The sequence below is a fragment of the Fusarium coffeatum genome (assembly GCF_003316985.1).
Source record: "Fusarium coffeatum strain FIESC_28 chromosome Unknown BRIP53273_contig_189, whole genome shotgun sequence".
In the NCBI taxonomy this organism is placed as follows: domain Eukaryota; kingdom Fungi; phylum Ascomycota; class Sordariomycetes; order Hypocreales; family Nectriaceae; genus Fusarium; species Fusarium coffeatum.
The window spans coordinates 1-65,539 of NW_022157982.1; the positions used below are offsets into that span (position 1 = coordinate 1).

Genomic DNA, 65,539 nt, shown 5'->3' on the forward strand with positions numbered 1-65,539 from the left:
TTGTTGTTGTTGTTGTTGTTGCGTCCACGGTTGTCGTAGCCTTGATCATAGTACTGATCGTCTTGGTAGTAGGAGTCTGTATTTCCACCCTGTTGTTGATTGCCTCCCTGAGGATGGCCATAGCCATCATCATAGTGGTCGCGTTGACCACCGCCTGGATATCCCGACATGCTGCTTTAATTGAATTATCTGAGAGAAAGATGGTCAGCCGCGTTATTCGAGAGCAGATTACTAAGTCGTCCTTGATCTGATGTTGGCGAACCTCATCCGCCCGTTTGAAGCCGGTGCGGCGAGGCATAGGGGACACTGAAAGTGAACAAAGCATCGACAACTCACCTATAGATACACATGTGGATGATCAACGAGTGTGTTATGATTCGAGATCAGGCGGAAGAACAAGCGTGACCGGCACTGCAAGATGTTGTCAAAAACCGTCAAAAGGCCGAAAAGGCAGTGACTTGGGTCAGAAAAGGCCAAAGAAAGAGATGCAGTTCAGCGTCGATTCCAGTTCAAGAAGATGAATCAATCACGAAAGTGTGATTCACCGGCTTGAGTAGTCGTCTTCGCAAAGATGGCGAGACAAAAAATGATTTTGCGAAGCCGTAAAACGAGTGTCGGCAATGCGTAATGCAAAGAATGGCAAAGGGGAGAGACGAGGGTTGGTTTTTGGTGGTTTGAGTTCCAACCCGCACGGGCAGGGAGAGAAACGATGCGTGTCTCGGCGCCGGGTTATCCAGGGCGGTTCAGGGGGTGAAAGATGATACAGTATTGGGTGTGGGTGTAAGATAGCAGGGGGAGGGAGGGAGCCACTTTGGATCGATGGAAAGAAGTTTCCAATGGATGTTCTCTATGTATTAAGATGCCAGAAGCGATCAACAGAGGTGATGCAAAAGAAATGAAGAAAGAAAAGTCTTGGTATGTTTTTTTCAGCAACCGACCTTCTTGAGCCACGCAGACACATACGTATGTACACAAAAACGTGGGAGTGGAAGAGAGAAGGGAGGATCGATGAATCAAACACCAAAACAGTCAAGCAACACACAGTGGGAGGTAAGTACAGTCCAGGAGGGGAGGACAACAACAATGGATGGGGAAAGCAGGCAGCCAGCCAGCAGCCAAGCAGAAGCAGTTTGAGAAGGGAGATTTTAGTGCAAGGAAGAGCGATTCTTGGGTCTCCGTTCTGAATCTGTTGGCGAATGAGCTCCGACCTCTCACCAACCCAAGAGCTGCTCTCCAATCGTCAGGTGGGGTCATTGGCCGTTTCTAAAGCTTCCATGTCCTGAGTTTACAAGGCATGATACCCGCTAAGCCCGAAGTTCACAGCGGCCAGACCGCTGAAACTCAATTCGGTTCAAAGATTTGATACACCCGGCCATCTCTCAAGCACTTCCAGTTCTCATCTCATCGTGATGTGCTGTTCCAACTGGTGGGTCGTCCGGGCCGTTTCCTGGTCCGTCTCCTTTCGTTCCTTGCTTTGCTGATGATGGCCCCATCCATCTCATCCCGTTTAGAGGTCCATCGCCCCTAAAAAAGCTGACCCGCGCCCGCGACTCGCTGTGCAATCCAGGGGCGTTGACATGGAGCGCCAGGGGATACGAGTCTTGATTGGATGGAGCAGAGGGAGTGGTTGGGTCCATGTCTCTGAAGGGTGGCTGGTCACTTTAGGCTTTGCCTGTTCATGTTGACGAGCACCGCGGACTGCTCGGATGGAAATGTGCTGCTGTCCAACAAGCACCCCCGCCAGCACAGTACTTGCTGGGTACTCGACAGCCAATTTCTCAGCTGGTAACATTTGACGGCGAGGCGGTCCTTACGCAGCACCTTAGCGATACGAGATTGATGAGGCGGAACCTTCGAAGAGCTCGTACCCCTCAGGTATCACTCTCAAGGCCAGCCACGCGTCCATCACCATTGGCACGGAGCGATTCCTTCCATCTCAGCGGGCCGGATACTGCTGCAAATCGGGCTGCTGGACGATGCCTCCACTGAGGGGCAGCTGTGCGCCCCTGAACGGCACATCCGATGTTCAAGACAATGACAATCTCCCTCTATGACCCAGAGCCGTGGTTGACAATGCCTTGACATACAAGAATGGCTACAGTGCAGTATCAAATGAGAAGCATAGGCACCTCAGGTATCCAACTTCGCCTTGAGCGTGGCGTGGTGTAGGTTTTGTTGCGTTACAGTGGCATCGCATGTAGGTTGCAGTTGGTCGCCCTGAAAGCAAGTTCAACAGTGGCTGAGCTACTGTCCCCCCAAACACGATGTTTCAAGGCAGGAAATGCATGAAGCAAGGCAATTCCCATGTGCGTCTGCAAAGTTACAATGGCTCTCAGCGTTTGAGATTGGTTACGAGCTCGATATCAAACTATCTACACGTGTCTATGACCCTGTAAGCTGCTGGCTCCCGTCGACGGCTGCGGCCACAGCCGTGGGCGATTTGAACAAACTTCAGCTGGTTCGTCAGATAGGTGAAGCGTGGAGTAATTAAACTGCTGCGTAACCTTGTCCTCGAAATGCGCCTGCATGCATTGCATTGCATTGCATGCTCCCTCACTGACTCTCTTGATGGATGGCTGGTCGGTCAAGGAACCTAATCCTCCTTACCCTTCCTTTCCTTATCTCTTCCATCGCTTGTCAAGTAATATCCGGGACTTGGACTCATATAGTTGATCCTTCCTTGTATCTACAATGTCACCACTGCTGACTACCTAATCTTGACTGTAATTGTTTCAGCCTTAAGATACCAATGTAATCTCGATTGTAGAATCTGTGATTGATTACAGAGCAGACATGGAGAAAGAGCGGTGATTCAGCAAGCGAGCTAGAGCCTAGAAATAGAGTGGAATCAGGAATCGCCGGCAGCCCGTCTCCCTTATGCAGGAACAGATCATGCACCTTGCATCCGTATTTTCGTCTTGTTTGATACTGAACTGCAGTCATCAAAAGGAGCTTCCATCTGCATAGAGGAACAACCGACACTAGCAATGTTGTCTACCTACATAAATAACGCACAAAAACACTGCCACAGAGGGGGGTTCAGTCTCTTGATGCAGCATAATTACAATCGATGACGACGCTGTACGCGGCCTGTGTGATATTACCGTGCTGCAGATATTAGCTCCATAGCAAGGTCATCCCTGGTCGTCCTAGACACGATCATCGATTCCATCAAATGCTTAGAGCTGGCTGGCGGCTGGATACAAGGACCACTTCAATTTTTTTTAATTTTTTTCTCAGATTCCCCATTTCCAGCGGGCAAAGTCCAGTCCTAGTATTAACTTTGCGATTTAGCTCAAATCTCCCAACCCAAATTTGGCTCAACGGCTCCGTAATCCACCACGCTAGAGCGGCGCTCATCTTGATGCGACTGGTTTGAAGTTGAAAAATCATACGTGAAGCGGATTGAGAAGAGCAACTTTGTCTTGTCAAATAAGCTGGTGAAACGCCACCCGTTGACTAGTATCAACCGGGGTGAAAATTAACTACTCTACTGTAACTAAAAGGTGCTGTGATAACGATAAATGACAACAGCATGTTGTGTTGTGATTTACCTGCAGAAAAACAATAAACATGCTGACCCTGGCTGGTAATGAATGCACCGAACAAATTCAGTCAATAATAATGAAGATCCGTCAACAGCCGATGGACGATCACTCAGACTCGACGTCTATCAGTGACTGACTGATTCACTGACAGTGGTCGTAAATGACAGCACAGCCAGCTCGTTGGCCACCTCCTTTTCTTGATCCCACTTCTAAGCCGCTTCAAATAGTCCGAGAATGGAGTCGCTTCCTTTTTTTAACTTCCCAAGCTCATTAGTGAGTCTCTGCGTGCTTGGGTCCGGCTCATTTCCCGATACATAACGTTAGTATCAAGACCGAATCTTTATTACTCGGTCTAATGTGCTGTGCTCTATGATCAAATTCTACGTCATTCTTTCGTGTGTTAAAGTGTTTTGTAATCCATCCGAGATTTCTGACAGTAAAAAGGCGCATTGATATTGCAGCAGGTTGTGCTGATGGTAGACGTCCACAGATAATATTCATGCTATTGTAACAGTTGGCATCTTTTCAGGGGTAAAAAAGATAAATCGCTTACCCTATTCTCGACAAGAGAAGTTTGCCTACCAAGGCAAGCAAGGGTTTCTCATACAACCGGGCACCGAAAATACATAATCATGTCCAGGCCTGTTTCCCGTCTCCGGCTCGGATTCATTCATCCCCGGTGTCAGTGTCCTTGTCCTTGACTCGACCAGCCTCATGTTATAACTTCTAGAACTGTAACCGAAATCATTGATACTGTACCTCATGTAGAAGTTACGTACCAATGTTCATCACCATAAGTAATTTGTCTCACTTTTGAATTTATATCTAGCACAATTATTTCAAGTCTCTGCCGTGAGCCAATGTCTTACTCAACCCTCTTCCAGCTCGCATTCTATTCTAGCATGTTGATCATGGTCACGTGTAGTCGCGATGCCACATTCCAACGGGGCCGTTGCTCTGCCAACGTTGACGACTCTTTACTTTCGTTTGAGACTTCTCAGAATCGTACATAGACAATTCAAGTTTCCGCCAAAGTCAGCCTGCATCTAAGCTAAGCCATTTTATGTTATCAACACATTCGTCTCCAGGTCACCGCATGCCTACACCACCATTATCATCTAACTAAAAGTGTTTCTGTCTACATCCGTGTGCCATTAGCAATCCAAGAAACATCTATACGCACATTATTTGTCATAGCCAAAGCCTTTTGCCTCACGGATCTTACAAACTCATAATGGCGAGACTGGCTGGTGCTTGTCTCTCCAGTGACGATGATCTCCCTGACCTGAAGACCCTACTTCAGAAACCCAGCACCAGAGCAACGAAGAAGACGACTAAGTCGGCACCCTCAACTACCGCTGCCCGTGCTCCTAAAGCCACAATCAACTCCGAATCCCGCCGTGTCCGACGTCTCGGGGAGCCAAATCAAGTCACAGCCAATCCTCTCTTCCAAAAATGGAACTTGGAACAAGAGGAAAACATCAGGGAACGAGGCACCAAGGCTCGAGCAAAAAGTTCGACAAGGTCATCACGAGAAACAATTCCTGGCTCCCAGACGGAAATGAAGTCTGTTTCTGACTCCGAAGATGAGGGTTTTATCCCACATGTTCGCCAGCAACCTAGCAGACGGAGAAATCGAAGGATTGTAGAAGACTCTGATGATAGCGAGGGTGGCAGCGAAGAGGGTTCCAGCTCTGAGAAGGAGACTGTGTTAACAAGAGTCCGACGACTTCAAAAGGCCAAGACGAGTAAAATCACAATGCCCAGTACGGACGCCAAAAAGCAAACCTCAAAAATTGACTTGACAAAGTCCAAAGCGTTGCTGTTCGCACGCGAGATTGACAGTGAGATCGATAGTGGAACTGACACGGAGGTGAACCATGAGGAGGAACAAGCCGATGAGCCCAGTGTCTATCAGACTGCGGATGAGATTTCCGACTCTGTTTCTGAGCCTGACTGGCTGAGCGAATCTCCTGATGTGCTGGCGAGAAAAGGGACGAGACAAGTCAGCAACCCACTACCAAGTACTACTGGCACGAGGACTCGTGTGCCTTCGATCAAGAATGTACCAGCTCTTGTACCAAAAGCATCTGGCCGTGCTACAGATGTCAACAGCATAGTCCGCGATATCACGAAGAAGACAGCATCGGACAAGGAGGTTACTGCATCTCGCAAAACTAGCAAGGGCACCCGACAAGGCGTTCCAGGCACAAGCACAGCCTCCGACCTTGCAGATACACTATCCAAACTACGACTTCAACTCGAAGACTTCTCAGATGAGGATAGTAAGCTATCGAGCAAGGATCAGTTCACCACACCCCCTACTACGCCACCTAGAGGCACGAAGTCCAAGGGCCTAGCATCCCCGAACAAAAAGATTGTTATACCCAAGACACCTCATCGCCCGAGCATGGACGCTTTCTGGAATCAGGATTTCGTCAACGATTGGAATGATCAACATTCACCACGCAAGCTTATGCTCCCTCCCGTCACCAAGAGTCCCAGTAAGACGAGTCCCAAGAAGGATCCCAAAAAGGAAACCAAGAAGTCCTTCGCTGCTAGGAAACACGCCCTGGCCGAGAGTTTCCTGCTTGAACTGGATGACAAGATCACACAGGGCAAGATTGCTGAACTTGCTGAGTCCACTGGTGGTGTAAAGCTTGTATGGACAAAGACCCTCAACACTACAGCTGGTCGAGCAAGCTGGCGTCGCGAGACTACCCGAACTACGCGAAAGGCTGACGGCGAGCAACTAGCTGTGACCTACAAGCATCATGCCTCGATCGAGCTCGCTGAAAAGGTCATCGATGATGAGCACCGCCTCCTCAACGTGATGGCCCACGAGTTCTGTCATCTTGCCAATTTCATGGTCAGCGGCATCACAACGAATCCCCACGGTCGTGAGTTCAAAATTTGGGCGGCGAAATGCTCATCTGTATTCGGTGATCGTGGAATCGAAGTGACAACCAAGCACAGCTACGATATTGACTTCAAGTATGTGTGGGAGTGCGATGAGTGCGGAACCGAGTTCAAGCGACACTCGAAGAGCATCGACCCGAAACGACATCGATGCGGTAGCTGCAAGGGACTCTTGAAACAGACGAGACCGGCGCCCAGAGGAGCAGCGGCAGGGAAAGCCCCAAGCCGATATCAGACATTTGTCAAGGAGCAGATGGCTATCGTACGGGCAGAGAATCCTGGGAGTCCGCAAAAGGTCGTGATGAAGCTCATTGCGGAGAAGTGGGCGAAGCAAGAGGGCGGGAAGGCTGGGGGCAAAGCTCCTAGCAAATTGGGAATTGAGAGCGTTACTGAGAAGCTGGTTGATTTGACTATTGAAGGCCAAGCATGAACAGGAGCATGTTAAAGATACCCGTACATATAATCACTACACGCATGATACAACAAACAATACATAGAAACACGCATCTCTCGTGACCCTGAAAGAATGTACCCTGTAGCGGTATGCCTTCAAATACGGACTGTTCGAATACAACTCTTCTATATCCCTGTCGTGTAAACTCATCGATCCTCTATTGTGATAAGCAAGGTTTACAGGAACTCACGGTCATTATGCCTGGACTACTAAAGTACGTTTCTCAAGATGGACGGATAGAGATAACCTTGACCTTCGGAGCAAGTCTGTTCTATGTCCTTCACGCGAAGATTGGAAAATATTACCTTGCCAATGTCGGCCTACAACACATGAGCATTGTCCGATAGAAACAATCGTAGTCATATGTTTGGGAAGTGTAAAGGAGTACCGCTTTTCAATCGTAAGGAGAGTGCTTCTTTTGTGTGTCTTTGTATTCATATATCCATCCACAAAGAAAAGGTCATCAATCGTGGCAATCATCCCAGGATATCCTAGCTTCTGATACGGTTTACTCTCGCATCCTGAATGTCTTCACTTATTCATATCCAACGATATTCTCGTGCACCTCAGCGCTTAAGCACCAAACAGACCCCAGTCCTTGATCTTGAACGTCGACCAGATCTTGGCCGAGTACTCGACGGCGGCGCCAATCAATTTACCCTGGCGTCCCAGCTCAAGGTCAACTTCCGACTCATCGTACTCTCCCTTGATATGCGGCACGTTGATGGTGATGAGAATATCGGTCTTCTCCTTCTCGAGTCGCAACAGTGTCATGATGATGGCAGTGAAGTCGGGCGCAGATGTCGAGTCGCGGGATTTGCTAACGTGGGGGGTCTGGGTGGAAATGAGCGTGTACGCAGGTGTGCCGCTGGATAAGTCTGTCAGTAATCTTCCCATTCCACAAATGTTATTGAACGTACTCAAGGTTCGAGAACTCGGTCTCAGCGGTGTTCCAGATCTTGACAGTATCAATATCGGATCCCACCATGTCTTCGAGATGGGTCGTCATGGCACGGCCGTCAATCTCAGGGCCTGAGCCAGAACCTCCGACGCGCTCGGTGATATCGAAGATGATGCTGGTGAAGCCATCCTGATCGATCCAGACTTCTTGGTTATCGGGGACTTGTCGCAGTTTGCTGCAGGAATAGAGTCAGCTCGAGCTTTGGGCGCAAAGAGAATAGAACACCAACCTGACATCGGCAAACTTGGCAGGCAGGTCGCAAGTGATTGCGCCACCATAGAGAGGTGTACTGATGAATTCAGGCATCTTGTTGAAGCGAGAAATGCTGTTTAGATGTCTGTCGCAAACGTGATAGGAATATTTGATCTTGTATATGAGGGCAAGCTGGTTGTTGATTCGAGCGCTGGTAAATAAGCTTCAAGGCATCAAGTTGAATGCGGCACCTCGTACTTATCTGAGGAATTAATCTTGGCAATGAGCGTTACCAGGAGGATAGTAGGCGCCTGAAAGTGGGCGAGGAGCGACAGATCATGGGTACAAGCAATGTTGCCTTGCCTTACAGCAATCCGCTTGGGTTTGGAGGGGCTGAGCGTCGGGGACCCCGCCGTTATGGGGATGACGTAAAAATCAAGGCGCAGAGAAACCTCACTTGGCAAGAACTGCAGAGAATTACTATCTTTCGAAGGTATAAAAATGAACCTCAACGAGCTTTAAAAAGCCCAAAAAGAATACAATAATATTCAGTGAAGCAGAGAAATTATAGCAAAAATATTTAAAAAGCAAAAAACAAAAATTCGAATCTAGGTATTCTAGATGAATGGTTTCCAAAGATTAGATGAATGGAGTCTGTTGGGCCAATCCCACGGTCACATCTGGTAAAAGGCAAGAGGTGAGTTCGATGGGAGGTCCCACTCCGACAGAAGCTTGTGTTATTTTGCTTTATATACTCTACTACCAACGCCCCACAGCCAATCACATCGTATCACTCTAACCCCTCCTCTGTAAGAGCTCCAAAGCTCCAGAGCAGCTCGGTTACCTCATGTAATGGTCAGTCTTGCCTGGCAATTGAACATTTACTTCTCAATTCTACATCTTTCTTTCACCTCCCCGTCGACGGCTACATACTGAAAATCACATCAAAATGTCCAACTGCATTTTCTGTAAAATCATCAAGGGTAAGATACGGGGAGTTGAGTAGGACGATCGTGTGAGAGTGAGCAGAGAGAAGCAGAGGGGAGAGTATGTTGAGGGTGTTCATTTATCAGCTGATCTGTTTTCATTCAATTCCCATAATAGCTGACTTATCTTCTACATAGGTGATATCCCTAGCTTCAAGCTCTTCGAAAGCGAAAAGACCCTTGCTTTCCTTGACATTGGGCCTCTGAGCAAAGGTCACGCCGTATGTTCAAAGCTGCCAACGTGATGAACTCGCTGACACGATATAGCTTATCATTCCCAAGCATCACGGTGCGAAGCTTGCCGATATTCCTGACGACCAGCTCACCGAGATCCTTGTAAGCTAAATGAGGATTTACAATTGACAATCGGTTACTAACACTGCCCGTAGCCTGTCGTCAAGAAGATCGTCAACGCAACGGGTGCCTCCGATTATAACATTCTCCAGAACAATGGCCGTATCGCCCATCAAGAAGTCGATCACGTATGTTCAACATGCTGTCCCTCCAATTGTACTAAAGCTAACATATAACGCAGGTGCACTTCCACATGGTCAGAACATCAAACCCCAGCTTTGACGCTGTCGTAACTAACAAGTGCCCAGATCCCCAAGCCCAACAAGGAGGAAGGCCTAGGCGTTGGGTGGCCAACCAAGCCCGCCGATATGGACCAGCTAAAGGCTTACTACGAGGAAATCAAGGCGAAGATTTAGACAGGTGCATCGAAAATGTGTTCGGCAATTACCATTGTGAGCTTTGGTTCGTGAAGAGCCCTTCTAGTATTATTGTCCACGTGCCAGGTGCCAACCTGTACTTATCAAATCGACATGATTATATACAGCTCAAGTGTCTTTTCTGCTTAATTCGTCTAATCTAAGTCATCAGAAGAAGTGGTGGCCACGGCAGCTGGGGGCTTGAGTGAGTACCAGTCGGTTTTGCCACCGGTCTGGATCGCTCCCTGTCTGTCATATAGTGTTCGTGCCCGGATGTACGGGTCGAGACGCCAGTAGTCCTCCCTCAATAGCTTGGCAATCTTCTCGCGCTCAGCCTTGAGCTGCTTGCCTTGTTCGCCCTCAGGCTGGCGAATCCATTCACGGGTTGTCTGTTCAAACTTCTTGACCAATTCTTCGCGCTCAGCCAGCATGCGATCCCGTGTTTGCGTGTCCTTCATCTTGTCGTTCTCGCCGGGGACAGGCTCCACGTACTTGTACTCCCAATTCTCGTCACCCTCGAGTTCCTTAATCAGGTGATCACGTGAAATGAATTCCTCGAGTTCAGATCGATTGTTGGTGAAGTGAACCTTGGCCGCCACGACAGGGTCGAGCCAGCCACGAATAACCTTCCAGATACCTAGTTATCTGATTAGCCTATGTCGTCTAAACTGTCTTTGTCGGCCTACCTTGGAATAACCAGGGAGCCTTGTGCACCAGAACGGCACCAAGAGACTCTGGGTAGTTGGCCTCAAAACACTTAATCATAAACTTGACAGGAGTGTAATCCATGTTGGCCATGGAGAAGCCCGTCATGTCGAAGACAATACACTGCATCTTCATGTTAGCAACCTTGGCTGCAAAGAAGACGAGGGTGACTTACAGCAGTATCAACGGGGGGCTCGAGAGTCATACGAGCTGTTTCGATGATGTAGACAGTGTACCTCTCCAAACTCTCTTCACACTCTTGGCCTGCCTTGTGGAGACGAACTCGGACAACGCAGATAGGTCGGCCTTGCTTGTCGGTGCCGTGTAGGAAACTCTTGCCCATTCGAAGCTGCTTCATCATGTCGGCGCTGATTTGCTTAGTAGGAGAGTCAGTCTTCTCATCCTCAATCGCAAAGGCATCACCGTTCTTCATGATGTCAGCATCAACCTTCATGTCGTTGTGTCTCCAATTCATAGTCGCGACCAACATGACAAGAGCCTTCTCGACATCCCATTTTCGTGCCCGGAGAAAGCGCAGCACTAGAGCATCAGGATGATCGTGCTTCACCATGCTCCAAATGGTGTGACGGATAGTCTCGGGTGTCTCCTTGGCTAAAGTCTCATGGAATTGCTTTGTTTCGTTGTATTTGTCCTCATCGGTAGACTCAGTTGGTGTTGATGCGCCGGATTTGCCCTTCTTGAACATGCCAAAACCTCGCTTCTTCTTTGGATCAGCATCAGCCGAACTCGTATCCTCCTTCGGTGACAGAAGTTCAGCGCCGGAACTCTCCTCGTCGGCAACGCCAGTGAGTTGAAAGACAGCTGTCCATAATTTACGGAGCTTCTCTTCCTGTTCAGGAGTCAGGTTTCCCGGGCGTCCAGGGGGTGCTTGGTAGGACATAATTGCGATCTCTTCTTCAATTTCCTTGGGTGATGGCAGGTTATCGGAAGCTCTCACAGGCAAAGCAGATACAGCAACGATAGCCGCAATAACCACTACAGCTATAACAGCTGAGTTAAGTATGTTGGCTTCAAGCGGGGTGTTGCCACTTGAATTGGAACCAGCGGTGCTAGAAGAGGTTGTACAGGACCTCTTGGCAACAACACCTGGGCGACTGAGAGTTTTAAGGTTGATTGGATTTATCCTTGGGCTTATAGGATATGTCGCAGCTGCGAGGCTTCGAGTCGATGCAGGGGTTACTGGTGACTTGGTAAGGGGTAGTCTCAGTAAGCTGGAAGCCAGGACAGATGACCGCAGCTGAAGGTGGCGCAAAGTCGAACAAGATGAACGGATAGACGGGCTATACGAGCATAATATTGGTCTCAGTTGAGCCCTCATAGGTGAAGGGAAGGGTAGGAAAAGATATGTCAGAGTCCAATTGCACGCGCGTAAAGATGGACATGCGCCGCAAAAATCAAGTCGATGTCGTCGTTTATGGGGATTTTAGAATGCGGGACACCCCTTCTTGGCGTAGTATTGAGCTCCACCGATCCTTGAGTCTTTGCAGAAGCGACAAGAACAGTGAGTTCTCTGAGAGAGGCCTTGAAGGAAATGGCGACGCCGCTATAAATACTCAGAATTTATAGGGGATGAGTAGACGAGAATGCATGTAATGACAAGGCCAGCCAGCGGATTTTAAAAGGTGCGTGCGGGATTCAAAGACATCGGCCCCCGCGGTTTGGGTGGACAGCCCAGGCTTGATGGGGTCACGTATGGATTGACGTAGGGGAGTCAACTGTTCGGGCTGTTAGTGTCCGGAGTACTCGGGAACGAAAAGCCCGGAGCTGGAGGCCTACTGCATATTCGTACTATACAAAGCGTCACAAGACATGCGTCAGATTAAGATATAGGTACCATTTGTATATATATCCCGTTGAAACATTGTTCTGCCTTGGTTCGGACAGGATTGTAGCTATCCCTAGCTGCTCAAGGATATCTTACGCACGCGAAATTATATCCCTGGTCGAATCTGTGTAAGTCACTACCCTACAGAGCTGGCCGTCTATAGCATGAGACCTGTCAGGGACATGAATTCGACACTGGTAGTGATGTAAACAGAGCATTTACTTCAGAGGTTTATCGTTTACTAAATCCTCAGCGTTTCGCATGTCTTCAATGGCGGCAGCCCTGTATCCTGCCACATTGTGACCATCCTTTCCATCATACTTGCTCTGCTCACACGATACAACGAATACGAGCTGAGAATAGTGGATTCAGATAAACAAGTCTACGAAATTGCTAATACAAGAATTGACTCATTCCGAGACACCTAAGTAATAAGTTGATACAAATGTACCATTGATCATGACTGAAGTCATGCATCTCGTCAAGGAACATCTATGAAATGCGTCGATGGAAGACAACCAACCGCAATGATATCAAAGGGAAGCTGTCATGGAGAAAGCCACATCCACTAGTTAACCAGCCACACCATGGAACTATTGCGGGGGGCGCCACAACAAACATGTTTGTTGACTTTCCGACAAATCAATCCAGCTTCATAATCGCGACCCAGAGATAAAGAACAACATCATAAACGCCGTCGTTCCCGGAAATACATAGAAGGCCGTATAGAGACGAGCCAAGCAAGAGAGAGCGGCACGCATAACCTCAAAATGTCGACTACACCTATGGACACCAACAAGCGTTCCAACTCTCGTTCTCGAACATCAAGACCTACAACCCCTCTTCGACCTTCGTCACGATCTTCTTTTCGCGACTCTGCACGAGGTGCCGGCGATCACGATGCGCCGTTTCCGTTAAATGCGTTCGAGCCGGCATTCGCCGAGCTATCTGACGCCATGGCTGATCTCGAAGCGAATATGATGCACTTCCAGCTTATGCATGAAAGTCTGGCAAGATTCAGCGAATCATTCGCGAGTTTTCTTTATGGATTGAATATGAATGCTTTCTGTGTCGATTTCCCCGAGGTATGCCTACCAGATTAATCCGCTACTACGGAGTATGTTATCGAAATTAACCTAATTGACAGGGACCCGTCCCTGAATCCTTCCGTCGAGATAGAACCCGACAGGAGCAACCAGCCGTAACCCCATCGAAATCCGAGGCTGATGCAGAAATGACATTCATGTAAGGACCCCGATAAGCTTATCCGTTACACCACGTTCTAACTAGTTCCAGGACCACGGATACATCTTTCGTCGAGAATCCACCAACGACCGCAAAGACATCCAAATTCACTACACCAGAGCCTCCGAAGCGACAATCACGTCTTCCTGCAGCCCCCGGTCGAGGAACAACAGCGCGAGGAAGATCGACACGCGGAGTTGGACGAAGCCGGCCTAGTGGGCTTGCCAGAGCGCGCGGTCGAGGTGTCAGGTGAAGATAACGTGGTAGTCGACAGGAATAAAACAAAACGCCATTTGAGATGCCATGAATATCAAGCCCAGCTCCGATACGCCTTCCAAGTACCCATTGTCTATTCAATTCTCTGTGGAGGACATCGAGATCGCATACGTTTAAGCATCCATGGCAACATCGTCGTCGTCGTCGGCAAGAGTGCGCGTTCGGTCGCCGTTGTCTGTTCGCAAGCCGACAGCCGCCTCAGCCTCCTTCTGAGTGTAGGGACCCTCGGCAATTTGCTTGGCTCTAGAGAAGAATTAGTTTGAGTACAAGTGGACAAATGGATACCCTTCGGAATAATAGAGCAGCATACCTTCGCTTGTGAGGTTTTCCCTTTTGGTGCGAAATCAGGGTAGCATCTGTCTCAAACCACTTGGAACACTCGACGCAGTAGTGGCGTCCAAGACCAGGAAGATCCTCGGCAGCCTTGGTCTCCATGAATTGCTTCAAATGCTTGGGTGACAGCATATCGGCCTTGACTTGGTCGACATCTCGAGTCTTGCGTCGTGTCTTGGTGATTGTTCGCTTATTTGTGACACCCATTATTGCTGCGGAAGAACAGATTCGCTTATTTGTCGTTTGATATCGTGATATTCGGTTCTCGATGATTCAAGGTCTAGCTGCGCAGTGGAGGTTGGCGATTTTCGAAAAAAGTTTTGGTGGAGATTGACTGATAAGATGGATTGCGGGGCAGCCTAACACAGCCACAGCCATGATACCAGCCACATTATGGAGTTTGCTTGTAAGTCATGATGAGAAGACACATGAATGGATCCATGGACAGAGAAGCAGAGTTTATTACCACCTGATCATATGATCAACCCGAAAAAATAAATAAGAAGCTTACGTAGGTAACCTACGGACGGAAAGCTAGTGAGTTGCGAAGTTTCGTTCCATGAATTTCGTTCCTTGACTTTCGGTATGGTACAGCATAAGATTGTTGATCATTACCATCTCATAAAGCTTTCGAAGCTAAACAAAGACTTTAAGAGACTTAAACCACTTTGACATGCGCGGTTAAAAAATATGAGTCAAGCCATCAGCGACATGTGAAGACATCATGGGAATTGGACGGACTTGGCAACACATGGTGGACAGCGGGTCTGGGGCTCTCGGCTCCAGGTTTTGCATCGGCAATGATCAGACGACAATCTTTAAGAACTATACCAAAGAAGGTTTGCTAGGTTAAGCAGATGCTCCCATTGACCTCCAGATTGTATAGGTTCAGTGTACGTGCTGGGGCTATGTGAGTGTTTAGTGGTCAGTGCCTGCTTGCCTTGTAGGTCCCACGACGGGACGAGGTTGTCAATGGGCATGCGGCTGAGAGTGATGATAATTTGCGGCCCAGAGAATCGGCAATAGAAAGGTAATCGTCTAACCTATCATTGGCCAACAGACTTAACCTGGGCGGTCTACGGCATGATATTTGGCAGAAACACATTAAGAGGATGTACGTGTAGGGATAGGGGGGTGTAGTTTCGTGAGAGCTTCATGTTGGACCCGTTCTAAGAGTTACCCCAATTTCTTCAAGTGGTTCGCAGGTGAAAAGTAACGGCCGAAAAAGACACATTTTGGCCATATTTATCGGTGACCGAGCATGGACCCTCGGATTTTCGCATGTGCGAAGGCTGAACAGCGGGAACCGAAGGTAAAGCCGTTGGTCCGAGGATCCGCAGCTATCAAACCCTGCGGAGCGAGTCAATAATTTGCCCAAGCAGACAGCATCTTTTGTCAATGAATTGAACGCACCGGGGCCTTGAAGAACGGCTAGGCCTCTTTCGGGATCACGATGCGGGAAATTGTTCAGCGTCCGGGGCCCACGCCGCAACGGGTGGCGCTGCGATGCCCGTAACGCCCGGGGAACAGCAGGTAAAGCGATATCTGATACAAATCAGTCCAGGGATTCTGCAGAGTGAAAAACTAGTCACGACGCTTCTTATTGGGATGTCAAGGCATCGTTCTGAGGCATAATTTCGAGACAGATAGATAGATACACTTCTGCAAGGCTATTGCAAGATCGTGATAATCGGATAACAAAATGTCCTAGGTGGTAGCAATCTGTGGACGAACGCACAAGACAGCTATGGACAAATATTACGGACCTAGGATCAGAGGTGACATAGGCCGCATTAATTAATGGCTGGAACCCCTCGCGTCGAAGCATTTTCAATCTTGAGGCCCGGAGCTGTTATCCACATGCTTCAATTATGGACTTCATGTCCCCACGGATCGAGTTATGATCGCACTTTGACAAGGGAAGCTCTACATGGCATCATAAACGATCTTTCACTGTTCTTCGCTGCATCACATCAATAACATCGTCCTCAACTACCTACTCGCCGCCGAGCTCAGTACCGAACCAACGGCGGATGTTGCTCGTAACGTCGAACCCAGCCGAGGAGGCCCGTCCACCTCCGGTCGGTATCCGGGGCAATCTTCGGCGATGGGCCACTTCAAACTGCTTGGTGCCCGGTTAGGTCAAGAACCAGTAGCTCTGACGCAACCAGCGTTGCTGGGGCCCTTTCCCCAGTAAACCCCGTCGAGCAGGGCTTGGTTTGACCAATTAGCGATTTTGATTGTAGTTGGAATGGAGGATTTCTGTCCTCGTTCACTGGCTAATTCTGTGAGTGTCGCTCGGTCGCGTGCGAAAGGAAAGGAATCTGGGAGCTCGGTGCTTTCGGCTCGGAGGATAACGGTCCCATGATGCAAACGAGAAGAAAATTTGTTATTGCTACCGCGGCACTGCTATCGCCGTTGCTTCTGGTATCATGAATAGAAATCGCAAGCAATGTCTCGAAGATGTGTTCATGAATTCAGATACTACCAGATGGTCAGTGAGGTGGGGAGGGGTAGACGGAGGAGGGGAAGTGAGGGTTGGAGAAAAAACAGGAAACACCTGCCAAACGAGTCGAGCAAACCATGGGCTTCTTTGTAGACAATCAACGAGGAACAACATGTTCCATTGTATAAAAAAGAATACATCTAGCACAGTATCCCATACGGCCCTGAGGACGGTTGATCCTTGGGATAACCGTTGCTGAATTTCTGAAAATGATCTTGTTCCCTCGGCAGAGTGGAGGTTTTCGGTTACTGTCCATGACGAAGGGCAGGTGCCGATTATTTTCTCCTAAACCCTCATTGGTCTGCAGAAAAGAGCTCCCCGCCTGCGTCCAAGTGGGGAGAATTTGTCTACCTTGAACCTGTCCCAGTGGACGCTTTGTCAAGTTTCAGTGGTTCTTTCCGCTTGAGCAGCTGTCCATAGAGGCTGACGGACCGCTAGCATTTGCTCCACCACGAAGCGTCGGCCAAGCACTTTGGGGCTCTGGGGGTGCGCGATTGAGGGTGTGAAGCTTCACACGCCTTTGGGCCTCGTGGATTAGCCGGGGTAGGAGGGTTTTTGGCAGCGCAAATGAGGGCAAGAGTGAGGTACTTGATCTTACCGTGAAGTGACATTTGAATTGCACCGTATCTATTTTGCTCGGTCTCGGCTGCCCTGGCTGGCTTTGCCCCGGGTCAGAAAACAACTCTCCACCTTGTGAGAGCCGTCTACTTTTTCTTCCTCTTCCTTTTAATACTCCAGCCTCCCCCCTCTTCTCTCTCTCGCTGATCTTCTTCTGCGAGCGTCTTCCTTTCCCTTTTCCTCCTTTGTGATACCCAGAGAAGCTCGTCTATAATTGCTTCCACGCTCAATTGAGACTGATCAAACCGCCCATCATGCTCGCTACCCGCCAGGTTCTGGGCAACATGTCCCGGGGCCGCGCCCTCGCTGGCGCTGCTTCTGGCATCCGCCGCATGGCAACCGTCTCAGACAACCCTCTGGACAAGAAGGTAAGCTTTAAAAAAAAAACTACTCGGAGTTGTCTGGTCTATTCAGCGACATGTGCTGTGGTTTCCTGGTTCGTTGGTGTTCAGCTGCATAGCTGGTAGACGTCATGGTGCATTGGCCAGTTCGGCTGTCAATCCACCGTCAATGCCGAGGCATGCCTGACACGCGAACCTGAGCATCATTGTAACAGGAGGCCATGAAGCAGCACTCGCGGAATTGGACATCTTCAAACTGCGAGAATGTGGAAAATTACAGGAGACTAACCATGTTCATTTGTACAGGTCCGCCAGAACAACTGGGAGGAGGGTAACTTCATCAACTACAAGAAGATGTCCGAGAACCTCGACATCGTTCGCTCTCGTCTGAACCGACCTCTGGCCTATGCCGAGAAGATTCTGTACTCCCACTTGGCTGATCCCCATGGTCAGGATATCCAGCGTGGTAAGAGCTACCTCAAGCTGCGACCTGACCGTGTTGCTTGCCAGGATGCTACCGCTCAGATGGCTATCCTTCAGTTCATGTCCGCTGGCATGGACAAGGTTGCCAACCCCACTACCGTTCACTGTGACCACTTGATCGAGGCTCAGGTTGGTGGTGAGAAGGATCTTGCTCGCGCTGTTGACATTAACAAGGAGGTCTACAACTTCCTTTCTACTGCTTGTGCCAAGTACGATATCGGTTTCTGGAAGCCCGGTTCCGGTATTATTCACCAGATTCTCCTTGAGAACTACTGTTTCCCCGGTGGTCTTCTCATTGGTACTGACTCTCACACTGTCAACGGTGGTGGTCTCGGTATGGCCACTATTGGTGTTGGTGGTGCCGATGCTGTCGATGTCATGGCTAACCTTGACTGGGAGCTCAAGGCCCCCAACGTCATCGGTGTTAAGCTGACTGGTCAGCTCAACGGCTGGACTGCTCCTAAGGATATTATCCTCAAGGTCGCTGATATCCTCACTGTCAAGGGTGGCACTGGTGCCATCGTTGAGTACCACGGCCCTGGAACCGATGCTATCTCTTGCACTGGTATGGCTACTATTTGCAACATGGTATGTTACTCTTGTTCATCCAATAATTGAGGACCTGCTAACAATACATAGGGTGCTGAGATTGGTGCCACTACCTCCGTCTTCCCCTTCAACGACCGCATGTACGACTACCTTGCCGCCACCAAGCGAAAGGAGATCGGTGACTTCGCCCGCTCCTACGCCCACGGCCTCCGCCCTGACGAGAACGTCGAGTACGACCAGCTCATCGAGATCAACCTCTCCGAGCTCGAGCCCCACATCAACGGTCCCTTCACTCCTGATCTGGGAACCCCTATCTCCAAGTTCAGCCAGGCTGTCAAGGAGAACGGCTGGCCCGAGGAGCTCAAGGTCGGTCTGATTGGTTCTTGCACCAACTCCTCTTACGAGGACATGACCCGTGCCGCCTCTATCGCTCGTGATGCCCTCAACCACGGTGTCAAGGCCAAGTCTGCCTTCACTGTCACCCCTGGTTCTGAGCAGATCCGTGCCACCATTGAGCGTGACGGTCAGCTCCAGACCTTCGAGGAGTTCGGCGGTATCGTCCTTGCCAATGCTTGTGGTCCTTGCATTGGTCAGTGGGACCGACGTGATGTCAAGAAGGGTGAGGCCAACTCTATCATTTCTTCTTACAACCGTAACTTCACCGGCCGAAACGACGGTAACCCCGCCACTCACTCTTTCGTCGCTTCTCCCGATCTGGTTGTCGCCATGTCCATCGCCGGATCCCTCCACTTCAACCCTCTTACCGACACCCTGAAGGACAAGGACGGCAAGGAGTTCAAGCTTGCTCCTCCTACTGGTGACGGTCTCCCTAACCGAGGCTACGACCCCGGCCAGGACACTTACCAGGCCCCTCCCAAGGACCGTGCCAGCGTCAGCGTCGATGTTGCCCCTACCTCCGACCGTCTCCAGATCCTTACTCCTTTCCAGCCTTGGGATGGCAAGGACGCCAAGGACATGCCCATTCTCATCAAGGCCAAGGGCAAGACCACCACCGACCACATCTCCATGGCCGGTCCCTGGTTGAAGTACCGTGGTCACCTTGACAACATCTCCAACAACATGTTGATTGGTGCCATCAACGAGGCCAACGAGGAAGCCAACAAGATCAAGAACCACACCAATGGTGAGTGGGGTGCTGTTCCCGCTGTCGCCCGTGACTACAAGTCCAAGGGTATCAAGTGGGTTGTTATCGGTGACTGGAACTACGGTGAGGGCTCTTCTCGAGAGCACGCCGCTCTTGAGCCCCGTCACCTTGGTGGTCTTGCCATCATCACCCGTTCTTTCGCTCGTATCCACGAAACCAACTTGAAGAAGCAGGGTATGCTCCCTCTTACCTTCACTGACCCCGCCGACTACGACAAGATCCGACCTGATGACCGTGTCGACATCCTCTGCACCAAGCTCGAGTCTGGCAAGCCCCTCCCCCTCATTGTCCACCCCGCCGATGGCAGCGAGTCCTTCGAGGTCTCTCTGTCCCACACCTTCAACGACGCTCAGATCGAGTGGTTCAAGAATGGCTCTGCTCTTAACACCATGGCCAAGGCCGCCAAGAACTAAAGAAGGAATGAAGCAAAGATGAGCAATTTGATTTACTTTTGGGTCACACGGCGTACATCCTGATGCTCTCATGTTGGGTTTTGAGAGTAGACAGTAGAGGGGCTTGTTAGCGGACGGTATATGTCTTGAACGTTGACTGCCCATGTTTTATTATATAATTGCAGCAAGGGAATAGCCATGCTTTCATTAGTTGTAACAACATTTAAACTGTTAAAATATCTGACAATGTTCCAATTCTGTGACATTACTCGAGTATTGTAGGCTACCTGTCTTGTGGGATCAAGGCAGATGCTTATCCCTTGATGACTGTCCGTTCACAAGATTGATATGTCTGCCAGATAATTAGTATAATTTATTAGTGACGGCCTTAATTGTATCTTCCGCCGGGAGTGAAGTTTTGTAGATGAACTGTGGCCGTGCGCAATCAGATCACGTGTGGCTGCAAGTCTCAGCCACATCTTGACTTCAAGGGCCTGTTGTCCAGTTTCACTTGGCCATCGTCCTGCGACAGACATTCAGGGCGTGGAAGCGATTTCTGGGTTCGAATCGTGGTGCATTATCCGTGCAGATTTGAAATAACTCGCTTTATTCTTTGTTTCCCCGTCTCGTTCATTTCGGTACTTTGAGCTTCTGGTTTTCAATATTTGCCGAGTTTCCATTTCTTTAACATAGAGGTAGGCCGGCTGCTCCGAACAGCGAATCGATAGAGATGCGACCCCGTCTTCAGAACTTCAACGCTTTACGAGCCCGATCATATCTCACACGATTACCGCTCTTTACTCGACTCATCGTTCTAGCTATTATTGCTCTTTCAATCGCATCTCTACAGTCTGTATGGAACCTACAAGAATGGGGTGCTCTCATCCCTGAAGAGATCAGCATTACAAACGGTACTGTGAAACACTCTGCACAGGATGCGTGCTTTTGCTAACCGCAGTCTTGTTAACAGCTTATCGACTATCGACTTTCCCGTTAATACACCTCAACATTCTCCATGCGATCCTTAATCTTCTGGCGCTTACTCCCTTGATGGAGCGATTTGAGACCGAACATGGCACCCTGACATCCCTTGCCTTGTTCTTTGGACGTAAGGAATCCGATTTGTGATGGAGAACTATGGACTGACTGTTTTTGATACAGCTTTGACGTCTATACCCGCCGTTATTTATGTCCTGATCGAACGATGCATCTTCCGAGCAAACCACGGTGTTCTTGGAGCCAGGTATGAAATAAGGGAAATGGCCGAGTAAGACTGAGACTGACAGATGCATGTAGCATGTGGGTGTTTACACTATTGGCGATGGAGTCCATCCAGACATACAAGAGCAACCCCCACTTCGTTATTGGCACAGTTCATATCCCAACATGGACAACCCCTCTGATAATGAGTTTGGTGGTGGCGGCATTGATACCTGGAACAAGCCTCTTGGGCCACCTCTGCGGTATCGCAATTGGATACGTTGGTAAGTTTCGTCGATATGTTGGATATAAATTGGAGTCTGACATTTGGAATAGCTGGCTTTGGCTATGCCAAGCTACTTGCACCCCCGGAATGGGGTCTTCGATGGGTTGAGAACCGACTTAATCTTCTCAAGATTCTTCCCCACTATGTGAGCATCGACAAGACCACATACGGTCGATTCGGCGTGCTTCCTACGACCAACCGCCCGGGCCCTAGCGGAAGCTCGGCGACAGAGCTCGTTGGTACAACTCAACGTCTTGGACCTTAGATGAGCGCGCGCACACTGCCTGTGTGTAGTTTTGTATAATTGTGTAACAGCGCAAGAGTGCCCGATGCACGTTCTCTTCCAGATCTGTACTATAGAAAGGGCATATTTCTTGGAGTATCTCATATGTTATGGGCAGGCGCAGTGATCAAAACAAATGAATGAGTGGACGGACGGACGTTTTGTGGTGTAGCTGTTTTAATTCAACTTTATCAAGAACGATACTTGGGTATATTATAATGGACGACCGGGATGGAAGAAAGATAGAAGCTCAAGATATGATCAAACATGATTCATCACCCAACAAGAAGCATATAATTGATGTCTAATTCATGCTGTGCTCAGAAACAAGTGGTACAAGGCTTGACCGCTCTTCTTCCACACAGATTTTCTTGTAACTTCTTGCATTAGGTAGTCACGATCCGTAGCATAGACCATTTGGTGCCTCCATCTTGTTCTAAATGGCATTGAAATCCATAAAATCGTCAATTCTTAGATCGACAAGACCCCCGGTAACCGCATAGTCTGCCCCGCATACAGGCCCCCCTGGCCTGGGAGCTTTACTGGTAAGCGGTAAGCTGTCATGAAGGTAGGTACGTACCCTCTTTAATGATTGAATTCATGAACCCCCGATGTTCAAGACAATCTCAACCTCCAATTACTGAGCAGACCAAGTCTTTTGTCGCAAAGATAGTGGTTCAATCATGTCGCGGCTTCTATGTAAGTATCTGAAGAAATACTAATGCGTATCTGCTTCGCGAACCTTTCACTAATACATCCGCAGCATCGGCGCTCTCGCTGCGTCGCGATCCTCGTATCTTGAAGCTACCCCCTTACTTGTCCTTTCTCTGCATCGCTGTCGGAGTGATTTGGTTGTTTCTCCTACCCTTGAACGAATACTCGCGACGAACATATATCTCGGAAAATGCACTGCTGCCTGGACAAGTGCACACATATTTCGGAGGAAGCGAACAGAATATCTTCCGCGCCTATCGTCACGAGGTTGACGATGTGGTGGACAAGAACAACTACGAGTACGTTTTACAATTGGCAACAGTACAATTGGATTATATACTGATATGATTGATTTTGATAGGATCAACAATAAGCTGGACAAGATTCTGACAGGTGTCGGACTCAAGGTCGGACGTCAAAACTACACCTATAACTCAGCCGGCCATGAATATTCGGGACAAAATCTCTATGCTATCCTACAAGCTCCCCGTGGTGATGCTACTGAGGCCATTGTCTTGGTAGCTGCATGGAAGAACGTTGAAGAGCAGCTCAACCGCAACGGCGTGTCTCTCGCTTTGACTCTTGCCCGTTACTTTAAACGTACGTACCCCTGAAAAATTAAAGATATAAAGAAGATGGTCTAATAAGTGCAGGCTGGTCCTTATGGTCCAAGGACATCATTCTTGTCTTCCCTCCCGACAGCAAGACCGGTACACAGGCTTGGGTAGATGCATACCATGATGCTCATAACCCTGACCTCGTGGCCCCTCTACCTCTCAAGTCTGGTGCCCTCCAAGGTGCTCTTGCTCTTGACTACCCCCAAGAGCAGAATTTCAAGTCTGTGCATGTTATATACGACGGACCTAATGGCCAGCTTCCCAATCTTGATCTAATCAACTCGATTGTCAATATCGCCGGCGGCCAGATGGGTATCACCACCTCCATCCAGAAGATGACACATCACAGGGGAACCTACCCCGACCGCCTGCAGACTATGTTGCGTGGTATGCTTAACCAGGGTCTCGGTTATGCGGCTGGTGCTCACAGTAGCTTCATCCCTTACCACGTCGATGCTGTTACTCTTCAGCCTTACGGCGAGGGATGGCATGACGAGATGGCCATGGGCCGCGTGGTTGAGGGCTCATTCCGAAGCTTGAACAACTTGCTTGAGCACCTGCATCAGAGTTTCTTCTTCTATCTCTTGATGCAAACTGATCGATTTGTCAGTATCGGTACTTATCTTCCTAGTGCCATGCTGATCGCCGCCAACTTCACAATCATGGCCATCTCTCTCTGGGTCAAGAGCGGCCAGGCACCAGCAACAGAGAAATTCAAGGAGAAGGACTCGAAGACATCTACTGATGCGGCACAAGCTGGAAGAGATCTGTTTGTCCCATTGGGTGTTGTCGCTGTTTGTCAAGGCCTATCAGCCGTGCCTCTGTATACTTTCAACCATCTTCCCGCCAGCGTAAGTGTATCTGCTCAATTGTTGAACCAATACTAACAACATCCAGTTACTCTCTCCAGCATTTGCGGGCTTCTCAGTCGTTTCGGCTATCCTCCCCTTCGCCATCTCCCGTCTCCTAACACTGGTTACCAAGCCCACCATCCAGCACTTCCAACTTACAAAATCGTTCTCTTTACTCGTTCTGGGCATGTGTCTCTCAACTTTGGCCACCCTCAACTTCTCTCTCGCCTTCCTCATCGGTGTACTCTCCAGCCCGCTCAGCTTTGTCCAGCCTGTGAAGAACCCGGCCCTGCGATGGTCCCTGGCTGGACTGCTCAACATCGTGGCACCCCCTACTATAGTATATGCCGCAGCACAAATCTGTGATATCAGCATTGCAGACTTGTTAAAGGAGGCAAGTTTTGGGTGGAATGTTTGGGGCATGTACACGCCCGTTGTGGTTTGGTGTTTGTGGTGGCCTGCTTGGCTCGTGGGTATGGTCAACGTTTTTGGAGAGGTTACTGCTTAAAAGATAGCATCAAGTGAACCGGGTGTAAGCTATTTTTTAGAAGGGGATTGCATTTGGAGCTGCAGCATTGATTTTAGGCCTCATAGAATAGCACTGACACAGGGGTGAGATAGACAAAGTTCAGAATTAATAGACTTGCTCTAGGTAAAATATCATCATCTACCCATAGAGAAGTTTCTATCCGTCTATACTGTACATAATAGTTCGTTTTGTTTCTCCCATGCTCCTTCAAACACTTGCCGAGTATATGCTCTATGCAGCCCATACATCCTTACCAGCCGACTCAATCCAGTTGCCGAGTTGGTTGACGCTTGAGTCCCAGTCAAGTAGTCGCTGGCGCATCGCGGCAATCTGCTTCATGTCAAGTACCTTAGGTTGAACCCAAGTAATCTGCGCAACACCGTCCACTTGGTCGATGGTACCTCGCAGCAGGCCAAGGCTCAGAGCCTTCATGATGAGATGCTCAATCTCCTCCGGGCGGACCTTGGTTTCCTCAGCAATGGTGGCAAATGTGAGAGTGCGGTCATGGGGGGCACGGCGGAAGACAGCCTCAGTAAGAGCAGAAAGGTAAATCTTCTGGCGAAGGTGTGTTGCGTTACTCTTAAGGAGTTTGTGAGAGTCGACACGATCCGACAGACGCTCATAAGCTGCAAGATCGCCCCGGTTAAAAGCGAAGAGCAGATCTCTCATCCAAGCGTGCTCGCTCTTTGTGAGAACATCGAGGATAGGATGAAGGAGAAGTTCTCCGAAGTTGTAGATGCTAGTGGAGACGAGAGCCGCGATGCTGAGGTGGTAAGCTCGCTTGTGTCGCTCGTCAGGGGACAGTTCGTTAATATCGATACATGCGAGGTAGAGGAGGGCAGTGCGGTAGTAGTTAGAGAAGTCCATCTTGCGCTGAAGGAGGGGTTAGCGGGGTTCAAATAGGCACGACAGATTCTAAGATCAAGATCGGAAGCAATTGGTGTTCGTACCTGGTAGTAGATGGCGTTAGCGTCATAGAAAGCAGCGTGGACTACGTTCTCAACAGAGTCGAATGAGTCTAGTATCCTCTCGGCTGTATCGAGATCCTTTCGCGCTCCATCTAGTTCCTCGAGGTCTAACTTTGCTTGGGCCACAGCGACCAAAGCAAAAACGTAAGCGTCTTGAGAGTTCTCGTTGTCGACCTTCTTAGCGACTGATTGTAGGAAAGATAGGCGCTCCTCATCCTCTATTAAAACAAGCATCATGGATCAGTAACCCGTCGACTTCGGACATATTGTACGGAAATCTTACCGTCACACTCTGTTGCCGCCTTCAATGCTAGGTCCACAAGCTTCAACTGGTTGATTTTGTCGGCAAACTTCAGAATAAAGACTCTGTAGAACTGTAGCCGTTGAGGGGCGCTCTCGGGGTGGCTGAAGAACGTGAGCAGAGCATCGGTAAGCTGGTGCCAGAGCTTTCGTTCCCAAAAGGTCTCGAAGTCGAGAATGAGAGGCTGAAGCTCTTCGGAAACTTCTTCGCGCTGCTCGGCAAGAAAATCGGCAATGGCGTCGTTACTCATGATGGCGGATATGTATGTGATGTCGGTGGAATCGAAGAGTATGGGTGACGTGCACAGCTAGCTAGCTTGCACTTTCGGTTGGTGAAGTATGTCTTATAGACTAATTCCTCTTGGTAGGGCCTCACAGGAAAGTGAAGGTCTGCCCTGATGGTCGATCGTGGTGTCGTCAAGAGGTCGTCGCGAGAATGAATCGGTGGATGTGATATGTTTGTTAAGGTCGATAAGTTGCTTCAGTGGAGATGGAGGGAGGTCCTTAGCTCATTAGTGAGGCTACCAGGCAGCCTGGTTGTCGCAACGTCAAGAAGCACGGACCATTTTTGTTCTCCAAAGACCAAAAGACCACCTCGAATCCGTTAACCAATGACCAGCTGCAAGATTTCATTGACCCATCACGTGATCTGCAATTACCGTTCTCCGAGGCTCTACCTTGGCTAGCATCACCAAACATTGCTACCTATTGAAGACGAGACGATCTACGGCCAATTGCGAGGCACAGCAGCGTTTTGTCACGCAACCTGTATATTCGCAACAATGGCTTCGCCTCTCCTTGCTGCGCGGGTAGCCCGCAAGGCTACTTTCAATGTCGCTGGCAAGCGATTCCTTTCTGACATCTCCATTACTCGAACTGGCAAGCCTATCATGCGTGTTGAGGGTGGCCGGTAAGCTAGACTATGGCCCATTGGCACTTTCAAGCCTCTTTCTAATGTTATTCTGTGTATAGTTCATCCCTCGGAGGTACGACAATCGAGCTACGATGACCGCGAACGACACTAACGAAGAGTAACCAGGCCATACCGTTACCGTATTTGGCGCAACCGGCCAACTTGGACGATACATTGTCAACCGACTGGGTGAGCCGACTTGCTATTGAATTGCGACAGTGGGAGATGGGCAATTGGGATGCTAATACTGGGATTAGCTCGCCAGGGATGCACCGTCGTTGTTCCCTTCCGTGAGGAGATGGCCAAGCGTCATCTCAAGGTTACCGGAGATCTTGGCCGTGTTGTCTTCATCGTACGCCTCAATTACACCTGATATTGTGAGGAGCCTTCCAGTAACCTCGTACTCTAGGAGCACGACCTTCGAAACACCCCCTCTATCGAGGCTAGCGTTCGACACTCGGATGCTGTTTTCAACCTGATCGGCCGCGATTACCCTACCAAGTATGTTTATACGAGATACGCTGGAGCAAGGATGGGAAGCTAAATGATTTCCAGGAACTTCTCTCTGGAGGATGTGCATGTTGAGGGTACCGAGCGAATTGTTGAGGCTGTCTGCAAGTACGATGTCGACCGATATATCCACGTTTCTTCCCACAGCGCCAACTCTCAGTCCCCCTCGGAGTTCTACCGTACCAAGGTTTGTAAATTGTCGGTCTCAATGAACTGAGATGCTAATCAGGAGTTTAGGGCCGATCTGAAGAGGTCGCTCGCAGCCTGTTCCCTGAGACCACTATTGTCCGCCCTGCCCCCATCTTCGGTTTCGAGGACAACCTCCTACTGAAGCTGGCTGGTGTCACCAACCTCTTCACTTCCAACAACATGCAGGAGAAGTTCAACCCTGTTCACGTAAGTTCAATGAAGGTGGACGTCTATTCCGTAAATACTAACAACCATAGTCCATCGATGTTGGTGCTGCTCTTGAGAAGATCTTCTTTGACGACACCACCGCTGGACAGACCTTTGAGCTTTACGGACCCAAGAAGTACAGCATGGAGGAGATTTCCGTCATGGTTGACAAGGAGATTTACAAGCAGCGACGACACGTCAATGTGCCAAAGGCCATCCTGAAGCCCGTTGCTGAGATTCTTAACAAGGTGCTTTGGTGGCACACTCTGTCAGCCGATGAGGTTGAGCGAGAGTTCTTGGACCAGGTCATTGACCCCAAGGCCAAGACCTTTAAGGACCTAGGCATCGAGCCTGGTGACATTATCAACTTCACGTACCACTACTTGGTAAGTGCTATTAACTGCTGGACTGTAAATCACAAGCTGACCCCCATCTAGCAAGGATTCCGAAGCCAGAACTTCTACGATCTTCCCCCTGCGACAGAGAAGGAGAAGCGGGAAGAGAAGAAGTACATCCACGTCTTGGATGAGTTGTAAAGAAAAGGAATGGGATGGATTTTTGCGTATCGTGGATGCTGGAAAGGCAGTTGAGAATTAAGGCTGAGCGGACAGGTCAATAATAGTCCGTGTATATAGGACCGCATAAACTAGAGGTGTGCGAGATCCAACAATTGTACAGGTTTTCTTTGGGTTGAAAGAATGATAATTGAAGTTCCAAAAGGAAGTCAGTCCACATGCACCTACCCTGTAGCTATATACTTTCATGCAGCGTTTATGAACCGAGAGTCTAGACCGTTGAAAGAGCAGCAAAGAGGACCCCGCCAAACCCTTACATAAAACCCGCAATTGTTTTCTTATCTCGAACATTTGCGTTTAATCGTACATCGAGGCGAAAAAGAGCAATTTCGACTACAACTTCCCGATGTCTTTTAGTGATGAAGAGCCCATGTAAGAAGAGCTTCAGATCCCCTTGTCCCATGTTCCCCGCCCCAGTTTACTGATTTTAGTTGGTCTGCAGAAGCCTCTCGAGTCACGCTTTGGCCGCGTTAGCCGAATTCCACGCCGAAAAGGATGCCCATGAAAGGAACTTCGAGAAGCTGAGGACCGGCGCTGCCCCCAGAGCCGGAGCCGGACTCGGGGTGGTCGAACCGGAGGATGAGGACCCTATAGCCGGAGATGCGGACGACGAGCCACTGAGCATGGCCGCTTTCACGGAGGACTGGAACGAATCGCAATTTTGGGTACGTAAAACGAGGTGCAGAAAACAAGGCACAGAGGAAACCCACCGTCCAGTGGCCTTTCACCTTTGGCTACGCTGGTGGAGATGGCTTCTCAGATCGGCTTCTGGGATCTTGCATCTGAGCGCTGGGGTATTCATTACGTACTGGCCTGGCATTGGTGCTCTTGGCACGAAACGTGTGCCCAACGACAACTTCATGATATTGACAGCTCAAAAATGCTAATACCCTGGCGATTTAGTTCCTTGATGAAACAGCATTTGCTTTGGCTGATCAGCTCCTTGACGGTGCCTCATCGAGCTCGACTATTGGTGTGGTCTCAACACCAAGTGTCTTCATTGCACTCAAGAACCGACTTGTAAGCAGCGACCCTACCGAGACCAGTGCTTTGCCAAAGCCCACCGAGCTGGGGCTCATTTGAGATATGGATTGTCTAACCCGTATTATATAGAGATTCTGGCCTGTCGAAGACCGACCCAAACTGGTCCTGTTTGAGCATGACCATCGGTTTAGTGTCTTCCCCGAATTTGTCTTCTATGACTTTCAACGACCCCTCCAACTTCCAGGTAGAGCCTATGAGCTTCCAAGTGCGAAATGCAGGCGACTGACATAGGATCATCAGGCAATTTGAAGGGCAGCCTGGATAGTGTCATTATCGACCCTCCTTTCTTCAGCAATGACTGCCAGACAAAGTGTAAGTAGTCCTTAATGTTTGCGAGTCATTCCTACTGTCTGACCTGGCGGAAGAGCCCTTTGCGATACATATTCATTTCTTTGGTGCTGACACGCTATTCCTCTAGTTGCTTTGACCGGTCGTTGGCTTGTTAAGCCAAAGTCGCCCCGTGTTATTGTATGCACTGGCGAGCGCATGGCCCCCATTGTCGACAAGCTCTACCGCTCTCTTGAAGTCTACCCAACGACATTTGAGCCTGCCCACGCAGGCTTGAGCAACCACTACTATTGTTACGCCAACTTTGAGAGCTCGACCTGGGACTGGCGATCGGATGAATCTGATTAGCAAGGCGGAACGAATGATCGCAAAGTTCTGAAAGAAGGCATTTGCTGTGTCAAGACCGCCGGCAGGCTCCTGAAAGGGCAGCCAAACGACTGACTGAAAGTACGTCAGATTCAACAGTGCAGCTGGCTTGTAAGGATGCCACTGGATTATCCACAAACTGGGTGCTTATTTACAATAGAGAAAAGCTTGCGAATATATACCATGCAAAGTCTTATTAAGGCTGTGTTACTACGGGTATAAACGAAAACCGTATGCCCGCGCCGTGCAATGCATTTAAATCCGCTCTTCTGTTTCTGACAATCATGACTTTTATTGGGTAACGCATGTCGACGCCTGGCTAGTATTCCCAGCTCGAAATGTCTTCTCCCCACCATCTATTTACCAATGGGTTCAAAACCAATCAAGCCAGGGAGCGAATGATGTAGAAGAGGAGGTAGGCTTGGGCCCCGAGGACGTCGGACAAGCTTGCCAGCTCGACTTTGTGATCATTGAATTTGAACCACTATTCTATGCATCAGCACTGCACACTAGGATTTAGACTGACTTAACTTACCTGGTCGCCGACTCGACAGTATGATGTATAGTGACCAGTGTCTAGCTCACCCACATGGACCACCACACTGAGCAAATCATAGGTGCAAGACCGCTCTAGTTCGAGGGTTTCTCGGCTGTCCTGATTCCGAACACGATTAGTGTAAGGCATCATGTTCAGTTGTAGCGGAAATTTGACTTCGTTGTCGACCTTGGAAGCGGCACGATCGTGCCGGCCATGTCTGTACTCGAAGCGCTGAGAGTTTTCTTTAGCTTGGCGGATCATTGTTGATAATATGGGATCATTACTTACCTTAAGCTGTATGGACAAGACATTTGGCAATCGTTTTATGCTGGTGTGTCGCTTTGCTTGCTGTGTTCCGTTGCAGTTGTTGCACCGATACTCGCACTTGTCATACTTTATATATTCCTCGTCCAAGCAATCTTGCAAGGTGACATTGGGCTTCTTCTGTCCTGTTTTCTTACTCTTCTTTTGAACAACGTTCTCGAGACCCAAGCTCAGATCCAGGAATGACTGGATAGAGTTGCTTTGACCGGAGCAGTTCTGGCATGTTGTCGTTGTCTGCATCTTGCCATAGAATGTCTGATGCATGATGCAGTTGCAACTATGCTCACTGCCAATCTCTGGCTTTTTGCCGTCTCCGTTGCGCTCATGGAGCTCTTCAGCTAGGAATTGGAAGAACTCGTGGGCATCTTGTTCCTTGGTGGTAACAAGATTCTCGAATGCCTTCTTCTCTGAGATCCAGAACCCCGACAAGATATTTGCAGCGGTATAGCCGTTAGTGGTCTCCAATGCATAAAAATCTTGAAACATGTCGTCCATGGCACAACTCAGACAATGTGGGACCTGGCAATCGCTGCTTTGATGACCATCGCTGAGATAGAAATTTCGAAGTAAGGGATTGTGCAAGAAGCTCTGGAGAACGACATTTTGGTAGCAGGTGGCGCCTGCGTTGTAGATGCCGCGTAGACCATTAGCTCGGCATGAAGCGGTGTTAGTGTTGTTAGAAATAAACCGTGGATCATCCTTAAAAGAGCCGCTGAATAGTTCATCGTGTTTTCTCTTTCGACCTATGTCCAAAGTCACGGTTAGCAAGAATACCTCTGCAGGGGTCGACATCCTCCACTCATGGCTGGGTAGTGAATGACAGTCCCTATCATAACCTGACTTACCAGAAAAAGAACCAGTCCCTATCTTTCTCACACGGAGTTCCTCCAGAGTTGGGTCCCAGATGAAGTCATCGCATATCTGGCAATATAGGCAGCCACTCCGAGAGTCGACATCTGCGCCAGGTTAGCAGAGCACTATGAGACGGCACAAGGCAACGAACAGAAGCGATGTTGTTTCTTAGTTCCATGCCTCAAGCGTTCGTCCTCGGTAACAGTCGATGGGCACTGCAGGCAAAGGTAGTTGGAGGTAAGCGACGTGACGGGTCGGCCCTCTAACGTTGAAGTTTGGGGGACGATGGGTGTCGTATCGAAGATGCCGCGTAGGATCAGTTTGTAATGTGTGATGGAGCTGTTCATAACCTCCTGATTCTTGCTTAGGAGGAGTTGTATGTGCTCTGGTAACAGTTAGATAACGGCAAAGAAAACGAGGGCGATTGAGATCAATGGGGGAACCGGGGGACTCGTACCGCATCCGAACATTGGCAACCCAGGGACCGGAGACTTCACCCTGACATTCTTAGGGGAGGCCGGAGTCGCTGGCCGGGCAGACATTATGGGCGATTGAGCCTTGGTGTTTGTCTTGTAGTTGCGATCGATTGGAGCTGGTCAGAACGTAGAGGTCGGTCGCGCTGCACAAGGTTGGTGAAAGGTAGCTCGAATCTCTGATTCGGAGGCACGAAGAGGACTTTATCAAGAGGTCCAAAGCCAGTCGCGCCGGAAACAGGTCTAAGTATACGGTTCGTCGATTGCGATAGTACCGTCGGTTCCCGATTATTCGTTGGTGTTGGTGTTTGCAAGGCGCAGATCCGTATTGTCAAAGGGCAAGCCGAGAGTCGGACAATCGTTCGCCTCTTCCTGTCGAGGGGCTGGTTTAAGAGCAGAGGTTCGATGATTGTAAAGGGAAAAAAGAATTAAGAGGCGACATATATTTGAACAAAAGTTGAATAGCCTTTGGCTGGCGGCCTTTGTTTTGGATTAATACAATGAAGGATAGTTTGAATCGGAAATGCAAGAATGGTTCAGGTTCAAGTTTAGTGTTGAGGTGAAGCCACTGTAACTTAATATCCATGTCAGGGACAGGGCAGGAGAGTGAGAGATTGCAGCGGGTGTAGGCTGCCTTAGTGTGTACCTGGGCGCCTAAGATTGGCGGGATAGGTACATCATAACCGTAAAAATTATACCCTTGTCATGCATGGCGATAAGATAAGCACGCCGCTATTCTACTAAGCTAAGCTATTAGCCGTGGAAGTGTAAAGCGCGATTGAATAATTGGGAAACGCGTTTAAAGAGTATTAAAGCATCCTGCCTACCTTGAAATAATGCTGGAAGAAAGACAATCTGAAAACTTTATCCAGTTAAAAAGCTTCTCAAATAGGTAGACAACCAATGCTATAGAATAGCATTTAAGCATTCAAAGAGATTGTCTATTCTCTAGATGTCCATGCCTCTGCCCATGCTTATGGTAAGCCAACTTAGATGCTCTTTCTGCATAAGTACCTAGTTTAAGTCGTAGGGAGTGACGCTTGCTGTAGCTGCCTTTTAACCAAACAGTCGGTTATGTAGCACCTGCACCTGCCGGAAGCAGTTACAACTCGAGCCGAGGTTTACCACTATTCAATCAATAGTACCTTCCCCAAGGTTACCCCAATTGTCGGATGACGATAACCTGCTTGCATTTATGCCTTCAAATACCTACTACCTACCTACCTATTCCAGAATTACTTTCCTCACCTTTCGTCTTTGAACCTAAATTCGACTACCTACCGGAACATATCATCGGAAAGTATCCACATAACTTAAATCATCGGTGCCCGGCTCCGATCCACCGCATCCCGCATCCGGCTCCGAACCCCTCCAGATCAGCGCCTTGAATTGGTCGTCTCGATCACAGCTCCCATCTTCATCTTCCATAGCGAGCGATCAGCAACTTAAAATAATGGCAATGCAACTCATTACTCTACCAGCCGTAGAACGTCTGAGTCCTGCTTGCATACGCATCTTGGGCGGTAATCCAGGCAAATTCACTCTTCAAGGCACAAACACTTACCTACTCGGCACGGGCCGGCGTCGACTTCTCATTGATACGGGTGAGGGGCGCAAGGCTTGGATTACTTCAATTCGCGAAACTTTGCAGCAGGAGAATGCAACTATTGATATCGCGCTCATCACGCATTGGCATCATGATCATGTCGGCGGTATCAAAGATCTCTTGAGCATCTCGCCGCAGACGAGGATCTATAAACATACGCCTGAAGAGGGGCAGCTTGAGATCAAGCACGGTCAGCGCTTTGAAGTCGAGGGAGCCACGTTGACGGCTGCCTACACACCAGGACACACCAGGGATCATATGGTCTTCGTGCTTCAGGAGGAAGATGCAATGTTCACAGCCGACAACGTTCTTGGTCAGGGCACTGCTGTTTTTGAGGATCTGCCCACGTACATACGGAGTCTCGAAGAGATGAAACCTCTCTTCAATGGTCGAGTGTACCCCGGACATGGACCAGTCATCGAGAATGGCCCAGCCAAGATCGCCGAGTATATCGCACATCGCCAGCAGCGTGAAGAACAGGTGGTTCGTACTTTGAAGACAGGACCCGGAGGCGAAGAGACCGACGAGCCCGCGTTATGGTCGGAGTGGACTGCAATGGAATTGGTCGAAGTGATCTACAAGGATGTATCGAGAGATTTGTATCCAGCCGCCCGTGGTGGTGTCTTGCAGATTTTGGGGAAGTTGAAGGGCGAGGGTCGAGTAGCTCACGATGGCGAGAAGTGGAAAATGCTGGCAGAGAGCCGTTCTTCACTATGAGATAGTGAGGTGTGATACAAGAACTCATCACTGCAAACAGTCAATCACGATATCACTATTGGGGGTCTCCCGGTATCCATGCTAAAACTCATCACCGGCAGCAATACGTGAAGTGAGTATCGACTATGAACTTTCGGATTTCCAAAAGTCCATGATCCTTTTGAGCAAAGTAATTATTACAACATCGCGGATCGGTTGGAAACAAAATCAAATCATGTGGTTGTGATGAGAATGCCAAGAATTCGGGGTTGAAACTGAGCTGCGGCTTGACGAAATGAGACGGGATATCGGTAACTTCGGATCTTTTCTTCTCATCACTCAATTTTGGATGGATCTTTAATGGATCTTTAACTGGTGGAGATCACCAGTTGGGGTCTGGTTTGGGCGTATCCGAGCTAACGCAGCCACTATATCGCTTACCAGCTGCAGTAGCGGCTTAACAGCTGTCATTCATGGATCCTTGCGGATCTCTTCCTGATGACACTTCAATGTAGAATTATCATTTGGAAATTACGGCACGACATTTACGGAAGACGGAGTTACAGGCCCTCAGTAAATGAAACTGCAACATGAATCCGCTTTGAAGAACGCACAGTCTAAGTTCTTCCGTGAACATCATACGACGCTGTTTTGTTTTGTCTGGGCTATGTTTCGCAACGCAAAAAGACAGATCGGGTATACAAATCCTATAATTGGCGTTTTATGGTATGCACCTTGTTTACACTGAGCTCGGGTTGTAACCCAAAAAGTTTGACTCATTCGTTGAGAGTCGTATGAAATGAGTGCAAGTCAGCACAAGGGAAGTGAACGTGACGGTGTAAGCCAGCACATCATGACAACCCGAGAATTCTGTCCTGAACCAGCAATTGAAGCTTATGGGATTCTATTACATGGTTAAGTGTAGTGTAGGTGAAGTCATTTGTAAGCGACTGAGGCACTACTTCTACTTAGGGTAACCTGTTTGCGAAAAGACCTTGATAGGCGGGTCTTGGACACCACTTGTCAAGCTTGAAGAGTCTTTCACGCCTTGGAATCCTTGCATCTAGAGTCATACGACTGCGGAAGAGACATAAAGACGATGCCTTGTGACCTTTGAGATCTGTCAGTGTTGGTGGAATGGGATTCTGTAGCCGGAATCATCGGAATCCTCGGGGATAATAGTGGAAGTTGGAGATGCCCATTTCCATGTTTTGGTAGAAAAGGTGCATACTGCCAAGAGGTTTCGGTATGAATCATCCGTGCTTGCTACTTGAGGTGCATGTAAGAGCGTTGCGTGATGTCGAGGCTGGTTACGCTATGGCCCTTGGTTAGATGTAAGTGATGGCGTATCAAATGGTATAAGATTATTGTCATGAACGTCATAAACGAGTACAGCCTTGTCGCTTATGGTAAAGATGTAGCGAGAGATTGCCTTGGTATTTTTGGATAGAAGTACTGTACTGTAGTCTAGAGCGGAATGTTCGGTGGTTGTGGTTGTGATCAAGTGGAGTCGGGATTGAAGGATTAACAAACGGGATGAGGTAACTAGCGTTAAAAGCTGCCGGCATTAAAGCTCTTTAATGGATACCCTGGTAAAAAAGAAGTCCGGGAAAAGTGGACTTGGACTGAAGGCATTTCGACAACTCACCATGATACATGTTTAGAGAAGCTGTTGGTATGATGAACAGTACTTACATGCCAGAGGACTACAGATGACATACATGAAGGGTCTAAGCTATATTTATGTACATCTGAATTCATAATCTAGTTGTAAGCAAGGCGTCCATCAGATCACATCTAGCTACCAGATAGTTAACATTTGTGATGACTTCAGATGTAAAACAATAAATGATAGAGTAATGGTGTATCTGTGACCCACTTCATCTCCGATTCTAAGTAAATAAGTCTGCGGGTAATTCCACGGTTGTAACTTGCAAGTGCTTCTCATGGATGTCTGTCGATCGATCGATTCCAGAGCTAGAGGTGTGAGTGTGAGTGTGATATCGTGAATATTCGGAATCAAGAGGCATGATACCACCTTACATGGAGTTGTAGCACAGTAATTGGCCTGTTTATCCATGTAAAACTCATCTCATCTCTTATTGAAGATACTCGGTACTGTAACATCATCACTGAGTCCCCCACCGGCCGGCCCCGTTTGATGTCCCCCCACCATAGCTACCGCTACCGCTACCGACCTGCTTACCGCACTTCTTTTTTCTTCCTTTGTTGTTTTGTTGCCTTGTCTTGGCTATACTTGACTAAGGTACATTCACCATGACAGGATGAAGCAATTCGGAACCTTCGGATCGATGCTAGTTCAGCTTCTGCGTATCCATCCTTTCTTAGCTCTGTCATGTCGCAAAATATAAGCCCACTTTGGATATGGCCGCTTGGTCCCCCTGTCACTGTCACTCGAAGGGTTTCCACGTCGTGTTTTAAATCAATGCCATGTCGAGGCTCCTTGAAACATTTTTGGTTCTATTCTTCAGCTTGATCGCATGATTTATTATATATAACGTTGTTCCTCTATGTTTCTAGCTGTCAATCATTGCTACTATAATTACTGCTTGCGACCTCGTCTCGACATTCAACTCGGCTCTTAGACCCAAAAGCCTTATTTCGATTCTCTCAACATGATTTATAGGAAAACTATACTGCACTTACCAAGCGCATTGCTGCTAGCCCTTTTGACTGTCGTTTTTGCGCATGGCGACGGTGATAGCATGGACATGAAGATGGACATGGGAATGGGCCATGTCAGCAACACAACGCAACCACCCAAGGACCAAGAATACCCTGACACTTATTTCGCCCATACTGAGCATTCCGGAGTCATCTACACCCATATTGCCTTGATGATCCTTTCTTGGGTATTCCTCCTCCCAATTGGTAAGTCCACTGCAGAAAATTGCTCCTCTCCAACTTACACGAACCTCAGCCGTAATGCTCTCACTGGCACGTTCTCGCTTTACACTACCTGCACAACTCGTCTTTCTAGCTTCAAATGCCCTGGGACTTGTTCTCGGTGTCATATACAACGCTCAAACACCAGACTTGTATCCTAACAATGCGCACCACAAGATCGGGTGGATTGTGACCTGGGTCGTCTGTGCCCAGGTACTCATCAGTGCAGTGGGCTTCATCGCGGGTGCCCTCAAGGGTCATGAGAACAAACCAAGCGGCCGAGAGTCTCACTCTTTCTTGCCTGTTTCGACCCGAGAGACTAGCTTCTCGCACCACGGCTACCACGACGATAATCCTTACCGCACCTCCGATGACAGTGGAAGAGGCACCGAGCCAAATAGTCCTTCGCTTCAGAGCGACTCCGTATCGACACTCAATGGCATAGAATCGCCTCCGCAGCACCCAAGGAAAGAATACGAGGACGATGAAGACATGGAAGAGCTATCGCTGTCTTCTCCTGCACCCCAAGGAACTTTTGCCCGCCATGCCTCCAAGATGGCTACGTCGCGAGTATGGAAGTACCTCGACGTTGCGCGAAAGGTGATTGATCGAATCATCCTTCCCTTCGGCTCTATTGCTCTAGCTACTGGCGTGGCCACCTTTGGTCGCTTCTTTGTAGGTTGCTCTTGTATCGTGCAATTGAAAGTAAATCTGACATACTATCAATAGGAGGGATCCGGAATCTTCAATGGCCTGGCGCACTGGGTCAAGGGTGGCGTCTTCTTCTGGCTAGGTCTCTTTACTCTGGGTCGCTGGTCAGGTAGCTTTGGTGAGCTCGGCTGGGCATGGAACGTTCGCCCCAAGAAAGGCTCCCAGAAATGGCGCCCTTCTGCCGAGTTCGTCGAGAGCTTTTTGATCTTCTTCTATGGCTCCACCAATATCTTCATGGAGCACCTCGGCGGTTGGGGAGGAGCCTGGACTGCGCAGGATATGGAGCACATTTCCATCACTGTTCTCTTTCTTGGAGGAGGTCTGGTAAGTTAGATCGTCCATTGTCAAATCTTGGCAATCGGCGCCAGAAGGCTAACCAGTGAATCTCCAGTGTGGTATGTTGATCGAGTCGACTCGCATCCGCAACCTCCTGAACACAACCGTGGAGGATATCGAGCCAAAGCGCCCCCACGCAATCGAAGAAGCGGACGAAACCGAGGCCCCTGCCACATACGAGTTCTCTCTGAACCCCATCCCGGCTCTGGTCATCATGCTGCTTGGCCTCATGATGAGTTCGCATACGCAACACACCATGATGTCCAGCATGGTTCACAAGCAGTGGGGAAATCTCCTCCTTGGAGCTTCGCTTGCTCGAAGCCTTACATACATCTTGATGTTCATCAAGCCGCCCAAGTCCATCCTCCCATCACGACCCCCTACCGAGCTTCTCGCGGCGTTCGGACTTATCTCTGGAGGAGTTATTTTCATGGCTAGCGTAAGTCCAACTAGCTCGCACGTACAAGTGAACAAGCTGACCTGAATCAGAGTACCGATACTGTCGACGGAATGATCCACTACGGTCTCGACGCCATGTTCATGTACACCGTTACAATGGGCTTGGTCGGACTCTTAATGGCTTGGATAGTCATCGTCCTTGCCGTCAAGGGATGGGCGGTGCGACTCGAACGGCGCCGAGTTTCGAAATAGAATAATAATGAGACGCATATATGCACTTGAGAGGAGGAAACGAGGGACTGCTGTAATTTGGTCGGAACGGGGGACCGCGTGTATAGATAGATAGATTGGTTGCATTACGCACTTGGCGTAGTGATGTTTCTGCTTTGAGATACCCTTCATGAAACGGCCTCTAGTTGTAATATTTATGAATCGAACCAAGCGCCTGAACTTCCGATGAGATTCTCGATCATCTATGGGTATTGTGATAATGTTGATGTCGCCTGGCAGATAAGCTGGCTTCCGCTGGCCCACCGAGAAGAGTTTGTGCTTTAGCATGCTCTTTTCAAATGCGCAGTGGTGGAACTGGGCTTTCCGAAGAACTCAGATTCTGCCGATTTCTGAGACCATTATTTTCCTAAACATCTTCGCCTCTTTGACTGAGATAGTTGGAGTGTGTGTGCTCCCTTCACGCATCGCCTTCCTTGCCCTTAGGCTCAGCTACCACTCGCTTCTGATCCTCAGGCGAGAAGAGTCCCGCACCCTGCTGAAGGGCATGGACAAGGAAAGGGATGGAGTCGGCCTTGAAATCTTCGGCGTTGCGAACCTTGTCCAGATCCTCGGAAAGCTCTTGTGTAGCCCGCTGGAGGTAGTAAGATGTGAATTCTGGAGAGGATTGGTTTGTGGGTTTAGAAGACATTTTTGCTGGTTTTTTTTTCTTGCAACGATGAAGAGCAATACAAGCGTTTGTTATTTTGACAAATAGCCGCTGATACAAAATGATTGTGGTGTAAAGTTGTAAGTTGATGTATTCGAGAATGTCCTGGTTAAACTGACATGGATGTAAAAGTTTGTTTAGCTTCAGACAGTGTACGACTATCGCACTTGACTATACACACTGTGGTCGACCTCTCTCATGACTTAGACCTTTGGAGCGATGGTACAGGACATATCGACCAATTTTATTGTGAAATTACGTTGCGATAAGTTCTGTATTGACACAGATAGGTTTAATGCATACTAATTAATCAGCTTGCACTATTACATTCCGTTCTCAACTTGCCATTGCTTGACTTCACCCACTTGAGACGACTTGAACTATGACCCAAATTGCTTGGGTCGCTCATGACATTCAATAATCTATCTAGACTCATCCACCAAGTGCAGCTTGCAGTCAAAGTAGTCTAATAAGCCGGCCTTGGGTCTACCTCTTCAAACAATAGCCTTTGAACGCCAGGAATCCACAATAACGCCTTGCATGTCTCGTGAACATAAATCATAAAAGAATACACAACTGGTAGCTCAATGGGAGATGTACTGGAACACGGCAGATACTTCCGACTCTCCGCACTCTTGTCTGAGGAGTAGGTCCTGAATGGGCTTCAATCCCTCGTTGACAAAATGGTTCCATGTACTCGTATCACCGTACAACATAGCCGGTGCTTTGATGTACTGCTTGCCGTCAGGCTTGCATCGCTTACACTTGAACGTCTCGTGAGTGTCGCTCTTGGTATCTGCCCGATACTGGAACAGCTCGCGTAGACTGTCGAGAGAGAAATGTCGTTCCACATCTTCCGCCGAGTCCACGACGCAGGAAGACAAACTCTGCTTGTGCGACTGTCTTTGGAAGATCTTCTCCTCGATGGTACCAGTTGCGATGAAGCGGTACACAAAACAGTCCTTCTTCTGGCCATCACGCCATACTCGGGCCAGCGCCTGTTGATCAGCCGCAGGGTTCCAGTCAGGATCGAAAAGGACTAGGCGATTGGCACCAATGAGATTAATACCACATCCACCAGCCTTGCTACTGAGTAGAAAGACAAATTCATCGCCTTCAGGATCGTTGAACCGATCGACGAGCTTCTGACGCTTGTTGACATTCATGGTTCCGTCCAGACGGAGACTTCCGTACTGGCGAGATCGGCATAGTCGCTCGAAGAGGTCCAGTGTTGAAGTGTAATTGCTGATCAGAACAATCTTGTCGTTTGTGTCTTGTCGGATACGGGCAAGCATACGATCCAGGACCGCCATTTTGCCAGAATACCAAGACTTGACCTCGCGATCACGTCCACGAGCTTCCTTGGGAACATAGTCATCAGGATAGCACTTCTCCGAACCTGGCAGATCATCCGCCATGTTCAACAGATCAGGATGGTTGCAAAGTTTCTTGAGAATGTTGATAGCCTTGAGGGGCTGACTTCCTTTACCTCTCAAAAGAGCCTGAATCTCGGGACTCTTGATGAAGTAGTTGTAAAGGTCAAACTGGAACGGTGCGAGATTGCAGAAAACAACATGCTCATACTTGACAGGCAAGTACTTGGAAAGAATGTCGTTGGTGCGGCGAATCAGAAATTTATTCACTACACCTAGCAAAGCTGCAGTACACTCATCACCCTTCTTACGATCCGCTTCAGACGCGTCTGCATCGCGACCTCGCAGAATTGGAATTTCGTACCGTTTGCGGAACTCCAGACGCGTTCCCAACAAATCAGGGTTCGCGAAACTTGTGAGCGAAAAGTATTCCGTGAGATCGTTTTGAATAGGTGTACCTGTGAGAATGACACGCCGAGAAACATTGAGACTGTTGAGAGCGTTGAAGGTATTGCTGTCACTATTCTTGAGACGATGTCCCTCATCGCAAAATAGTAGGCCGATCTTTGTATGCTTGAGCTCTTCCACGTTCAGTCGTAGAGTTTCATAAGAGACGATGATGACTGGCCGAGTAACGGCTCGTCCGCTCGCAATCGCCCACTGTCGGAGTTGGCGCGTCAGCTCCTCCTTAGACGCCTTTCCGTCGATAGCAAATGGATTGATAGCATTAGCACCAAGCCATTTAGTCAATTCGTTGGCCCAATTCTTGACCAAACTCGCAGGGCAAACAACGATAGCCTTCTGAATGGTTGGTTTGCCAGCATCGGGGGATTGCTTGAGCAACGTCCACATGAGGGAGATACACTGAAGGGTCTTTCCCAGACCCATCTCGTCGGCCATAATGCAACCATTGGCTTTCTCGTCAATCAAACCAGTGACACACCGGTACATGAACTTGACACCCTCCACTTGATGTGGGCGCAGAATCTTGGCGAGCTTTGGATCAATGACTACCGGAACCCGAGGATGCTCTCCGTCCACTTTCTTCTTGATGCCGAGGATCTCAGCAAGACTTTTGTGGACCAGAGGTGCATCAAGTTTCTCCTCGGAAGCCTGTGTCTTGGCAGGCTCAATAGCCTTGGGTGTATCTTTCGGCTTGTCGTCGACTGTGGGATCGTAAAGTACAATGGCAAACTCGCCGCTAGGATCGTGAAGCGGCTTGGCGACAAAGACAGCGCCCTGTCGAAGACCGAGAGTAGGAGGAGCGCGATTGGGATTGTACGCAGCGATATCTTTGTTCTTCAATGGCACAGAAAAGGCCTTACGAAATACAAGACCCTTCTCCTTGGCCGCGAAAACAGGATATTTGTTGATGTCTCGAGTGGCGAGCGCGAGTCTGTCATCGTTGGAATATGGCTTGTCTGTGTCTGCTTCGCCGTCGGCACCACCATAGTCAACCTTTCTTCGCTTGCGTGATGGTCGGTCCACAGCCGGACTTCTTCCAGCGACTCCAGGACATTTGAATGGTTTGTGAAGTCGGTCGACTGAGGAAGGTGTTGGCATTCTCTTGCCGAAAGTCTTGTCCTTGCCGGCAAGTGGCGTTGCCACAAGTGGTGACCTGAATACTGCATTAGAAGTTGCAATGGCAAGTTAGAGAATATGTGAAAACTTACGCTGCTCCCATCTTGAAGACCCTTTTCTATGTGAAGCCTTGGTGGGATGTTGTTCAAGTTTGAAATTTCCTTTGCCACCAGACAGGAATCGATGGAGGGAAAGAGGTAGGCAGGTAGGCGCGATGGATGACTCGACGCGACGGGACTACTGCAGGCAGACACACGCTATCACGTGAGTGGCCACCCAGCATTTTTATGCTTTAGTGCGCGCAACCTCATAGTTCACTTCACACAAACAATCAATAGGAGACCCTGAAACGGTCGGTTAAAGAAAGCTTGGACTTAGACTTCAGGTCCACTAGCTTAGGTAACTACCTAAGCCTACCTAAGCGAAAGAGAATCAAGTCATTACTCGGTCCATGATGAGCTGGTGGCAAGACATGCATTTCTACTCTCAATTCTCCTTATCCTCAGTCTTGTTGCCTCCAATATAGCCAAGAGCCAAGCCAAAGATGATATCTGAAAGCCCACTTGTTGCAGCGCCGTCAGGGTAGGTCAACATCGCTCGCTGATCACCTGCCCTCTCAGTATGCGGCTCTTAAAGACCCTGGATAACTAACCAACACATGCTTCAAGCGTTAATCTCTCTAGCCCCGATCAAAGCCGATCGCTCGGTGGAGATGTCCTTGCCGAGCATGAATCCTTTGGGCTGACCCCTCTTCAAGTCGCAATTGCTCAACACCGTACTAAGATCGTGACTGCTACAGTCGCTGGTCATTTTGCTCATTGGCAATACCTTACTAGATTTCAGCGAATCAATGTCCAAGCCACTGCAAATCGACTTCCTCTTGCCCGTCTCGGATTGGCCTGGGGTCTCGTTTACCTCGGTGTGTTGAGCACTATTACTGTTGCGCAGCGTAAAGTCGCAACCAGGTCGGATCTTCTTCTTTCGCCTGTAAAGTCGTAAAACGATAGCCAGCATGTCGGCCGACTTCTGGGCCGGCTATCTAAGCGGCGCTGTTGGTATCATCATCGGAAATCCTCTTGATGTAATCAAAGTACGACGGCAAGCACAGCGAACGAGCCCAGTAACAAGTCTGCCCTCTTCCTCCATTCCTACAGGGACATCAGTGGCAGCTTCTGCAATTAATCAGAGCACCTCACTCGGCACACGTTTCCTTGGATCATATACGTCTTTAGTGACTGGGACGGCGGCGCCAATTCTCGGTTATGGCGCTCTGAATGCTCTACTCTTTGTTTCCTACAACCGCACAGAGTCTGCACTGAACAGCATTTCCTCGACGTCCGACAGTCTATGGAACACTTGGATCGCTGGCGCTGTGGGCGGCCTTGCGACATGGATCGTCAGCACCCCTACCGAGCTCATCAAGTGCAGAGCGCAATTGGCTTCTCCCCCAATGTCAAGCTGGGCTATCACCAAACAGATATGGAGACAAGAAGGAGTTCGAGGTCTTTACTTTGGTGGAACTGTGACTGCTTTACGAGACAGTGTTGGCTATGGATTCTATTTCTGGTCGTATGAATTGAGCACCCGTTGGTTAGCTACCGAACCTGATGAGCAAACTTCATTTCATCATGAAGCCGCCAAGGTCTTGTTCTGTGGAGGATTAGCCGGCGTGGCCACTTGGGCTAGTATCTTTCCCCTCGATGTCATCAAGACGAGGGTTCAGGCTCAGACTGCTGTTGGACTGGCGGAAACATCACCTCTCTTGCAATCAAACGGATCTTTACGGACTTCACGAGCAGGTGCTCTTCAAGTTGCACAGGAAGCGTATCGTGAAGGGGGATCCCGTGTTTTCTTCCGAGGGCTGACTGTTTGTAGTGTTCGAGCCTTCATTGTCAATGCCGTTCAATGGGCTGTATACGAATGGGTCATGCTCGAACTTGGACATGGACGTAAGAAGGCTGTACCCAGCGACTTTAGGGTAGACATGGCAGAAGCATGATGAAACTCAAAAACTGAATCAATATAGTAGCCAACAAGCTCTTCCGATAATCTCGAAGTCTCTGTCGCATAGCGTTATAACGAAGTGAAAACACATGCAATAGAGAATAATTACCTCTTAGCAAGGACTGATAGCACGTCCTACCGACCGTTGGTCAGGCACAATCCATTACTAACATATCGACCGAGACATACAGGCGAGACCGCCGTGATCGACACAGAGACCTTATAAGATTTAGTAGTCCGGCATGCCAAGAGTCTAAGACTGCCAAAGCCGACAGAAGTGATAACGTTACAAAGTTGCATCACTAATTTCCGAGACTGGATCCAGAAAGATATAATTAATAAATACTAAACCCCAATACTCCTAATTCTCGCACTTAGCATGTAACCTGGTTTCGCCTTCTTAAGATTGGATAGCATACCCCAGGCGCCTATACCCCATGTTTTTTCCGCAATCGTCGCTATCTAGTTTGCCGTAGGACGGTTTTCCTTTTCTTTGTTGACTTTTGTCGCTTCGTGCCAGCCTTCAAGGCCAGCCTCCTTTGTCCACTTGTGAGTGTCGCTGTCATGCTGTACAAGCCACCTAGCCATGGCCTCACTAGCCTGAGCAACGATCTCCTTCTCGACTGCTTGCGCATCGGCAACGTCCTTTTCGACTTTCTTCCGCGAAGCTTCAGCGTTCCTCTCGTCGCGCTCCTTTCTCTTCTTTTCTCTCTCTGCTCTCCATTCTGCCAAACCTGCAAGATACCTGGCACTATGACCAAGTCCTGCGCTCTCATGAGAAATTCCTTTGTGAGGCCTCTCGAGAGGTGGAGCAGTGAAGAAGAGAACTCGTCCATTGCTGTCACTCTGGAACGTCTCTCGGACCTCCTTCGGTAGAGCCTCATTCACATTGTCGGGGAGGGCATAGACTTCTGGGGGCCTCGGTGGATTGTACGCATTACCGCTTTGCACTGGTATTCCTGGTGTAGGGGGCATAGGGCTACGCGCAACAGGCTGGGCAGCTGCTTGATTGTATGCCTGGGCCATGTGGTTTCCCATTGGGGATTGTTGATGCATGGGAGGCACCGGCTGCCCATAGTTGGGAGTGAAGCCTTGTGTATACCCTGCCTGTTGATGTTGAGGCTGGTGCTGATATTGCACAGGTCGCACGGAAACCTGAGGTTGAGGACCGAGATGGGGTGGATGAGGGATAGGAACCGGCGTCTGATGAACTTGTGGGGGCTGGGCTCCTGGAGTGACTGGTTGAAAATGGGGCGTCATATGAGCGTTGTAGGGGACAGGCGAAGGTGACGGACCCCCCGGATAAGAAATTGAGGGATGTCGAGCTGAATGGTCGCCAGGCATAGCTCCAGGAACTGATAACATTGACGCGCGCCTGCCAGCATCAGCACCAGCATCAGCTAGTGGAACAGCCGACATAGTTTGTGGGGGAGGCGTGGGTTCTGGAGGAGGTGATTCCTGCAAGAATTATTGTCAGTCAAAAGTGAACATATATGATAGGACGATTGTAAACAATTGGCTGGCAAGCCTGAGGCAGGAAGGAACGATGCTGATGATCAGGCGTTGACTCGAGAGAGATGCGCGGGTGATGGGAACCGGCAGAAAAAAAGAGACAAGGTACATAAGGCGCGGACACAAAAACAAGCAAAACAAACAAACAAAGAGGCAAACGAACATGCTTCACTTACATTGACTTCCCGTGGACGGCGATGCACCGCTCCAACTATCGGAGGAGCATTTGGGCTTCCCCATGTTGGTTTGGGCAGTTCATCTGTTTCTTTTGCATCCTCGCGAAGCAAATGTTTAATTGGACTTGGGATCTTTTTCATGCGCCGAGGTACATCGTAAAGGTCCATTTCATAGTCCTTGTCGCGCACCTCGTCCGGCACACAGCTTGCCCAAGTCTTGATCTTGTTGAATGTGAACTTCTCTTCGTTATAACGAGATTCACACACGTAAATCTCCTTATCAGGAGGAAATCCCCTGGGACGACCTTTATTGAAGCGTGTCACAAACATGACAAAGCAGCGGTCCAGGACCTCTTCAATCTGGTGATCGCGGTATTGTCCAGTTTTGACCACCTCATGTTCATAGAAATGCTTTTCATAACGATGTACAGTTTGTTCTGGTCGGTAGTACCAGCAGGCATTGATCCATCTGTGACCAGCACGATCTTGCCAAGTTCGATAAATTTGGGCTACGGTAGGCTTTGCCAGGTCATTGGAATTTTTAATGTGAACCCAGTCCCCTGCTCACTGTTAGTGGTGTATACAACGCAGAAGTGCTATTGTGCAAGATGTTCTTGTGCACGTACCAACTTTCCATGTTTGCCCATTGTGATGGATTTCCGCTAGAGGCAGCTTGCCGTCTTCGTCTCGGAAGTCATCGTCGGGTTTGGCTTTCTCCTGTTCCGCCAAGAGATGGGCCTCCTTCTGGAGTTCGGCAGCGGCTTTGTACACTTCGCTATCATCCTCGTTATACCGCTTGGCATTCTCGAACATGAGGTTGAGGTCTTGTAGTGCATGGTCGACACTTTGGTACTTCTTCCGCTTCGCCTTCTTCTTGATGTTGTCCAGGGCAATGGGATTCTGTATCGTTGTATAGTAATCAGGAACGGCCGCCTTATCCGGCAACCTCTCAAAGGGATGCACAAGAAGATGCCCCCCAGCATCCCTGGGCTTTCTCAAACCCTTCAAAAGAGAAGCAATGCGAGCTTCATTAGGAGTGAGCACACTTGGAGGTCGCCCCCTTCGCTTATGCGAATCATCTTCGTAGTCTTTGTCTTGGTCTTTGCGCCCAGAAGCACGTCGTCTTCGTCCCCGACGTCGTCCACCATCATCGTCCGAATCGTCGTCGTCTTCATCCTCATCGTCATCTTCATCCTCTTCGTCTTCCTCGTCGTCGTCTTCATCTTCCGCTGGCGGCGACTCTTCCGCGGGTGGAAGCTCACCCAGATCAGGTAATTGCGCATCACTCGCAGTGATGTGCCCTTTTTCCACCAGCTTTCCGAGCTCCTGAATAAGGATCTCTCTCAATCGAACGGCGGCACCGAAAATAGGAGCAGAGGGGCGGTTGTAGACCTGGGCGTTATGACAAATTTGTGCCACATCTCGAACGAATTCAGCAAACGAATTGTATTGCTTCTTCTGAGTTTTGCCCTAAAGAACAATCAGCATTGGTATCGTTAAGGTCGAAAATTTACGCCAACCTACACGGATAGTGCTGAAAGCAATAGGTTCGGAAATGATTTCGAAGTAGTCGGGTAAGGCTCGTCGATTGGGAATGCGCTGGAAGCCAGCAGCAAGTTGCTCCCCGCTATAAATCACTCAGCGTCAGCTACTGTCACCCAGGGCATGCATAGTAGGCGTACTCGTCTTCGACACTGCAAAGATAGGTCGACAGGTTATGAATCAACCGATACATATCAGGGCGTCCCTCGTCGTCGACCTCGCCTTCTGCGTCCTCGTCACCCTCAGCGTCCATATCGACATCGGGATCACCTTCGGCATCGACATCGTTGTCCATCGCATCCTTCATATCGACGTCGGTGCCGGCGGTTCTGGCCTCGATCGATTCGCGCACCTCTGTCGCGTTCGTCCTCCGAGTGGACATGATGAGCTCGTGGAACCACTCGGGTCTATTTGCGATCCGTTAATTAAGTCGTTGCAGTACGGATGTTTGGAAAAAGTCGCAGTATAGTCTATGAATTCATTGGCATGACAATGTAAGTCGCGTAAAAACAACAATGGGTGTTGCGAAAGTTCAAGACGAAGCTTGATTGCTGAACTGCTATTGGAAGTAAGTGCAATTGAGCGCGTGTGTTTGCGCGCGATGCTGGTTTCCCAAAGCGGCTAGAGGGTCGTCCCTGAAAGCGGGTGTCAATATCTCCACTTGACCTGGTACCTAGGTACCTACCAAGACTCACATGAGATGGGTAGAGATGCTGCAGCCAGCTTATCATTGATTCACTTGTGTTGCACATCGTCTTTATATAAACACCTTTTTTTTTTCCCGGCGAAAGCGGTCAATTAGACAATTAAATTCTGTTGGCTGATCACCGATAACTCATTGAGACTTTAGACTTTGGTCTTTGGTTTATGCCTGGCGTCTGTTGTTGCCTTCTTAGAGCTTCTTCCCGATTCCTCGCCTTCCAACCGCAGCTTGCCATCAACATCCATTCAAGATTAACTTCTAGACTTAAAGTCCAAACCTTATCAACCAGACGACTGGACAGCAAACCCTTGAACGTTTTAGAAAAAAGCCGTCATGCGTGCTCGTTATAAAGGCCCGGCCGGTACAGGCATCCTTGAATTACCGGACGATGCTACTGTTCAAGCCCTCTTTGATGGAATCAAAACCAAGACTGGAATTGCCAAATTTGGCGTCAAATACGGTCCGCCTATGGCGATGAAATCTCTTGATGCCTCCCAAAACGATCAGATTGCTCGATCTCTTGGTCTTCATGGCGAAACACTCACCATTGTTCCTGACGAGTCATTATCTACCTCCGTCGAGAGCCCCCAAACCGGGACCGTCCAACATCAGGCTGAGGCTTCCAAGGCTGCGAGGGAGAACGAAAGTCCAGAAGATGTTAATGTGCCTTGGCCGGAACAAGAGGGTGCTCTTTGTAAGTAGAAGGATATGGCGCTTAGTTGTATAGAAGCTAACACTGGAGAGTGTTAAGAGTGATGCCCAGCGACAATAGCTGTCTGTTCACTGCATTTGGAGGCGCATTAAAAGACCAGATTCCTGCACAAAAATTGAGAGGAATGATGGCAGAATATATTCGCGAACACCCAGAAGAATATTCGGCAGCTGTTCTTGGTAGCCCGCCCGGCGAATACTGCCGCAAAATCCAGGAGCCTGACAGATGGGGTGGTGGTATCGAGCTCAGCATACTATCTTCTATCTTTGATATCCAGATATGTACATTTGATGTCCAGGTCGGTCAATGTCCATGTTTGGCTTTGCTCTGTCACTAATAGCCAATCAGACGCAGAACAAGATCGATTTTGGAGAAGAAAAGCGCGATCGCTGCATTCTCCTGTACTCTGGAATTCACTATGACCGGGTCGCTTTCAGTTACTGTGACCCTCCTTACAATTCCCCCTCCTTCCCCCCCGAGCTTGATCGAACCATCTGGCCTACCGATGACGATGAAGTTCTCAAGAAGAGCGAAGAACTTGTCAAGAAGCTGAACAAGGCTCATTACTATACTGATACAGATGGTTTGATCTTGAGATGCGATGTACCAGGGTGTGAATGGATTGGCAGTGGCCAGCGCGAGGGACAGAAGCACGCAGCAGCGACAGGTCACGTGGCCCTGAGTGAAATTCAAGATGAAGGCGACAATGTTCTGCGCAGGTGTGATACGTTTGGTTGCGACTTTATCGGACAGGGAGACAGAGCTGTCAAGCAACATCGTACCGACACCGCCCATCAGAGCTTCTCCGTCATTCTCGACGCGTGACTGGCACCAAGTGCGTCAGTTCGACCCTAGATGCCTTGAGTATATGTATATTGGTACACTGGGAAGCATCTTTTTTGTCTTTGCATAACGAGCTTTACAAACACACGCGAGACCTCATATATGACCATTAGCATGAATAACAAGGGTGGTTGTGTGGAAACACCATTTTTATTGTATCGCAGAACTATGCATTCGTGAAGTCATAACCGATGGTTCAGAAGTGTTTAGGTAAAGAAGCCAAGAGGTAGTGATCTTCAAGTTATTCTGCAACGAGTTGGTACTAAGACTTCTCGGTGAATCTTGAGATTCGGAATCTGATCATTCCAGGTGCGACATGATTGGAGAACATGAAGAAATATGCCTCAGCTTTCTTCGGGGGCTGCTTGTAACAGAGGCATAGCCAATCGTGATTACTTAACCGTATTCGGTTATGCTTTGTCGTAGCAAAGTCATGCGACTATTGAAGCCTGGTTGTGACCCATAGGTATGAGGTAACTAGAGACTAGTTCGGCTATTTCATCTTCTTCAACTCTTCATTATGAACCGAGTCGATGTTGGCCAGAGACAGGTTCAGGAATTCGTGCTTGTTAGACCAATTCTGTTGTCCTTCGGCAAACTCCTTCATTTGCTGAGGAGGTGGTGGCGGGTCGGTAATCTTGGTGATCAGATACGCCGTTGATGCTTCAGCAATGCCATAGACCAGCACACCAACAAGAGGAATTCTGACTAGAATATAGAAGCCTAGACCAAAGCCGAACAAAACTCCTTCTCGGCTGCGGAACCAGTTTCGCTTCTGCTCCTTGGTAAAGTGTACTCGGGCAAAGTAAGGCTCCAACAGTTCTCGCATCAAAGTCCTGGAAGAGAAATAGCTCTGAAGGAAGACAACAAGGTACTTGCGAGGGAGGAAAATGCCTGTACCGAATATCGCAGAAGCAGGCCCTAAGCCCACTGCATTATTGAAGGTGTAGAAACTTGCAGCGGGCAAAACGAAGCGGCCAACGTATGGAGTGTACGAGAGGGCAAAAACAGCAAGGGAGATACCACCCTTTCGAAGGAAGCGGTAAAGGAACATTGACACGGCTTGAGCGGTGCTTTCAGAATGTGTGCTTCCGTCTGATGGTCGGTACATCTTGAGATTGGGATAGTACATATCGCGAAGCTCAGAGACTTTTTCGCCTTTGTGCTTTTGAACATAGGTCATATCCACCCACTGCAACGACTGCATGAACCTATGAGAAACTGGTTAGATGTAATCGAGGGAAATATCTGAGGATGGACTAACAAGTTATCAAGAGTCGGCACTACATAGCGCATGAGGGTCATGAGGAAGAAGGGCACTTGAAGGACATATTCTGCAACAAAGTCAAGGCCTTCTAACAGGGTATCATCCCATGTTACCGCTTCGAGATCCGTAAAGAATGAGATGAACCATAGCAGCACTTTAATTCCAATGATCTGTTTGGTTTTATTAGTTTTGTTGTGAGCTTGTACCATTCGTTAGGCAGGACTTGCCGGCACAGAGATGATGAGTCTAATGGCGAGGCCAGCTACAACGGCAATGGCAGCTTGGCGATAGTGATCGGTGGTAAAGAGTGCTGGATTCTGAAGCGCTCGATGAGCTAGATGAGATGTTAATTAAGAAGGTTTTTTTCTGGTGATGATGGACTGAGGAAGACTCAGACCCAGACCCAGACTCACCTCCTACCAGGGTCAACTGAGCTCCACGGATCACCGTGTTGGGGTCAAAGTGTGAAACATCAAGTTTCTCTTCGAGCTTTTCCTTCAATCTTTCTTTATCGATACTTGACTTCTCGCTCGACGACATATTGGGAAGACAAGGTAGCGAATGTCTAACGGAGCTCCGAGAAACAAAGCTTGGGCTGTTTTGGAGCTTGAGCTTGAGCTTGAACTTGAATGGATGAACTAACTGTACGAGACGCGGAAATTTGATAAACAAAACCAAGGGAGCCTCTAAAATTGTTGAGGATACAGGCGTCTTAGGTTGTGGTTGAGATTTGGATCTAACGTTAGCAGTGATATTCAGGAACTCGAGAGGTGCCTGACGTGGAACGTCGAAAGACAGCTTGGAATGATGATGTGGATTGAGTGAGACTGTAAGGTGACGTAAGTATCATGGCTTGGGCAAGCTTGCTCCAGATTGGCAGTAGCTCTGCATTAGGATCCAGAAAAAATCGGGAATTATCTCGCAGATACAGGTACCGAGGAAGTAGCTACCTACAATCTAAGCTTTCCTCATAGGTTAGGTGGTTTGTATTGATATCCAGAAATTGAGGTGCTGCCCGTCTTACTTCCTTGTAATCGTATCTATTGGCTTTCAGGACTATTCGAGATTGAAGCAACTCGGTTACTGAACGAACCAGGTCCCGAGTAAGGTGGTTTGAGCAACCACCTAGATATTTGCTGTTTTATTTGTCAGATAGAATCACATGTAAGAGAACCAAATATGAAATAGAGCTTCTGTGATTCTGGCAGAAATTACTGTGCCAGAACCACAATCTTCTTCTGAGACTGTGAGGCATCACAAAGAAGGACTATCGTTAAAGAGAGGACCCTGTTAGCTCAGGGCCGAGACAGATGCTTTTCTTATTGACACAGTCAGTAGCTGAGAAGTCTCGCTATTGGCTTTACTGTTAGATTGCATCGCCCACTAATTCCTCAATCTGCCACTAGACAGTTAGCTAGGGTAGCACAACTGCACTGAAGTGGCGCTCGCAGCTCCGTATGCAAGGGCCAACCGAGTGTAAGGAAGATGAATATAGAAACCTCTTCAGCTATCTATGGAGATTAAAATCGTGAGACGGAGAGACATACACTTGATGATCGAATGACGAGCCCGGTTCTGACAAGCTCTCATCGTACGAGGAGCTCATATCTGTAACCTTGGGCGCTTGTGAAACTTGACCTGACTTGCCTTGACTTGATGGGAACTCTTGCTGCACAAAATATCTCCATCCATGTCCATGTCCATGTCCTTGTCTCTCAACCTTCTAACCGTATCAGGGATTCAAGGGGCGGGATGGCGGGATCAGCGGGCCTTGGAATGGACGTCAATATGGATGACTAAGGCAAAAGGCCCCTCTAAAGAAGTCATGCCCCCTGCAAATGACCCAGCCGTCACCTCAACGAGCGAGCACTTCTATAGTCAATTCGAGGGAGCGAAAAGAAACGAGTGGGTTTTGTACCAGCCACCTTCTTGTTCGATTCGACATACTATTCACTCACATATCGAGGACTCTCTGTCCGTTACTGTTACCCCCTTTGAGAGCGCCTTCTTCATTGAACCTATCAATTCTCCCTCGCCAGTCACTGGGGGATCCACGACAACTCTTCACGGTCCGGCGCAATTAACCCAACACCAACTTAGCGCAGATATGAACACCCCTTCCTCTTTCTCTCGCCAAAATGCTTAAGCTGCGGACTAGCTGAAGGAAACGAAAAGAAAACACCCGTTTGCGCTACAAGAAAGACGACTATCGCGAAATATAATCCAACATGGATAACTCGATGGATGATCTCCCGCCGCACCGGGCACCTAGAAGAGGGTCAACCTCCCCGATGCCACGCCGAGATTCTGTGAGCTCAGATATACCCGAACAAGACCTCGTCGAAACTCTCTACAGTCATCCAAATGTCAAGATCATATCATTTACAGCTACCGGGAGAGCCTTTGCGAGAAGTCCTGCTCCAAGCAATGTTGACCCACCTGGCACTCTATCATGGTCCTCGCAGCTGGAAAGGACCATTGCCGTTGGTAAGTACTTGGTCTGGGATCGCTTCGTGGCCATTGCTAAGAACCCTACCAGGGCCGTTTCGCATCTACCGAGCCCCGCGATCCGTAGCTTTCTTGAGCTGCGGTTCTGCTCTACAGCCTATCTTACGAAAAAGCCAATGTTGGTGCATAGATGAAGTAAACAGCAAATTTATTTTACAGATCCGTCGACCGAATTATTGGAGGATTGAAGTTCCCGTCGACGACCCCGAAGACCAACAGCGAGCTGAAGAATTGAGAGAAGTGCTCAATAACGTTCTCCAATTTGAAAAGACCGAGTGCCCCTTCAAGCGCACATTTACAGTCGATCTACCAGAGCAAGTTCCCATTACTATCCTACCCTGGACACCTCGCTCTCAACCCACGATACCTGACGATGTCGCCTCGATATCGTCTGCTGGTTCTCGGAGATCGTCATTCGTTGGGAGAACTACTACACCTACGCCTTCAAATGATAGACGAAGTGACAGGCGTCCTATGGACATCCCCCCGAGCCCGCATATTGGTAGGCCTGCGAGGGCAGCATCCTGCGTGGTACCCTCAAATATATCTTTGTATGAGGAGTACGGGATGCATCTTGATCCTCTGCAGCCGATGGGTGGAAACACGGGCGAATCTCACTCAAGGCACTTGGACATGGTGCCGGAACGTTCAGGCGAACACAATTCATACTCCTTCTTATCCGGCCTCCCTGAGTCCTACAGCTCTCCATCATGCGTTAGCGACGTAGGGGTACTTGACGATACGTCGTCGTTACTCTCAACTAGCCCTACCCAAAGTGATCTGTCCGTCTATCAGTTACATGAAGGCTCCGGTAATCGAGGAGGCCGTATGAAGGCCAGGCTTCGACGACGAACCGCAGGATTTACGACAACAAGATCGGCTACAATGCCCCCACACTTGATGCCGACAATAGATAGGTCTGCACCTGCAGCTCCTACGCCACGAGCCTCTACACCGCGGGCCTCTACACCACGCGCCCCAGTCGTGAGAAGTGCTTCAGAAACATCAAGAAGACCCCCACCTCGTGCTCCTGTCACTCCTAAGCCGGTCACTCCTAAGTCGGCTGGAAAGAATGCCAAGGGAGAATCGCGCTCTTCACAATCCGCTCAGTCAAATGGACTCGTACAACAACCACGACTGCAACGGCGAGATAGCGAGGAATCCTTCCACAGCGTTGAGTCATGGCATTCAACAGGTGCTGTCGTGCATCATGCACCCCCTATTTCACAAACGAAGTCTGCCAATCAGGCGAAGAAAGAACCGAAAGAGACGGACACTCTTTCCGTTGAAAGATGGCAGAGGCAAACGTCCCGAAGTAGGGGAAGCTCACCAATGCCATGTGCCTGGGAATCTGATGCCGACTCGGACAATAGCGAGGCGTCTCAGAAGGGCGCAACACTGGCGACGGAAGATACAGTCGCTGCTGAACCCAAAGCAGCTCTGTCGACAGCAACACCACCACAGCGACCATTTGCTCCTCGCCATAGAGCGACGACGAGCAGCCTTTCGGTGCGGCGACGGGCGCTATCCCCTCTACCTCCCGCCGCGGATCTTTTCACTCCAGCTTCAACCATGGATCGACAACCCTATAGAAGTAAACTGGAGACTGTCAAGAGTCTACCAATGGCCATCATTGCTAAAACCTGCGAAATGATCATGGGCCCCCCCAGCTCTCTTCTTCGGCTTATCCTCAGGGTCGCAGCCAAAATTGCTTCGGGACAGTGGCGAGGTCTTGTATATGGATATGGTGAAGATGGCGAAGAGATACCGGTTCAATGGGACTACTCGGGAAGCGAGTTCAGCGACTGGAGCGATGATGAAAACCAGCAACAGAATCATCGCAGTGGTCCAGGAAAGCGACACAGTAGACATCGCAGTAAAACCACCAATGCGAGCAAGGGATCCACAGGACAGAGTGAACTGAACAGGCGGCCCTCATCATCGGACGACAGCCGAAGCTGGGGGGTTGACTAATCACATCTAACATACGCGGTATGCTGGAGAATGGGGCAGGACTTATGGGGAATGTGTATGAGAACGTTTAATGACTGCACGGAGGTACTTGACGGCATGACAGGGTTGCAGAGATGGAGCAAGACGTCTTGGTTGGGCGTTTGGAACGGAGCCAACGTAGGGTTCAATATATGGATGGAGTTCTACATCTTTGCTGAGAATTTGTCTATTTGGGCTCAGGAGTCCCTATGAGCGAGTTATTACGACATTACTCTGGTTTTTAATTGTATATTAGGCTTCTTTTCTCAACATGTTACTCTTCCCTCACATCACAATCTGTCTCGTTGCACACACTTCCAGATCGAACTTGACAGGAGAGGCGCCTAGTATAGCTCTGCCTAGGTAGGTAAGGTAGCCCGAGGCACATGGACCAAGTTCATTATGCGAGAGATACGAAAACTAATAGACGGAGAGGTAGTGAGCGGAAGCCGACAATGCGATGAATACGGGGAAAACGAGAGGAACGAGCCAAGTATTTACTCGCCCATCACAAGTACCTGAGCGGCTATTGACTAGCGAAAGATACTTATGGTAGACCTCCATGTACTTGTGAGTGATCGGCATGATCCACTAGCTGAAGAACCGTATTCCTCGCATCGCCTGCCCATTGGCTGAATCACTATCACAGGGCTCAAACTAACAATTGGTTTCAGTGTCAACGAGATGAGAGGTAGGTCTTGAAAGGAGATCTGGGAGATCCTGTTCGTTGTTCTAGGCCATAGATGCTATATAAGGACTATCGGTACTCTTGTGGGAAAGAAATCTTCAAGTTATTCCACAAAGTTCTTGACAAGAGCGAATCTCGACGATTTACACTCAACCGAATAACACCTTGGGTCACTAATATGTCGAACGGCGAATATGGTATTGTGAAATACTTGATATATTCGATGATTCGGAAAATCTAACAATGACAATAGTTGATGGCAGCTACTGGTTCTATGCTCCTAATACGGGCGCCGCTATTTTCTTTTGTATCGCATTCTTTCTGACAGGCTGTTTTCATATATGGCAGTGTATGTAAGTTGTTACTGGAATATTCATTTAGAAAACATGGAGCGATGCGATGCGATGCTAACATTCGTGGCAGTTGTTACAAGTGCTGGAAGCTAACACCCCTGTTCCAATTCTGCTCTCTGCTATTCACAGCTGGCTTCGCACTGAGAGTATATGGAGCATTTCACTATGACAACCTCTACATCTTTATTGCAAGTGTTTGTATTACTTATGCTGCGCCGTAAGTTGCATCGTGACGCTGTGGTATGTGTATTGACCATCGGCAGCCCGCTCCTTGAACTGCAAAACTACCGCATCCTTGGTCGGATCCTGTACTACGTTCCGTACCACTCCCCTATACACCCTGGCAGAGTTTTGACAACGTTTGGATTCATATCTGCTATCGTTGAGGCCCTCAACGGCTGGGGGGCGTCGTACTCGGCAAATCAGTCGCTGACTGACAGCGAGATTGAGGCGGGCCACGCTCTCATCAAGACGTCTTTGCTGCTACAGGTTATTGTAGCAGTTTTGTTTATTGCGCTGGCTGTTACATTCGATCGTCGATGTGCCGCCAATGGTATCCACAACGAGCGACTTACAAGCTCGTTATGGACGCTATACGTCAGCATGGTACTGATCCTTTCACGAACCATCTACCGCATCGTCGAATATTTCAGCGTCGCAGAGCTTCGATATGGAAAAGACTTTGATCCGGCGACCATAAACCCTGTTGTCAGATACGAGTGGTACTTTTACGTGTTCGAAGCGGCTGTCATGCTCATCAATTTCGTCATGTTCAACGTCCGCCATCCACGACGATATCTGCCCAGAAATAACAAGATTTACCTCTCTCCTGATGGGATCACGGAGATTGAGGGGCCTGGGTATAAGGATCCAAGGAAGCTTTGGCAGACACTCATTGATCCTTTCGATATCAGGGGGCTGATCAATGGACGTGGGCGGCAGAACGAGGAGTTTTGGCAAATGAGAGACGGCCAGGGAACACAGCCGAGTAAAGTATCGGAAGCAGTGTAATTAGGGGACGAAAAGAGTTATGGGAGATGCTGATAGACTTGTGTTGATGCTCAGTAACCGCTTCAAGCTGGGGATGCTTCATCATGTCGCACAGCTACGCTCCCATTACATCGACTCTTGACAGAATTCTTGTCACTGAAACACAACCCTTGGTTGTAATCAGATAGCTTGTAACCTCACACCATTCGGGAGGCTGAGCAGCTACTGACTCCGGAGGGTGCCAAGTTAGGAAAGGCTATGCACAGAATTGAAACTGTTGGTTGACGCAAAGTGGTCGACATGATGGACCAAGTCTGATTCAGAGATTGATAGTGAAGAGTAGCGGTGTCAGTATGTCACTGTTCCATAGAGACAAAGTGTCAAGCAAGGAATCTAATGCCGGTGCAAATTACAGGATGCGCCCCATGGCGCTCTGTAACTTATAGGATAACCCAAAACTGGCCTTTGACGGGGTCTGGCAAATCAGAGGAAGAGGCATTGCTCAGAAGGAATGACTATAAGTCCGGTCGGCGTTTTTAGTCGAGACAATTCCATGCTCATCCACGAAGGATCACTATCCCGTCAGCTGGAGCACAACACAGCCATTTTCACTCAGGCAGTGTGAAACTTGATGGAATTGGTTGAAAAATATGACCAGAAAAAGTTTCAGCGAGGCATACATGCTCTGAACAGTGATGAATATGGCTCTCGGAAAACTTGTCACAGTAATGAATCTCTATTTGTGCGGTCAGTTTTGTTCTGCAGGAATGTCAGGGCTTCTAGAATGGATCAGATGGATTGGGAACCTTGCAGTGAATTAATTAGTGAGTGGTCTGGGTCATGTCATTCCCATGCATCAATGCGATAAATCAATCAATCAAGTGAGTGAATGAGAGGCGATATATCTGATCCCATGCTTTTTCCTTCTTTCGTATAAGGTTAGCTAGTCGAAAGATGAGCCAAAAATAAACATACGGACGGTACTGAATCAAGCGGGACGGATACATTCTGGAAATATCTTGGCCTTCGCCACGCCTTGCGGTCACTTTTTGAGGTTTGGTTTTCCAGCCCCAATCACTTTATAGCGTCTCGCCAGGATCCCTTGCTTGTAATCTGGGGCAAATGGAGAGGGGGATCTGACCAATCATCTGAGTGTAACGGTTCCATTGACATGGCAGACAACTTCAGCTGAGTTGGATAAAGCCGCTTATTCAGATCACGAGTTGTTTATGCTATACGAGACTCTGTTACTTTCGATCAGAAATCAAATTACATGTCCTGTATCTTGAAGCTTGGCTCCTCATAACCAGATAGATACATAATAACTGTTGTGAATTGCGATTGTTTCAACAAAAACGCCAAGCAAAAGCAACAAACAGATCACCACCATCCCTGCCCTTTGGCCTGGCCTGGTCTGCGATGGGTTTGTCCTGCCCTGTAAGAGGGACCTTAGCTTCCTCCACAAGCTCCGTGTGCAGGCCGTCAAAGCCTCCCTCCCCACTATCGGCCCCGTATGTATCAAGACGGCGCCGATAGACGGGCTCAGTCACTACCCGAAACAAGTTGAATGAGTCGCTCTCGCTCTCGCTCTCTCACCTTCCTTCCAGATCAGATCAGGTGGCAAGGAAGGAAACCGTTGAAATGGACTGGCCTTCCAGCTGAGACTGTAGACTAGGTGGGTACGGAGGTAGAGCTGAACCCATCCTTCCTTTGTTCTTCTCTTCTTTTTTGACACATGATTAATTAGTTACCTATCCATACCTACCTAAGGAAGGTAGCTAGTTAATTACAAGGCTCAACTCCGCCTCCCCCAAGCTCATCCCTTCCCTTGCTCTCGGCGCGACTACCTTATTCCTTACCCTACCTGACCTCAGATTAAAGGGCTTCAGACTTGGCTAGAAGCGGAGAACAACTCTAAGCCTCCCATCCAACTGGAGAATACATCAGCTATATTGGATGCATCTCATGTCTCTGAGACTTTGTCCTTCCATGCTCTCTTTCCTCTCTTCTCCGCTTCTGTAATTCACACATTCAAGACTGTACTACATACCGCTCCTTTATATCCACGCCAATAGTCGGTCGAATCCCCAACTTCAACAAACGATTACCATTTCTCGTTTCCGCCTCATATTCGATCTATAACCAACTTTGCCTCGGTCACGACTCTTCTCCAATCCGCCGCCATCATGGGAGACCGACCGGCCATCTATGTCCACTTAGAAATGGGCTTATCGCTGCCCAGGATCATGTCCAAAGACCGACACATCACTTACATCTCCAAGAGCATGCGCGACCGAGCCAACCAGTTTCCCCGGCAATTGCCTCCTCCAAACACCAACTACCTCACCGCTCCCCAGCAGCTTTCAACTCAGACTCAACCGGCTCAAGACCGATTACAACATCAGTTCGCTTACCACGCCAACAACTTTTCTTCCAATGTTCAAAGCGGAGAGCACTTATCAGCAGGAGTAGCTGACGGCCAGACGTATCAGCCATATCGCCCCCAGCAAGCACAACACCATATCAGAGAGTACTATGCTCCTGCCATGACAGCACAGCAACAACAAGGCTCACTGCAGCCGGAGGAGATTCGACGGAGCTCGAGGTCGACAAGCCGAGGTTCCCACGAGCGCGGCAAATCTGCACCCCCTCCGTTAAATAGTAGTCCTTGGGACATAAGCCCCTCCAACGCTCTAGAGGGTGAACCCCAACTTTGGAAAGCTCTTCCTGCAACCCCTAACCAGTTTCGACTCGGCGAAGGTGATATGCCGTGGGATTCATGGACCTTCCCCATGGGCTTCAACGACAACAACGATGAAGAGGGTCACGACGAAGGGAGCGAAGGCCGCACACGTTCGCGTGAGGCTAGTCTTCGAGCAACATGGGGACCTGAATTTCCTGGCGAACTCTCACGTCCCGTTCAGACGGCACAAGTAGACGACCGGGCAAGGGGGAAAGCCAAGGATATACAATCTCTGGCCTCAGCTTTAATGACGGTCGACAATGGCTTCGAGGATCAGTGGTGGTATCAGGGCCCTCGATTAGTCAACATTTACGGAAATGTTATGGTGCCAACAGCGGTACCAAAGTCCAGCTTTCACCCCGACCACCAGCAAAGCTCTGTGGGATGGGCGGTATCGCATGAGGAGGCGCAGCGCCAAAAAGACCAGAACGAGCAATACCAACTACAACAGAAGCGTCAAGAGCAACAGCCGCGACGGCAACGACATCTATCACTTCAAGAACAGCAGCTTGCCTCGTTTGTGCCATCCAGCGCCTCTTTCCAACCTGTTTCTCCCCACTCGGGCACAGGAACCGGGGATATCGTGTCGCCTATGAGCGACTACCCCAGCCCGTTGTCGAGCTATGGTGGCTTGCGACGCTCTCTTACCACACGGTCTGACGAACTTCACCTATAAAAGGCACAGAGGTCACCTTTTATTTCGAGCTTGGCAAATGAGTTTCAAACCTGCTTTTGCAGGAGGGGATGTGAATCTCGCCGAATACCATGGCTGAATATGTTGAAGCTTGTCAACCATGGGGGTTTTCAGACTGAATATCACAAGTCTCCACGGCTAAGCCAAAAGACCGGCGAATCCCCAATCATATTAGGCGAATTGACAAGGGATGAATGGTCATGGCATGATGACTTCTACATAAAACGCCGGTAATCAACAACATTCCGGCATCAGAATTGTTTCAGATTTGTTACAAAGGTTTAGTTTTCTCATTGGGGCGGCAGAAATGCTATATTTAATGGAGTAACATAAAACGAACTTCTGTACCTAAGCAGACTTTGACAGTTTATAATGACCTTTTGTTTTGGGGGGGAGGGAATACACGCGGGAATGAGGCGTTCACTAGGGCTAGGATATTTAGATACCTCTTGATATTAATCCAAAGAAAGCTCTCTATGGAGAGCAGTGTCATACGTAAATAATTTCTACTTCATAGGGTAAAAATACGTTTGTGGCCTAGGAATCTCCAAGTTTTACGTACATGTTAAGCCGGCCAAAGCCGCTAACAGCATGATATAAACACTGATTTGGACACGAAGTGGAACTGATAAGTAAATAATCATTGGATACCTAGTTTAGAGGGACGAAGGGAAGAGGTTATTGACTAGATAGATGTTGGAAGAAATAATGCTAATTCACTTGCTCTGATTTGGTCAAGGTGAACGGCCATGTTGGTGTGCGATGTCATAATACCTTAATGCTCGTTAAGGTGAAGAAGCTCTTTACCGGGTCTTTCGGGAGTAGCCTTCCTGGTTCTTCCCGTCCATCCTGCAATTAACGTGACTTGGAGAGTTCCCACGGGAGAAGCCGGACGCCATTGGCTGCTCGGCTAAGGTGTCGGCCATCAGGTAATCGGGTGGGCATCTGGAAGCCAATCAGCGAGTACTGTTTGCTCTACACTGCCGGACATGTACCTCCTGGGTCTCCCGCAGCCCGCTACACCGTTTTCGGCCCATCGGTGTACCGTACCTGGGCAGATATTGGCACCGGGTCGTGCTGGGTAACTGGCTTTTTTTGGTACCCCCAACCCCAAAAGCTTGCCGAGTTACTTGTTTGTGAGTGGAACATCGCGAATCATTGTCCGAGCTCTGACACTTGGTGTGTGTTTCCTTTTTTCCCTCCTGACCTACCTAAACTAACCTCCACCTCCATTCAAGTTCAACACCAATTCGCGATCGTCGTCCTTCTCGCCGTTTCTTCTTCTCGCCAGTTTCCTCACATCACAATCTTGCAAAAATGCTGTCAAGAAGTATAGCCACCGCCAGCCGCATGGTGCCCGCTCGGGTCTTGCGGCCTCGTGCGCATCCTCTTGTCATGCTTCCCTCGATGATGCAGACCGTTCGCACTTACGCCGATTCCGTCATCAAGGTCCCCCAGATGGCCGAGTCCATCTCTGAGGGTACTCTCAAGCAGTTCTCCAAGAGCATTGGCGATTACGTTGCGCAGGATGAGGAGATTGCTACCATTGAGACCGACAAGGTATGCATGCCGTCATAGCAAACTCGAATTGTCTGTCACATTGGAGAATATCTTTATTGACATGTAAATATTAGATCGATGTTGCTGTCAACGCTACAGAGTCTGGTACCATCAAGGAGTTCCTTGTTGGTGAGGAGGATACCGTTACCGTTGGCCAAGATCTCGTCCGTATTGAACTCGGTGGTGAACCATCTGGCGACAAGAAGGAGGCCCCCAAGGAGGAGCCCAAGAAATCCGAATCCGAGTCGAAACCTGAATCAAAACCTGAGCCTAAGCAAGAATCTGCTCCCGAGCCCAAGAAGGAATCCGCCCCTGCTCCCAGCAAGCCTGAGCCTCCCAAACAGCCCGAGAAGAAGGAGTCCAAGTCTGGATCTTCCGCCTCAAGCGGTCCTTCCATGGGCAACCGTGAGGAGCGTCGTGTAAGTTACTCCTATAGCACAGAGGACTGTCCGTGGCCTGTTGCCCAAGGATGCTAACTGTTTATATAGGTCAAGATGAACCGCATGCGCCTCCGAATTGCCGAGCGTCTCAAGCAATCCCAGAACACTGCTGCTTCCCTGACCACCTTCAACGAGGTCGACATGTCCAACATCATGGAGTTCCGCAAGCTCTACAAGGAGGACGTCCTCAAGAAGACCGGTGTCAAGCTTGGATTCATGAGCGCCTTCTCCCGAGCCTGCGTTCTTGCCATGCGCGATCTGCCTGCCGTCAACGCCTCCATTGAGGGACCCAACGGCGGCGACACCATCGTCTACCGCGACTACGTCGATATCAGCGTTGCTGTCGCTACCGAGAAGGGCCTCGTGACTCCTGTTGTCCGCAATGTTGAGTCTCTGGACATGGTCGGTATCGAGCAATCGATTGCCGACATGGGCAAGAAGGTATTGTACTCTGCTTGAGTAAAACTACGTGCTAGTTGCTAACACCAAGATTTTAGGCTCGCGATAACAAGCTGACCATCGAGGACATGGCTGGCGGTACTTTCACCATCAGCAACGGTGGTGTCTTCGGCTCCCTTATGGGCACCCCCATTATCAACCTTCCCCAGAGCGCCGTTCTCGGCCTCCACGCCATTAAGGAGCGCCCCGTCGCTGTTAACGGCAAAATCGAGATCCGACCCATGATGTACCTTGCTCTCACCTACGACCACCGTCTGCTGGATGGCCGGGAGGCTGTGCAATTCCTTGTCAAGGTGAAGGAGTACATCGAGGATCCCAGAAGAATGCTCCTGTAAGAGACATCATTCAATGTCAAAGTACTTAATACCCTACCTATAGCATATAGTCAATAGTTTCATTGTAGCAATGCGGGGCGCGTTGTCTATCATGCATTGTATACTACATCAATTCAAGAGTTGGACATGAGTCATTTATCTAAGCCTCTCGAATGTCAAGTCCCTTATAGTGATATAATGTATGGCCCTTAAGGATCGTAGATGATGCTCTGCTGCGGGACATCTTGTTTGGGTTAGTCCCTCAAAGCACATGCTTTCTTTTCACTTATGACTCAGGCCAGTCGCTTATAAGGGGAACCGTCAGCCTTTGCATGGAGGTTGTAACACCACGAAACAATGGCGGCTCCAAAGAGCGCACTTTTTGTCGTTGACATTCAGAACGACCTTGCGTCTGACCCCAATACACGTATTCAGCACGCTGAACGTGTTTACGATGCAGGGACCGATATATTACGTGCCGTACGAGGACTACTAGCCGACCCAAAACCTATCATCGTTTTTGTACAACATGAGGAAGCACCCGAAGACGGGCCACTTGTCAGGGGCACACAGCAGTGGGAGTTGGTTTTCAAGAACAATCCCAAAAACACAAGAGAACTCCTCGTTTCCAAAAACCAGCGTGAGACCTGCCTTCTCTCTTCTATGAACATTGGCTGATTTGAAATAGGGGATACGTTCAAGTCAAACACAGATTTAGGGGCAGTTCTAAAGTCTGAGGGCATCCAACATATCGTTGTGTTCGGCATACAAAGTGAATACTGCGTACTAGAAACGAGCAAGGGCGCTCTGGACGCTGGGTTTCGCCTCACGCTTCTGCATGGCGCTCACTCGACTTATGATACTGCTGACAGGACCGCACTCGAGATCGAGCATGACGTTGAGAGTGAGCTGAGAGCGTTGGGTGCTTCCGTTATACCATGGGAGACTGCAATCATCAAGTGGAACAAGACTGGGGACTTAGGAGCGGTATAAAGAGAGGCTTAGCAGAAGCTGCGCATTGGTCCAAGTTGCAATATAGTACGCGTGGGGAGTTAGAGTATAGAATGTATATTACCGACGAATATGTTGCAGCCTCTGAGCTGTTCTGGTGTCGTTATAAAGGCCAATGAACGTATTAGCTAGGGATTGTCACAACCATCCACCTAAATCAACTCGACGACCGCCAGGTTCCCGAAATCTAGCATTCTATTGTAGATTCCTGTCCCCCCCCCCCCCC

General features: G+C 49.0%; 25 protein-coding genes across 25 annotated transcripts; 16 read left to right on the forward strand and 9 right to left on the reverse strand.

Annotated features, from left to right (window-relative positions):
* Positions 1–4,782: 4,782 nt before the first annotated feature.
* FIESC28_08184 (uncharacterized protein) lies at positions 4,783–6,897 on the forward strand (the record flags this gene model as incomplete). The annotated part of the gene is made up of 1 exon (XM_031162322.1): positions 4,783–6,897. One exon carries the CDS (start codon positions 4,783–4,785, stop codon positions 6,895–6,897), a length of 2,115 nt encoding a protein of 704 aa, XP_031013595.1.
* A 597-nt stretch (positions 6,898–7,494) lies between these two features.
* Positions 7,495–8,188, reverse strand: FIESC28_08185 (uncharacterized protein; the record flags this gene model as incomplete). Its single annotated transcript, XM_031162323.1, has 3 exons — positions 7,495–7,789; positions 7,842–8,057; positions 8,112–8,188. 3 exons carry the CDS (start codon positions 8,186–8,188, stop codon positions 7,495–7,497), a joined length of 588 nt encoding a protein of 195 aa, XP_031013596.1.
* Positions 8,189–9,023: 835 nt separating this feature from the next.
* On the forward strand, positions 9,024–9,770 carry FIESC28_08186 (uncharacterized protein; the record flags this gene model as incomplete). The annotated part of the gene is made up of 6 exons (XM_031162324.1): positions 9,024–9,057; positions 9,199–9,281; positions 9,328–9,396; positions 9,450–9,542; positions 9,596–9,610; positions 9,663–9,770. The coding sequence occupies 6 exons, from the start codon at positions 9,024–9,026 to the stop codon at positions 9,768–9,770; spliced, it is 402 nt and encodes a 133-aa protein (XP_031013597.1).
* Positions 9,771–9,925: 155 nt separating this feature from the next.
* FIESC28_08187 (uncharacterized protein) lies at positions 9,926–11,376 on the reverse strand (the record flags this gene model as incomplete). The annotated part of the gene is made up of 3 exons (XM_031162325.1): positions 9,926–10,407; positions 10,457–10,598; positions 10,651–11,376. The coding sequence occupies 3 exons, from the start codon at positions 11,374–11,376 to the stop codon at positions 9,926–9,928; spliced, it is 1,350 nt and encodes a 449-aa protein (XP_031013598.1).
* A 1,715-nt stretch (positions 11,377–13,091) lies between these two features.
* Positions 13,092–13,819, forward strand: FIESC28_08188 (uncharacterized protein; the record flags this gene model as incomplete). The annotated part of the gene is made up of 3 exons (XM_031162326.1): positions 13,092–13,406; positions 13,469–13,566; positions 13,618–13,819. The coding sequence occupies 3 exons, from the start codon at positions 13,092–13,094 to the stop codon at positions 13,817–13,819; spliced, it is 615 nt and encodes a 204-aa protein (XP_031013599.1).
* Positions 13,820–13,955: 136 nt separating this feature from the next.
* FIESC28_08189 (uncharacterized protein) lies at positions 13,956–14,382 on the reverse strand (the record flags this gene model as incomplete). The annotated part of the gene is made up of 2 exons (XM_031162327.1): positions 13,956–14,085; positions 14,153–14,382. 2 exons carry the CDS (start codon positions 14,380–14,382, stop codon positions 13,956–13,958), a joined length of 360 nt encoding a protein of 119 aa, XP_031013600.1.
* A 3,171-nt stretch (positions 14,383–17,553) lies between these two features.
* FIESC28_08190 (uncharacterized protein) lies at positions 17,554–20,250 on the forward strand (the record flags this gene model as incomplete). Its single annotated transcript, XM_031162328.1, has 3 exons — positions 17,554–17,667; positions 17,947–18,711; positions 18,763–20,250. 3 exons carry the CDS (start codon positions 17,554–17,556, stop codon positions 20,248–20,250), a joined length of 2,367 nt encoding a protein of 788 aa, XP_031013601.1.
* Positions 20,251–20,959: 709 nt separating this feature from the next.
* FIESC28_08191 (uncharacterized protein) lies at positions 20,960–21,980 on the forward strand (the record flags this gene model as incomplete). The annotated part of the gene is made up of 5 exons (XM_031162329.1): positions 20,960–21,140; positions 21,200–21,337; positions 21,391–21,472; positions 21,526–21,713; positions 21,766–21,980. The coding sequence occupies 5 exons, from the start codon at positions 20,960–20,962 to the stop codon at positions 21,978–21,980; spliced, it is 804 nt and encodes a 267-aa protein (XP_031013602.1).
* A 701-nt stretch (positions 21,981–22,681) lies between these two features.
* FIESC28_08192 (uncharacterized protein) lies at positions 22,682–24,688 on the forward strand (the record flags this gene model as incomplete). The annotated part of the gene is made up of 5 exons (XM_031162330.1): positions 22,682–22,697; positions 22,762–23,011; positions 23,074–23,312; positions 23,366–24,180; positions 24,227–24,688. The coding sequence occupies 5 exons, from the start codon at positions 22,682–22,684 to the stop codon at positions 24,686–24,688; spliced, it is 1,782 nt and encodes a 593-aa protein (XP_031013603.1).
* Positions 24,689–24,940: 252 nt separating this feature from the next.
* Positions 24,941–26,228, reverse strand: FIESC28_08193 (uncharacterized protein; the record flags this gene model as incomplete). The annotated part of the gene is made up of 3 exons (XM_031162331.1): positions 24,941–25,582; positions 25,660–25,895; positions 25,961–26,228. The coding sequence occupies 3 exons, from the start codon at positions 26,226–26,228 to the stop codon at positions 24,941–24,943; spliced, it is 1,146 nt and encodes a 381-aa protein (XP_031013604.1).
* A 531-nt stretch (positions 26,229–26,759) lies between these two features.
* Positions 26,760–30,051, forward strand: FIESC28_08194 (uncharacterized protein; the record flags this gene model as incomplete). The annotated part of the gene is made up of 15 exons (XM_031162332.1): positions 26,760–26,887; positions 26,950–26,963; positions 27,017–27,079; positions 27,148–27,242; positions 27,300–27,391; positions 27,446–27,587; positions 27,638–27,796; positions 27,847–28,182; positions 28,234–28,304; positions 28,729–28,743; positions 28,814–29,036; positions 29,275–29,391; positions 29,485–29,599; positions 29,656–29,727; positions 29,834–30,051. 15 exons carry the CDS (start codon positions 26,760–26,762, stop codon positions 30,049–30,051), a joined length of 1,860 nt encoding a protein of 619 aa, XP_031013605.1.
* Positions 30,052–30,451: 400 nt separating this feature from the next.
* Positions 30,452–32,325, reverse strand: FIESC28_08195 (uncharacterized protein; the record flags this gene model as incomplete). Its single annotated transcript, XM_031162333.1, has 6 exons — positions 30,452–30,553; positions 30,605–30,838; positions 30,896–31,674; positions 31,777–31,887; positions 31,935–32,168; positions 32,241–32,325. 6 exons carry the CDS (start codon positions 32,323–32,325, stop codon positions 30,452–30,454), a joined length of 1,545 nt encoding a protein of 514 aa, XP_031013606.1.
* Positions 32,326–33,715: 1,390 nt separating this feature from the next.
* Positions 33,716–34,579, forward strand: FIESC28_08196 (uncharacterized protein; the record flags this gene model as incomplete). Its single annotated transcript, XM_031162334.1, has 1 exon — positions 33,716–34,579. One exon carries the CDS (start codon positions 33,716–33,718, stop codon positions 34,577–34,579), a length of 864 nt encoding a protein of 287 aa, XP_031013607.1.
* Positions 34,580–37,194: 2,615 nt separating this feature from the next.
* On the forward strand, positions 37,195–39,163 carry FIESC28_08197 (uncharacterized protein; the record flags this gene model as incomplete). Its single annotated transcript, XM_031162335.1, has 5 exons — positions 37,195–37,450; positions 37,500–38,140; positions 38,195–38,500; positions 38,568–38,951; positions 39,002–39,163. The coding sequence occupies 5 exons, from the start codon at positions 37,195–37,197 to the stop codon at positions 39,161–39,163; spliced, it is 1,749 nt and encodes a 582-aa protein (XP_031013608.1).
* Positions 39,164–39,599: 436 nt separating this feature from the next.
* FIESC28_08198 (uncharacterized protein) lies at positions 39,600–39,830 on the reverse strand (the record flags this gene model as incomplete). The annotated part of the gene is made up of 1 exon (XM_031162336.1): positions 39,600–39,830. The coding sequence occupies one exon, from the start codon at positions 39,828–39,830 to the stop codon at positions 39,600–39,602; it is 231 nt and encodes a 76-aa protein (XP_031013609.1).
* A 602-nt stretch (positions 39,831–40,432) lies between these two features.
* FIESC28_08199 (uncharacterized protein) lies at positions 40,433–42,905 on the reverse strand (the record flags this gene model as incomplete). The annotated part of the gene is made up of 2 exons (XM_031162337.1): positions 40,433–42,839; positions 42,895–42,905. 2 exons carry the CDS (start codon positions 42,903–42,905, stop codon positions 40,433–40,435), a joined length of 2,418 nt encoding a protein of 805 aa, XP_031013610.1.
* Positions 42,906–43,814: 909 nt separating this feature from the next.
* On the forward strand, positions 43,815–44,801 carry FIESC28_08200 (uncharacterized protein; the record flags this gene model as incomplete). The annotated part of the gene is made up of 1 exon (XM_031162338.1): positions 43,815–44,801. The coding sequence occupies one exon, from the start codon at positions 43,815–43,817 to the stop codon at positions 44,799–44,801; it is 987 nt and encodes a 328-aa protein (XP_031013611.1).
* A 467-nt stretch (positions 44,802–45,268) lies between these two features.
* On the reverse strand, positions 45,269–48,418 carry FIESC28_08201 (uncharacterized protein; the record flags this gene model as incomplete). The annotated part of the gene is made up of 5 exons (XM_031162339.1): positions 45,269–46,264; positions 46,495–47,054; positions 47,121–47,964; positions 48,019–48,121; positions 48,177–48,418. The coding sequence occupies 5 exons, from the start codon at positions 48,416–48,418 to the stop codon at positions 45,269–45,271; spliced, it is 2,745 nt and encodes a 914-aa protein (XP_031013612.1).
* A 654-nt stretch (positions 48,419–49,072) lies between these two features.
* On the forward strand, positions 49,073–50,276 carry FIESC28_08202 (uncharacterized protein; the record flags this gene model as incomplete). The annotated part of the gene is made up of 3 exons (XM_031162340.1): positions 49,073–49,433; positions 49,493–49,732; positions 49,792–50,276. 3 exons carry the CDS (start codon positions 49,073–49,075, stop codon positions 50,274–50,276), a joined length of 1,086 nt encoding a protein of 361 aa, XP_031013613.1.
* Positions 50,277–50,787: 511 nt separating this feature from the next.
* FIESC28_08203 (uncharacterized protein) lies at positions 50,788–52,101 on the reverse strand (the record flags this gene model as incomplete). The annotated part of the gene is made up of 3 exons (XM_031162341.1): positions 50,788–51,505; positions 51,559–51,731; positions 51,982–52,101. The coding sequence occupies 3 exons, from the start codon at positions 52,099–52,101 to the stop codon at positions 50,788–50,790; spliced, it is 1,011 nt and encodes a 336-aa protein (XP_031013614.1).
* A 1,688-nt stretch (positions 52,102–53,789) lies between these two features.
* Positions 53,790–56,043, forward strand: FIESC28_08204 (uncharacterized protein; the record flags this gene model as incomplete). The annotated part of the gene is made up of 2 exons (XM_031162342.1): positions 53,790–54,048; positions 54,101–56,043. 2 exons carry the CDS (start codon positions 53,790–53,792, stop codon positions 56,041–56,043), a joined length of 2,202 nt encoding a protein of 733 aa, XP_031013615.1.
* Positions 56,044–56,927: 884 nt separating this feature from the next.
* FIESC28_08205 (uncharacterized protein) lies at positions 56,928–58,113 on the forward strand (the record flags this gene model as incomplete). The annotated part of the gene is made up of 4 exons (XM_031162343.1): positions 56,928–56,946; positions 57,003–57,102; positions 57,173–57,319; positions 57,366–58,113. 4 exons carry the CDS (start codon positions 56,928–56,930, stop codon positions 58,111–58,113), a joined length of 1,014 nt encoding a protein of 337 aa, XP_031013616.1.
* Positions 58,114–60,278: 2,165 nt separating this feature from the next.
* On the forward strand, positions 60,279–61,511 carry FIESC28_08206 (uncharacterized protein; the record flags this gene model as incomplete). Its single annotated transcript, XM_031162344.1, has 1 exon — positions 60,279–61,511. One exon carries the CDS (start codon positions 60,279–60,281, stop codon positions 61,509–61,511), a length of 1,233 nt encoding a protein of 410 aa, XP_031013617.1.
* Positions 61,512–62,846: 1,335 nt separating this feature from the next.
* On the forward strand, positions 62,847–64,373 carry FIESC28_08207 (uncharacterized protein; the record flags this gene model as incomplete). Its single annotated transcript, XM_031162345.1, has 5 exons — positions 62,847–63,089; positions 63,164–63,508; positions 63,578–63,970; positions 64,027–64,319; positions 64,367–64,373. 5 exons carry the CDS (start codon positions 62,847–62,849, stop codon positions 64,371–64,373), a joined length of 1,281 nt encoding a protein of 426 aa, XP_031013618.1.
* A 286-nt stretch (positions 64,374–64,659) lies between these two features.
* On the forward strand, positions 64,660–65,295 carry FIESC28_08208 (uncharacterized protein; the record flags this gene model as incomplete). The annotated part of the gene is made up of 2 exons (XM_031162346.1): positions 64,660–64,942; positions 64,991–65,295. 2 exons carry the CDS (start codon positions 64,660–64,662, stop codon positions 65,293–65,295), a joined length of 588 nt encoding a protein of 195 aa, XP_031013619.1.
* Between the last annotated feature and the right edge of the window lie 244 nt (positions 65,296–65,539).